Source organism: Oncorhynchus kisutch, linkage group LG12 (genome assembly GCF_002021735.2).
Source record: "Oncorhynchus kisutch isolate 150728-3 linkage group LG12, Okis_V2, whole genome shotgun sequence".
NCBI lineage: Eukaryota > Metazoa > Chordata > Actinopteri > Salmoniformes > Salmonidae > Oncorhynchus > Oncorhynchus kisutch.
Window position 1 is genome coordinate 27,697,971 of NC_034185.2, and position 70,967 is coordinate 27,768,937.

Below are 70,967 nucleotides of genomic sequence, written 5' to 3' on the forward strand. Positions count from 1 at the left end.
TCATCCCCCACAAAGACCATAGACCCCAAGTGCCACCCCTTCCTCGTGGGCCTGGATGCAAAGAAAGTAACAAAAGTCTAAATAAATATATATTATTGGTTTGTATGTGTGGGGCTTCAGCAGAGACTGTTCTTTACAGAGTCAAGTATACAGTATTTGTCCAGGCCTCAATTGTTCCTTGACGAGCACCATTCATTCTCGCTGGAGATAATTCTAATGTTATAACTTGTAATAGTAACTGTATCCACTGATTAAATGGGAGAGAGTGAGGTGATTGCCATCTTAGAGCCAACATTTTTTTTCTCTCGCAGCAGTACTGCCTGCCAGCAGTAATCTTCTCTGATTAATTGAGAGATTCAAGGGGCTATCAATGTTAAGTAGCATAATAGATGCAAAGCATTTCATATTTAAATTCATGCACTTTGAAATTAATTTTGTAACTTTGTCCCAAAAGCATTTAACCGCAGGGCACTCCCACATCATATGAAGGACTGTTCCTACCTGAGTTAGGGGACACAGTTGGGAGTTGGGGCCAATTTCATCGTAAAATGTTTCCTTGTTGTTAATTACAATGTATACATTGATGGTTTGTATTATGGGATGCAAAGGTCATATTTTTCCATATTTTGTTCCAGTTGAAAGGGTTGTTCAGATTCAATTAGATCTGTGGACCATACTTTAAAAAAATATAGATCAGTCCTTTTGTGAACCCAGATCATTTATTTATAAATACCATCATTGAATGGTTTGGTAGTTGGGTTTCGCAAAGGACTCCATAGGCCAGCATAGCTGACCTAAGTTGTAAATATAGACTAAATTAGTTGCCTGGTAATGTGTATCTTTCAAATCATGGAATGTTCTGCAACCATGACTGTCCATGACATCGTTAAGGGTACCGATTCCACATTTGGACCATTGGGAGGGATGCAAAATGCCGCCCTCCAGATCGCAAAGCATTATTGTGAAATATTGGAGTATGGGCTTACCATGTTGATTCTCAGTTTCATTTTTAATTTTGAGCCAAATATAAATCGTGTTAGCAATAATAATAGGACTAAAGCAATATGCAGAAATAGCATTGCAATTTCCAGGTTGCAAAAATGTGAATAGTTTTGCCTAATTTCTGTTTGCGTGACAAAACAAGCAATGTACAGTGTAGAAAATCATTGTACCATCAAAACCGCTGTGAAAAACATTTTCAATCACCAAAAATATTGTATTTTCAGCTGTTTGAAGCTGGTGTACAAAACCAAAAGTGAAAGACACAAAAACTAAACCTAAGCACAAGAAGCATAGAAATAGCGCACATAGAACAGATATAAAGCTTCTTAGACTTGCTTTCAATGACAAATCTATAATTCACATTTATATGTGAATTTGGTTGGATCGCCCAAAAAGTTTCAGCTTTGACCTCTACGGGATCGGTGTCCCTATACCGGGAAGGTTGTTGCTAACGTACACCAATGTCACTAGAATGATGTAAGTAACAGCCAACTTTCCAGGACATAGACATGTCTTATATGTGCAGAAAGCTGAAATTCTTGTCAATCTAACTATACTATCCAATTTACAGTAGCTATTACATTGAACAAATACCATGCTTTTGTTTGAGGAGAGTGCACAACAATAAAAAACTTTTATCACGGCAACTGGTTTGATACATTCACCTCTGACAGTGTCTCCTGACCCCTCCTGTCTCAGCCTCCAGTATTTATGCTGCAGTAGTTTATGTGTCGGGGGGCTAGGGTCAGTTTGTTATATCTGGAGTACTTCTCCTGTCTTATCCGGTGTCCTGTGTGAATTTAAGTATGCTCGGACAAAACAGAGATGCTTGTTCTAGGTCCCAAGAAACAAAGAGATCTTCTGTTGAATCTGACAATTAATCTTAATGGTTGTACAGTCGTCTCAAATAAAACTGTGAAGGACCTCGGCGTTACTGTGGACCCTGATCTCTCTTTTGAAGAACATATCAAGACCATTTCAAGGACAGCTTTTTTCCATTTACGTAACATTGCAAAAATCAGAAACTTTCTGTCCAAAAATGATGCAGAAAAATGAATCCATGCTTTTGTCACTTCTAGATTAGACTACTGCAATGCTCTACTTTCCAGCTACCCGGATAAAGCACTAAATAAACTTCCGTTAGTGCTAAATACGGCTGCTAGAATTCTGACTAGAACCCCAAAATTTGATCATATTACTCCAGTGCTAGCCTACCTACACTGGCTTCCTGTCAAAGCAAGGGCTGATTTCAAGGTTTTACTGCTAACCTACAAAGCATTACATGGGCTTGCTCACAAGACGCAGGCCTCCTAATTGTCCCTAGAATTTCTAAGCAAACAGCTGGAGGCAGGGCTTTCTCCTATAGAGCTCAATTTTTATGGAACGGTCTGCCTACCCATGTCAGAGACGCAAACTCGGTCTCAACCTTTAAGTCTTTACTGAAGACTCATCTCTTCAGTGGGTCATATGATTGAGTGTAGTCTGGCCCAGGAGTGGGAAGGTGAATGGTAAGGCTCTGGAGCAACGAACCGCCCTTGCTGTCTCTGCCTGGCCGGTTCCCCTCTTTCCACTGGGATTCTCTGCCTCTAACCCTATTACAGGGGCTGAGTCACTGGCTTACTGGGGCTCTCTCATACAGTCCCTGGGAGGGGTGCGTCACCTGAGTGGGTTGAGTCACTGATGTGATCATCCTGTCTGGGTTGGCGCCCCCCCCCTTGGGTTGTGCCGTGGCGGAGATCTTTGTGGGCTATACTCAGCCTTGTCTCAGGATGGTAAGTTGGTGGTTGAAGGTATCCCTCTAGTGGTGTGGGGGCTGTGCTTTGGCAAAGTGGGTGGGGTTATGTCCTTCCTGTTTGGCCCTGTCCGGGGGTGTCCTCGGATGGGTCCACAGTGTCTCCTGACCCCTCCTGTCTCAGCCTCCAGTATTTATGCTGCAGTAGTTTGTGTCGGGGGGCTAGGGTCAGTTTGTTATATCTGGAGTACTTCTCCTGTCCTATTCGGTGTCCTGTGTGAATTTAAGTGTGCTCTCTCTAATTCTCTCTTTCTCTCTTTCTTTCTCTCTCTCGGAGGACCTGAGCCCTAGGACCTGAGCCCTCAGGACTACCTGGCATGATGACTCCTTGCTGTCCCCAGTCCACCTGGCCGTGCTGCTGCTCCAGTTTCAACTGTTCTGCCTGCGGCTATGGAATCCTGACCTGTTCACTGGACGTGCTACCTGTCCCAGACCTATTATTTGACCATGCTGGTCATTTATGAACATTTGAACATTTTGGCCATGTTCTGTTATAATCGCCACCCGGCACAGCCAGAAGAGGACTGGCCACCTCTCATAGCCTGGTTCCTCTCTAGGTTTCTTCCTAGGTTTTGGCCTTTCTAGGGAGTTTTTCCAAGCCAACGTGCTTGAACACCTGCATTGCTTGCTGTTTGGGGTTTTAGGCTGGGTTTCTGAACAGCACTTTGAGATATCAGCTGATGTACGAAGGGCTATATAAATACATTTGATTTGATGGTAAATTCAATTGAAATGTAGGAAATGGGTTCTACGGTTTGAACCCCTGATTTTTCTGGCCCTACACCCACCCTGCCATCTAGATGTGTAGGGAAAATAATGTATGACCTTCCTGGGAGTGTGTAAACCTTTATTACCATATAATTTGTGTATGTTCTCTATAGTTATGTACTTGAAAATGTATCAATTGACCATTTCGGCACATTTGGGCAGACTTGAATCAAAATGTTGTGCAGTAATGTAACACCATGCCCAAACCGGACTCGTTGCATGCACGAGCGTTGTTAAATAAATGTACACATACATGTTATTCAGTCATTGCACCCACACTGCTCGCGCACACCAACTAGCGTCTGTATTGCCGGGCGCTAAAATAGGTGATTCTATTTGTGACGCCGAACTCGCTGAAAGTCCTGCCTCTTCCATCTGCTCCTTGGTTTTTAGAAGCATGTACCCATGTGGGTGATTGAAAGATGAACTGAGGTCGGTTGTGGCAATGCACCTTATATGAAAGTTAGTTGCCAATCGCCATATAAAGTACAAAGAAGAAAACGTTTCCTGGAAGGAGGAGAAATGACTGGAAACGATTCGGGTGACCGTTTTATGTTTGGATTATTTGTCAGAGTAGAGGACCTTATGTATTTCAGATAAAATAACAACTCAATATTTATAACCCAGCACAAATTAGCTATCAACAGAAAGCTAGCTAGTTAAATAGGACAAATTAGTTAGAAACTACAAGCTAGCGAGCTACATTGCCATAAATGGTTAATGCTTTAATGCTTTTCGACCTGTCCCCAAATTCATTAAATTGGTTCAGAGTTCGTTTTGATAATTCAACCTAAGTGTCGTGGTCGCTTTTGGTGTAGGGGGACAAAATCAATTTGCACACGATGGCGCATGCGCAAGTCCGGTTTGGGCATAGTGGAAACTGGATCAGTCTGAAACTTTGCACACACACTGCTACCATCTGGTGGCCAAAATCTATATTGTGCCTAAACTCCTATGTGATTTTATGGCCTCTTGCATTTCAAAGATTATGATTTTTTTTATTTATAGAAAACGCATGTTTTTTGTTTTCGTATTATTTTTTACCAGATCTAATGTGTTATATTTTCCTACGTTAATTTCAGATATCTACAAACTTTTTCCAAAGCAGTGGTTCACACTTTCAGTTTTGCACGAATGCTTCCATCAATCCACGGTTTCTGATTGGGGAATGTTTTAATAGACGTTGTGTGTACAACATCACTGATGCACTTGCTAATGAACTCGCTCACCGAATCAGCGTATTCATCAATGTTGTTGTTTGACCCTATGTGGAACATATCCCAGTCCACGTGATCGAAGCAATCTTGAAGCGTGGAATCCGATTGGTCAGACCAGCATTGAACAGACCTGAGCACGGGCGTTTCCTGTTTAGTTTCTGTCTATGGGCTGGGAGCAACACAATGGAGTCGTGGTCAGCTTTTCCGAAAGGAGGGGGGGAGGGCCTTATATGCGTCGTGGAAGTTAGAATAACAATGATCCAGGGTTTTACCAGCACTGGTAGCACAATCGATATGCTGATATAATTTAGGGAGTCTTGTTTTCAGATTAGCCTTGTTAAAATCCCCAGCTACAATAAATGCAGCCTCAGGATGTGTGGTATCCAGTTTACATAGAGTCAAATGAAGTTCGTTCAGGGCCGTCGATGTGTCTGCTTGGGGGGAATATACATGACTGTGATTATGATCAAAGAGAATTCTCTTGGTAGATAATGCGGTCGGCATTTGATTGTGAGGAATTCTAAGTCAGGTGAACAAAAGGACTTGAGTTCCTGTATGTTGTTATGATCACACCACATCTCGTTAATCATAAGGCATACACCCCCGCCCTTCTTCTTACCAGAGAGATGCTTGTTTCTGTCGGCGCGATGCGTGAAGAAACCAGGTGGCTGTACCGACTCCGATAGCGTGTCTCGAGTGAGCCATGTTTCCGTGAAACAAAGAATGTTACAATCTCTGATGTCTCTGGAAGGCAACCCTTGCTCGGATTTCGTCTACCTTGTTGTCAAGAGTCTGGACATTGGCGAGTAGTACACTCGGGAGTGGTGTGCCATGCGCCCGCCTCCGGAGCCTGACCAGAAGACCGCTCCGTCTGCCCCTTCTGCGGCACTGATGTTTTGGGTTGCCGGCTGGGATCCCGATCCATTGTCCTGGGTGGTGGGCCAAACAGAGGATCCGCTTCGGGAAAGTCCTGGTCGTAATGTTGGTGAGTTGACATTGCTCTTAAATCCAATAGTTCCTCCCCCAGATTTCCTGGGGTAACAATGTAAGAAATAACACATAAAAAAACAACATACTGCATAGTTTCCTAGGAACGCGAAGTGAGGCGGCCATCTCTGTCGGCGCCGGGTGTTTTTCAATTCAATAAAATAAAAAAATGAAATGCACTTACAACATCTCTACAAAGGACTATAAACACAGCATCAATATAACATGAACTTGAACATTCACCTTTTGGAGAGAGAAAGCAAAACCAATTACTTGGATTGACAAAGGGTCAAGATGTATGGCACCCTCTTTCTCCAGCCTTGTGTGAACCTGCAGGCTGAGACATCAGATCTGCCCTGCCGCCACAGAGTCATAAATTACTCTGCGCATGAGCAACCTCCAAGAACTGTCTGGGATGACTCTAAAAGCTCGCCCATGGCAGCACAATAAAGCACCTTAATAAAGGCCACCACGGAAAATGCTGCGGTAGCGTGTGCATGCAAAAGACAATGCCCGCCAATACAACAACCAAACTACTTCTGCAAAAGCACTTGTGCAACCAATACAACAATAACATCAATGGCTGTATGGAATAATACTACAAACAACAAACAATACGGATAGCAGTATTGGCAACTCATACATCAAAATTAGCAACAGCCATCCAGTAACAATTGGCTGAAACGTATCAAAGTACCAGTAAGTAATTTGTGGTAATTACCTATTATTAGGGTACTAGGGGGTAACTAGCCCCCCCTAAGAACAATGTTTAATTGCTGACACAAGAAAAGCAATGTTTGGGAAGAAATGGTATGTGGATGAAGGTCATGCTTAGGCGAATAAACTACAAAGGGAAATAAATGACTACAGTTTAGGGGACCTTCAATGCTGCAGAAATTTTTTGGTACCATTCCCCAGATCTGTGCCCTGACAGAATCCTGTCTTGGAGCTCTATGAACAATTCCTTAGACCTCATGGCTTGGTTTTTGCTCTGACATGCATTGTCAACTGTGTGACATTCCAGAAGGACAGCGACTCCACCAATTAGGCCTTTATGGTAGTGTGACCAGACGTAAGCCACTCCTCAACCTGACAGAGCTTGAGAGGATCTGCAGAGAAGAATGGGAGAAACTCCTCAATCAGCTTGTAGCATCATTTATTTTTATTTATTTTATTTATTTTACCTTTATTTAACCAGGTAGGCAAGTTGAGAACAAGTTCTCATTTACAATTGCGACCTGGCCAAGATAAAGCAAAGCAGTTCGACAGATAAAACGACACAGAGTTACACATGGAGTAAAAACAAACATACAGTCAATAATGCAGTATAAACAAGTCTATATACAATGTGAGCAAATGAGGTGAGAAGGGAGGTAAAGGCAAAAAAGGCCATGATGGCAAAGTAAGTACAATATAGCAAGTAAAATACTGGAATGGTAGTTTTGCAATGGAAGAATGTGCAAAGTAGAAATAAAAAATAATGGGGTGCAAAGCAGCAAAATAAATAAATAAATAAAAATTAAATACAGTTGGGAAAGAGGTAGTTGTTTGGGCTAAATTATAGGTGGGCTATGTACAGGTGCAGTAATCTGTGAGCTGCTCTGAGAGTTGGTGCTTAAAGCTAGTGAGGGAGATAAGTGTTTCCAGTTTCAGAGATTTTTGTAGTTCGTTCCAGTCATTGGCAGCAGAGAACTGGAAGGAGAGGCGGCCAAAGAAAGAATTGGTTTTGGGGGTGACTAGAGAGATATACCTGCTGGAGCGTGTGCTACAGGTGGGAGATGCTATGGTGACCAGCGAGCTGAGATAAGGGGGGACTTTACCTAGCAGGGTCTTGTAGATGACATGGAGCCAGTGGGTTTGGCGACGAGTATGAAGCGAGGGCCAGCCAACGAGAGCGTACAGGTCGCAATGGTGGGTAGTATATGGGGCTTTGGTGATAAAACGGATTGCACTGTGATAGACTGCATCCAATTTGTTGAGTAGGGTATTGGAGGCTATTTTGTAAATGACATCGCCAAAGTCGAGGATTGGTAGGATGGTCAGTTTTACAAGGGTATGTTTGGCAGCATGAGTGAAGGATGCTTTGTTGCGAAATAGGAAGCCAATTCTAGATTTAACTTTGGATTGGAGATGTTTGATATGGGTCTGGAAGGAGAGTTTACAGTCTAACCAGACACCTAAGTATTTGTAGTTGTCCACGTATTCTAAGTCAGAGCCGTCCAGAGTAGTGATGTTGGACAGGCGTCATACCCAAGAAGACTCGGGGCTGTAATCACTGCCAAAGGTACTTCAACAAAGTACTGAGTAAAGGGTCTGAATACTTACGTAAATGTGATGTTTCAGTTTTTTATTTTTATAAAATGTGCAAAAATGTATAAAAACCTGTTTTTGCTTTGTCGTTATGAGGGGGAAAAAACAATTTAATCAATTTTAGAATAAGGCTGTAACGTAAAAAAATGTGGAAAAAGTCAAGGGGTCTTAATACTTTCCGAATGCACTGTAGGTCACAAAAATTGGAGCCCAACTCATGAGTCCACCTCCTGCACTGCTCATACTTAATCAATTCCCCACCTGTGACTGAAAACAGGGGGAGAGATGCCAATTGAAAAGCTCTCTCTTAAAAACATAGCTAACTATCCAGCAATATGACATAAAATGCTGTGTAAACAGCTAAAAGACTCTAAATTAACATTAACTGTAAAGCTATCAGTCACGAGTGGAAACATTTACCACTGCAATTAAGTTACGTTATCTTTTTAATGTATTTTACCTCAGATGATCTGGTAGTAAGGTTGTTAGCTAGCACTCCTAGCAGCTTATGCTAACTAGCTAGCTGGCTAGCATTTACTGCTCGTGAAGTTGCTAGCTAGCAAATTAGCATAAACTGGCGCTAACTGGGCATTAGTGGAATATTTATCTTAAGGCTTTCCTACTTGTATATTTAAAAATCAATTATAAATATAACTTCATTGGATTATATCTACAACTAAAAATAAAAATAAATTGATAAACTTACCTCAAAATAGTTTTGTTGAAATATCTCCCAAAGTTGTCATGACACAAAGGAAATCTTTCGTTGAGCAAGAGCAGTGGCAGCCAGGGAAAGTGTTCTGAAAATAATTTGGTGACATTATTGTGGTCTTTATGTGAAATACAGGGGGGGTGGTTACCCCAGGGGGATAGTTACCCCCTAGTACCCTACACAGCATGTAAAAAATAAATAACTTACATTTTGATGACATTCAGACATTCGTGTTACTGTTGACAGTAAAAAGTCCTCAGAAACATGTGTCTTCTCCAAATCAAATTTTATTGGTCACATACACATGGTTAGCAGATGTTATTTATTGTGAGTGTAGCGAAACGCTTGTGCTTCTAGTTCCGACAGTGCAGCAATATCTAACAAGTAATATCTAACAATTCCACAACAAATACCTAACACACACAAATCTAAGTAAGGAATGGAATAAGAATACATAAATGTATTGATGTCAGAGCGGCATAGGCTAAGATGCAACAGATAGTATAGAATACAGTATATACAAGTGAGATGAGTAATGCAAGATATGTAAGAACAGGCAGGGGTCAATAATCCAGTGTGGCGAGGCAAGGTACAGAATGGCAGGCAGGGTCAGGGTCGGGGCAGGCAGAAAGGTCAAAACCGTGACTAACTAGAAAACAGGAACTAGAACAGACAGGAGCAAGGGGGAAAACGCTGGTAGGTTTCACAAAACAAACTGGCAACAGACAAACAGAGAACACAGGTATAAATACACTAGGGATAATGGGGAGGATTGGCAACATCTGGAGGGGGGGGGGGGTGGAGACAAGCACAACGACAAGTGAAACGGATCAGGGTGTGACAGTCAACAGAGAATACATGTATTTTTTAAAAACTGCGTTGGGCTGTGTGGACTAATTTGAGTAAGTAAGTCTTCGAGACTGGACAACAATATTTTGGAAAACAAATGTGTGTTTATCAAAGATAGGGGGCAGTAGTGAAAACACTGGGTAACAGCTTACCTTTTTTTTAATAAAGCTAAATTAGTGCTGTATTCACATCTCTCCCAAATGAACCTTGTGAACAGCTGTATTAATCATTTTGAGCAATAGTGGACCTAATTGATTCCAACATTGTAAATAGACCTTAGGAGGAATAACCGGCCCATCCAGGTGATTTGCCTTTATTCATGCTATCCAATGCCCTTTTGAGTTCATTTAAAGAGATTTGGGCTCCCAGCAAGGTGTCTTCCTCTGTTGAGAGAAGAGGAGTTCTTAATTATTTTAGAAAGGACTTAGTCTGGCTTGGTGTGGATTTAAAATCAGAGGTGTACAGTTCTTTATAGAAGCGGGAGAATCTTTGATTAATGTGGGTTCTGATCGTACTTCCCTGTTTCAGATTCAATAGTTGCTATATCAGCTAATTGATGATTACTGCGTACCTTGTTGGCCAGTAAACGACTGGGACGATTACCATGGCCGTAATGGTTGAGTCTAACTCGATGGATGGCAAATTCTGCTCTCTGTCTTATCGATAAATTAAGTTCTGTCTTGACTTTGGAAAGAGTAATAGCTACCAGGTATGAAAACAGTGTTCATTGTGAACTTAACAATGACCTTAACAAACATCTCCTTTAATTGTGATTTATTCAAGTTTTTTTTAAATAAAACCTTTGGTGGCATCTCATAGAATTTTTATTGATCATTATTAATTTATTTAGTTCAATTTCAAATTGATCACAGAATGTAGGATTTTGTAGTAATGAAATATTGAAATGCCATCTTGTGGCTCTTTCAGGAGATTCTGAAATCTGAAATTTGAAGTAAGCGTGCTGGTCAGTAAAGCGCATTGGTCGAATTTCTATTTGCTTGATTAAAGACATGTAGATAATAGTATGTAATCGATTTGTGAGATTGATTTATGCCTGTTTGAGTAGAAAGTGTACTGTTTTGCTTTAGAGTTATGAGCTGACCAGGCTTCAATGAGGTTGTAATCAGAGAGTATATGCTAGAGAGCCTTGGTTGCTTGTGGATTATTGTTGTTCTTATTAGATTTGTCTCGCATGTACAAAATGGCATTCATGTCTGTCCCAATAACCAGATGGAATTGCAGATATTTATGAATTTGGAGCGTACACATTAATAAAGGCAATTTTCTTTCCATTATGGATAACTTTAGGGAAAGTGATTCTGCCTTCTTGGTCTTTACCCATGATGGTGATGTTCTGTTCCTTATATATCATTATGATTACACCTTTAGTTTTGTTTGGGACTGATGAAAAAGCAGCCAGTTTGTACAAATGGTTCTCTATTCTTTGTGAGTCCTTTTGGAGCAGGTGTGTTTCTTGGAGCAGGTGTGTTTCTTGGAGCAGGTGTGTTTCTTGGAGCAGGTGTGTTTCTTGGAGCATTGCTATATCAACATGGTTTCTTGCTAGAATATCAAGACAGCTGGAACGTTTAATAGGACAGTTTAGGCCTCTTTCAAATTCTAAGAGAGAATAGCGTTGCCATTGTTAAACTTTAAAAAAAAAAGTATTATTAATGATGTAATGGTTATCTTTAGTGTCAATAAGCCCATTGATGTGAAACAAAAAGCATGACCCACAGAGAAACCCACCCATTGGTTATTCCCCACCCAGAACCGCCCTGTGAACCATTCCCCCACTTCCTTAAATATTAACTCTCTTAAGCAGCATTTTTGGGGGGGGGGGGGGGGGTGGATCTTAAGGTATTGAGAAAGAAAGAAACTAAAACATGAAAGAAGTAAAGAAGTAAGCGAGATATAACAACAGATTTGCAAGGCTAAAGAGTCAAAATGGATGGCTGCAGGAGTAATAGCTTTGATTGATAATTGATCCATTACCTTCATTATTATTAGCAATATTGTAACGGCATTCTTCCTCCTCTTCTGAGGAGGAGTAGCGAGAAGGATCGGAGGACCAATGCGCAGCGTGGTAAGTGTCCATAACGTTTATTTTAAGATATAAACTGAACACTATGAAATATAAAACAATAAACGTGAACGAAAACCGAAACAGTACCGTGTGGCGACAAACACTCACACGGAAACAAACACCCACAACTCAAAAGTGAAACCCAGGCTACCTAAGTATGATTCTCAATCAGAGACAACTAACGACACTTGCCTCTGATTGAGAACCATGGCTGAACTCAAAACCCCAACATAGAAAAACACACATAGACTGCCCACCCCAACTCACACCCTGACCATACTAAATAAAGACAAAACAAAGGAAATAAAGGTCAGAACGTGACAAATATGGTCTAAATGACTTTAAACATAAAGTACCCTCACTGTGTATTAAGCATTTAGGTGCTATATACTATGTACAAAGAAAGAAAAAAGTAGAGTGTATGTCCAGGAAATGCAGGCTAAAATCTTCACAATAATGAATCATGGCCTGTATGCCAAGTCCTCCTGGGAGATACATTCAGAAGTGTAAACAGAGGGGGACAGCCATGAAAAAAAAAGGATTGTGTTGTATCCCATTTGGGACTGGCCATCTATTCTAAACAGTTTAGCCCACGTAATGCGCTGTAGCCCCACAAGGAAGCAGCCCCAGTCTGTATGACACTTTAATATATTGTCCATTGTTCATCAATTGACGTGAAGTTATCATCATCTAAATGTCCTGGAGCATAGGCAATATAATGAGAATGAAGTCCAATGTTCAGCAATAATAATAAGGGTTCCTTTTACCCAATTGAAGGGTGTCCTCGTTGTTTTATGCTGAGGGCAGCATCACAGCCATGGGCTAGGCTGCATGATTGTGCATGGACAGAATACCTGAATATATCTGTTGGCTTGTCCCTTTTGTGTGTTGGGCTTGATGTGTTTGTTAAGGAAGTATTGAGCCTCCTTGGCAGTGGAAAACGTGTGTTGTATTCTGGAAGCTTATGATGAGTTTTGCCAGGTGGATGAAGCCGCATCTCAGGTTTAGCTAGCAAAGCTCTGATCTCACCTCATTGTACTATAGGTCGTCATCTGTTTCAGCAGTTCGGCACTCAGATCTGGGTAGATGCTGATCCTCTTCTCCACATAAGTAAGAGCTCCCGATTCCCGATTGAGACAAACAATTTGCCGTTTGACTTAAAAACTGTGGATTCCAACAATCATACACTGGGATCTGTTCCGGAGGGGACCCATGCGCCTTGCTTCTCCAGACAAAACAGCTCATAGAAATGATTGGTCATGAAGGATGTTGGGTTGCCCACTTCCATACCAGTTTCAAGTCCTATGACCTGCACATTGAATTCACGGGAATGATTTTTGAGTGATTGTTTTTTCTTTTTTAGGAGATTGATTTCCCCTTAGCTTAGTTCGTGCTGTGTCCAGATCATAGAGTCACCCCTTTGTCACATTGGCCGAAAAATGGGGAAGCTCGCAAGCCGAAGAACATCCCAACCGTGAAGCACAGGGGTGGCAGCATCATGTTGTGGGGTGCTTGCTGCAGGAGGGACTGGTGCACTTCACAAAATAGATGCCATCATGAGAAAGGAAAAGTATGTGGATATATTGAATCAACATCTCAAGACATCAGTTAGGAAGTTAAAGCTTGGTCGCAAATGGGTCTTCCAAATGGACAATGACCCCAAGCATACTTACAAAGTTGTGGCAAAATGGCTTAAGGACAACAAAGTCAAGGTATTGGAGTGGCCATCACAAAGCCCTGACCTCAAATCTATAGAAAATTTGTGGGCAGAACTGAAAAAGCATGTGCGAGCAAGGAGGCCTACAAACTTGATTCAGTTACACCAGCTCTGTCAGGAGGAATGGGCCAAAATTCACTCAACTTATTGTGGGAAGCTTGTGTAAGGCTACCTGAAACATTTGACCCAAGTGAAACAATTTAAAGGCAATGCTACCAAGTACTAATTGAGTGTATGTAAACTTCTGACCCACTGGGAATGTGATGAAAGAAATACAAGCTGAAATATATAATTCTCTCTACTATTATTCTGACATTTCACATTCTTAAAATAAAGTGGTGATCCTAACTGACCTAAGACATATTTTTTACTAGGATTAAATGTCAGGAATTGTGAAAAACTGAGTTTAAATGTAGTTGGCTAAGGTGCATGTAAACTTCCGACTTCAACTGTACGTGATATTACATATGATATTACATTCTTTAAAAATAAGCCATGAGAAAGCCACATGTTATCTAATTATTCAGTTACTGTACTAAAAAACGCACACACACACACACACACACACACACACACACACACACACACACACACACACACACACACACACACACACACACACACACACACACACACACACGTACTAAAAAAAAACACACGCACACGCACACGCACCCACACACACACACAGTGGGTTTAGATGACTCACACTGTCAAGTGTGTCTACTTGTGTGAAGTCACCGACTCCCCCTCATCTACGGAAAAAAAATCGCAGCAGCCCCACCTCTGAACTACTTCCCGTGGCTATGTAATCTTCTCATCATTTGACTGTCTGTACAGCTCCTACAGAGGAGAAACAAAACTGAAGGGTAAGAAAAACGTTTTACAGCTCGCTGTATTTTTTCCCCATACCCTTTCTTTTGGGAGTCTCTCTCCCTTCTTGTTTGTATCTTTTTACTCCCCATTCCTTCTCTCACCTCGTCTCTCTTAGAGCTCTGGAAGTGTTGGGCGACATGTTTAGGGCCGATTTAAAGTTTTCATAACAATCGGAAATCGGTATTTTTGGGCACCAATTTGCCGATTTTTAAATTTATTTTTTATACCTTTATTTCACTAGGCAAGTCAGTTAAGAACACATTCTTATTTTCAATGACGGCCTAGGAACGGTGGGTTAACTGCCTCGTTCAGGGGCAGAACGACAGATTTTCACCTTCCAATCTTGCAACCTTACAGTTAACTAGTCCAACGCACTAACGACCTGCCTCTCTCTCGTTGCACTCCACAAGGAGACCGCCTGTTACGCGAATTCAGTAAGCCAAGGTAAGTTGCTAGCTAGCATTAAACTTATCTTATAAAAAACTATCAAAATCACTAGTTAACTAACTACACATGGTTGATGACATTACTAGATATTATCTAGCGTGTCCTGCGTTGCATATAATCTGACTGAGCATACAAGTATACAAGTATCTAAGTATCTGACTGAGCGGTGGTAGGCAGAAGCAGGCGAGTAAACATTCATTCAAACAGCACTTTCGTGTGTTTTGCCAGCAGCTCTTTGTTGTGCGTCAAGCATTGCACTGTTTATGACTTCAAGCCTATCATCTTCCGAGATGAGGCTGGTGTAACCGAAGGGAAATGGCTAGCTAGTTAGCGTGCCCTAATAGCGTTTCAGACATCACTCGCTCTGAGCCTTCTAGTAGTTGTTCCCCTTGCTCTGCATGGGTAACGCTGCTTCGATGGTAGCTGTTGTCGTTGTGTTGTTGGTTCGAGCCCAAGGAGGAGCGAGGAGAGGGACGGAAGCTATACTGTTACACTGGCAATACTAAAGTGCCTATAAGAACATCCAATAGTCAAAGGTTAATGAAATACAAATGGTATAGAGGGAAATAGTCCTATAATTCCTATAATAACTACAACCTAAAACTTCTTACCTGGGAATATTGAAGACTCATGTTAAAAGGAACCACCAGCTTTCATATGTTCTCATGTTCTGAGCAAGGAACTGTAACGTTAGCTTTCTTTCATAGCACATATTGCACTTTTACTTTCTTCTCCAACACTTTGTTTTTGCATTATTTAAACGAAATTGAACATGTTTCATTATTTACTTGAGGCTAAATTGGTTTTATTGATGTATTATATTAAGTTAAAATAAGTGTTCATTCAGTATTTTTGTAATTGTCATTATTACAAATAAATAAATAAATAAAACCGGCCGATTAATCGGTATCGGCTTTTTTGGTCCTCCAATAATCGGTATCGGCGTTGAAAAATCATAATCGTCCGACCTCTAGTTCAGGCAGCATGTTGGTGACCAGTGCTTCATCTCAAACACCCTAACCTTCTAGTCATGCACCTCAATCTTTCACAGGAACAGCTTATTTGACTGCCTCTCCACCTAGGTGTACGTGTGTGAGAGAGAGAGAGGTGAGGAAGCGGAACGTGTGGAGAAAGCTCCTACAGACTATTGTTGTTGGGGGAATCAGAAAGAAGATTCTTATTATTATTTACGAGTTACAGGCTGAGGCTCATTGAGGTCTGACTCAATCTGGTTCTGAGGTGTGATTGTGAGGATGGTCAGGAGGAGGTGACTCACATGTCTGGGAAAGTAGTAGAAGCTTCTCCTCATGATAATCATGACTATCACTGTCATCAGATACTTGGAAGGGACTACAGATGTCCTGAGGACAGAGAGAAGACGGGGGAGAGCGAGAGGGAACATATTGAGTATCCACGGCTTTACACTTTACCTACCTACCATTTCAGTACATGTTTTTAGCCCCCCTTGAGGGGTTATTGTTCCTCACCTGTAGCTGGTAAATCGTATGAAGTCATATAGTTTGTAGATGTCCCTACAGCTGTAGATGTTGATGACACCCGTTGTCACAACGACCAGCAGCATGAGCCCCAGCTTTACCAGCTGGCTGACCCCGCACCAGTATATGGTGGTCACCACGAGTGACAGCACCGCCATGTAGCTGTGGTGTTTGGGGTTCTCGGAGCAACTACCTATTCTATCCACTCTTTCCCCTTCTCCTCCTCACTTACGTCTCTTCGTTCTCTCTCCAGCAGCTCCAGGTTCAGTAGTCTGTTCAGCTCCTGTTCACACTCCCTGGCTTCCGTCTTCTTGTTTATCTGACGCTGAGGGCTTGTCACAGGTCAAAGGTCATAAATAGGCTCACAGTGAAATTCACACACTTTAGTCAAATCTATAGGAAATCTTAAACTGAAAAATTAAAAAATCAGGGTCACAGTGTTTCTTGGTAGATTTAAACAAATCTACTTTGAAACAGAAGTATACACCTCACACACATGGTTATGGGATTAAAAATGTTGAAATGTATTACATTTTGAGTTATGTACATCATAGAAGACTGAAATATAACAAAACCATTTGACATAGAAACACCGGATTTTCGGCAGGTTTTTTGAAATATTGTTTATTTTAAATTATGAAAAATATTAATAACATTCCACCCATGAGGTCACTAGCTCATTTGACTGCAGGAAAGGGCTACATGTTAGGTGTACCTGTGTGTCTTCCTGTTTGCACTCTATTGGCGTGGCCCGGACTGAGCCAATGCTCCCATTGGTCTATGTGGTGTTAATCAACTGGGGAGAGTTTCCATTCTGAAAAACGAGGGGGGAGATAGAGGGAGAGGAATATAAAACATTTCATTTACAGAACCATGCTAGACAGAAAGAGGTCATCTCTCACCACCCCGTTGAGTCCGTTGACCTGGGTGGTTTCCTTGGGGACCAGCAACAGGTATGTGTCTATGCCTTTCTCCAGCAGGTACTTACACCTCTCCCCTCAGTTTCCCAGCTCTAGGTCAAACTCTCCATAGTCCTCTGGGAGATGTGGACACGCAGGGAGAACACGTGCACGCACACACTCTCGTCCTTCCCCTAACTTACGAGACGGCCTCCACCATGGCCAGGCCCATTATGATGGAGCAAGCTGTGTGGTCGTCACAGTAACCAGGCAGGCCACAGATACAGTAGTAACAGTCTCCCAGGATCTTGATACACAACTGGTGGTGTTGCTGCATGGAGGGGGAGGGTGGAGAGAGGAGAGAATCAACGACAGACATGATATGAATGTATGTCATGAGCTGTGTGTGTTTGTGAGAGAAATAAACAGTGTATTTTAAAAACAGCACAAGGAAGTCGGATGAGTGTGAAAGTCTCATAACATGACATTGTCGTGAGAGATGAGGAGAGGGAGAGAACAACACAAGGAGACTTCACTTGCTTTGGCAATGATAACATGTTTCCCATGCCAATAAAGCCCCTTGAACTGACTTGAAACAAGGCCATGGAGAGACAAAGCAAGACATACACGCTGAGGAAAGCTGGTTAAAACCCACAAAATCACCAAACAGGATACTGCAAGAGAGACAGAGACAGAGAGAGAGAGAGAGAGAAGGGGGGGGGGGGCAGAGAAAACAAAATTGCTTAATAGATGTGTTCTGATAAACTGACTGCACCTGTCTCTCAGAAGCCCCCACTGCCCCTTTGGTACTCTGGGAATGTTCTCTCTCTATAGGGCCCATACTGTTTGCTCCACAAATAGTAGCAGTCAGGGACAAGCGTAGGAGAGGATAGAGGATGGAGGGCACGATTATTGTCTCATCAGCTGCAGTGACTTCAGACTGTAATTCGAGCAGCACTGAGTGTTCCAGCACATTGCTAACAGCTATAGGTGACAGCACACCTGTAAAGTGGTAAAAGGTCAGTGGGGCATCAGGCCACACACACCTGCTGGGTACATAGCTGCGGGAAGTAGTTTGGGGGTGGGGCTGCTGCGATTTCTTTCCGTAGGTGAGGGGGAGACGGTGACTGCACACAGGTACAACACCCAGTTAACCAGGAGCTGGGGGAGAGGGGCAGATAGGGGGAGGCATGAACATATCAACATGCTGCTGAAAAGGAAGACGTGACTGACAGGTTTTGAGGGGTGCTGTAGGAGCATTGTGAAGCTCAAAACCAATATATGCTTGACCCGAAAATGTGGTCGGAGGCGTTGTATGGATGTTGTGACGCAATTGCGAAGCCTCTGGAGGCATGCAGAGGCCAAATTGAGCTCAGTACCGCATCACCAATGATGTAACAATGCGGAGGGCTCCCTATAGCTCTGCATTGACATGATTGGTTGATGGTAGGTGGGGGTGGGAGGTCCTGTATAAACACAAACTCACTTCGTTGACAACAAGCTCTGCTTCAACAACAATCTTCAAAAGAATAGCCTCAGCTCTGTGTCCCACAGATCCCTGCAAAGCTGGCTTGCCTAACCTGATACACAAAGGCAACTGATTAGCTGAGTTTAGAGTGTTGTGTGATGTTTCAGGTCTTCTCACCTGTATCATGCCCTCTCTTACCGGCCAGTGTTTCACTTACACAAGCACCCACCTCCCATTCTGCCCACACATCCCAATCTCAACCCACGTCCATCTCTCCTTTACTTGTCTGAGCAGCATGGTTCCCTGCAGGCTGTCCTGGTGCCTCCGTGCGATGATGACCCCCAGCACCAGTGTGTGGTTCCCACAGGACAGGGCTGTGAGCAGCAGGAGATGGACCAGGGTCAGTGAAAGGAACCAGGGTCTGGTAGTTCAGCCCCAGATAGCACAGCACGTGCACGGCTATCATCAGCAGGACTATGTATGGTACCTTAGCGCAAGCAACAGATGCCGCAGGGAGCTTGCACAGCGTGTAGAGTACAATATCCCCAGCAAGGCCAACTGCCAGTACCACGACCATTGCAAGTTTGTCCGTCGCACACATGACGAGGTCGGCAGTTGAGAAGTGAGGAAAACACCACCAGCACGAAAAGAGTTTCCTGTTGCTCAGTGGTGTAAAGTAGTTAAGTAAAAATACTTTAAAGTACTAGTTACGTAGTTTTTTTTTTTTTGAATATGTACTTTACATTTGACTACATTTACTTCAATACATTCCTTAAGAAAATATTGTACTTTTTACTCCATACATTTTCCCTGACACCCAAATGTACTCGTTACATTTGGAATGCTTAGCAGGACAGGAAAATGGTCCAATTCACACTTATCAAGAGAACATCCCTGGTCATCCCTACTGCCTCTGATCTGGCAGACTCACTAAACACACATGCTTCGTTGTAAGTTGTCTGAATATTTGAGTCTGCCCCTGGCTAGACGTAAATTGAAAAAAAAAAAATGATTTGTGCCATCTGGTTTGCTTAATATAAGGAATTTTAAATTTAAATGTACTTTCGATACTTAAGTAATTACATTGACTTTTGATACTTAAGTATATTTTAAATCAAATACTTTTACTCAAGTACAATTTTACTGTATTACTTTTACTTGAGTCATTTTCTATTTGGGTATCTTTACTTTTACTCAAGTATGACAGTTGGGTACTTTTTCCACCACTGCTGTTGCTGCCGTCAGAAGACCTGGCAGAGCCGTTCGAGGGACTCAGCCCAAAGGTGAGACGCATGACGCTTGGCAGGCACACGCAGCAGCCAGGTGTATGACCTGCCCCATGCCCGACGTGACTGCTGCTGAACATTCTCCTGAATCATCTGTGTCTTGGGGAAGGGATGGAGCAGGGAATGGAGAGAATAAGGAAGAAGGGAGAGGGTGGTAGTTCTCATACATCCATAATTCAACCCAAAACCCAGTCCTGCAGCCTCCTAATGACCATCCTCATAATCAAAGACAAATGATACACACCTTGATTTATACTTCAAGTTTATTGGGATTTGTTAGGTCATTAACCTGCCATTGTCAGCAAATAATGTCAATTTATTCTGTAAAGTCTCAGTAACGTACAAATACGTGCACACACACACACAGAGAATTAGCAGAGATAACACAGTCTGCTGCTGGAAGCCCCTGTCTCAGGCTCCCAATCCACATGTTGTTTTTCCCAGGGCCACTACCGCTGCCACCAGTACTCCTACTGTCCCCAGTCTTCCCAGTGCAGCAGTTCCTAGCGCTGCTGTTCCCAGTGCCCCCGCTCCGAGGGGTGCAGCAGCCGCGGTTACTGTTTCCATGCCGATTCCTCCTATCAGGCGGGTCCCTGTGAGGACCTCACCCCTCAGTTTAATCTGAGTGTGGAACGGACTCTTTGGTGCACCCAGTATAAAGGCCCCCACTGCAACAAAGGTCACTGTTATTATTTCTGCTGGTCCCAGAATGACAGTTCCCAGTGCTAGACCCCAGAAGCCTAGCACCGCACCTACTGCTACAGAGCCTAGAACTACTAGTGTCGTCGCTCTGGTTCTAAATTCCGATCCAGCAGCAACACTCGCGGCCCCCAGTGACACCCCTGCAGCCGTGGCTCCCCCTAACAGACCCCCTATGCTGCCCCCCGACCCCAGCAAAGCGCATACTGGTAGAATGAGTCTCAGGGTACAAGAGGATGCCACTGCCGCCCCCACCGCCACCCTCGCTGCCCCCTCTGGTCCCAAACTCACCACAGCCACTGTTCCCAGAGCAGCTCCTAGCAGTCCTGCAGCCAGGGTCCCCACCCACAGCACTGACCCCAGCATCACAGTCACCTCTGACCCTGTCCCACCTGTATCCCCCGTACCCATAGGAAAACCTACTATTGCCACAACAACTGAGTATAGCAGTAACCTCTCTGACCATTTGCTGTTTTCTTCAGCTCTCTGCTGTATTCTTCTCTCTGATAGGGCCTTCAGTAGGACACAGAGGGACGAGATAGCAATGGCCATAGTAAATAGTCCTGTGATGACGCCCAAACGGCCCATCGCCACACTGAGGTAGAGAGTAGAGAAAAAAACTGAGAGGACCGCGGTCATCTCATTCACGTAAGTGTAAGGGTACACTAGCAGGACCATGACGCACTGGACCAGGAAGTGGCCCCACACGGGGAGTGCGCCCACAAGTGTTCCAGTTACCACGGCTCCCACCGTGATGGTGACCCCTCCAGCAATCTCCGCCGCCTTTGCTCTAGCTCCACCTCCTCCTTCCCTCCCCATCAGTCGCATCACCATGGAGGCGAGGAGAAGTCCGGTTCCCATGGATACCAACGCCGTAGTGAACACCAGGCACGTGGCTACCGCTCCCACCCCCGCCACGCCAACCTCTCCTGCTGCTCGGGCAGCGGTGATCATAAGTGGTCCAGTAGTGGTCAAGTAGGGTTCGGCTGCAGCCAGAGCCGTGCCTCCGATGGCGAACCCAGCCGCTACGCTCCTCAGGACCACCTCCACCATTCCAACCACACCTAAGGAGAGACAGAATATGATTCTCTACTTTACCACTGTGAGTATGAACAGTTCTGGAAGAGCTACACCCACTTTGAATAGACATAGAGTCTAGACTGAGACCACTCATATTGTCCACCAGGTGTCAGTGAAGGACAAGAGTAGAACAACCAAAACGAGAACGCACCGTCACTGAGCTGAAAAAGCTCAATCAAATCCATTTTTTTTGGTCACATACACATGGTTAGCAGATGTTACAGCTATAATGTGAATAGATATTGTATCACTATGGAATGCAGTGACGTGTGGGAAACTTGTTAATAACCAGGCCAGACAACAAAACTGTCAGTAATACACTCTTCCTTCCTTGTCAAGACTAGTCACTCTGTCACGGTATACGGAAACTGAAACCACACTGCACCCGATCTCTTAACACACTGAAATTCAAACCTGAAAGAGTGACTGACTTACCCGAAAAGTCAACAAACTAAACTCAACAGACCATTTCTGTTCATAGTATAACGTTATGACGCACAAAGTTTTGGCTGCAATATTCAATCGTGTTTCTACTCAGAGTTTATTGCTCTTAACTCAACTCTGTCATGCCTGCAAGCTCCCTAGGTTTTATTAAAAAAGCATGTTCTTACTAAACCTATTGGATAGAATATGTGCTAACAGGTACACGGAGACAGAAAACATACAGAGTCAAATTACAAATCAAAGTTACTTTGAGTGTTAAACTACTACAGACAAGTACCTTACCCTGGTCTGTTCCTGCCATAACAGCAAGTGGATCCACTGACTTCCTGTCTTTAGCTCCACCTCTAGGATTCTCATGACATGTGACAAGCACTGCAGTTTTTCCAGTAACTAACCCATTCAAAAAATAATAATAATAATAAATATAAATATATATATATATATATATATATATATATATTGTTTTTCTTAGTGACCTTATTACTGTCATTCTTGTTATTAATGTATGACAAGTTGACACATTTGTTTTATTACTACTCATTCTTAGACTCCCTTAACATCCTAGAACTTGCAACGCAAGTAGGTCGCGGTTATGTTTTTAAAAATTCATTTCTCAAGATTTTGTGTGGAGCAGTGAGTATGTCACGTGACACATCTGTACTTCAAGGAAAGGAGGGAAGGATGCATTTATTTGAATATTATTCTAACAGGGTTTAGGTTCCTTCATAACCGTAATTGCTTCCTTTCCTTCTCACCCTGTCACCGCCCCTCTTTTGTCAGCTGACAACAACGCGCTGGATCATGTGATAACCGCTTCCTCAACTGTGTGATCAGATGTGGTTTGTATTATTTTCAAAGCAGAACATAGGCGACACCCTTGAGGCACTAACCGAACGCTGCTTTGCAAGCTGTAAATTAAATTTAAAAAATAACCCAGTGAGTATTGAATTCATTCTTGCATATTTTGTTACAGGATTTGTGCTAATTGAAAGTCGATTCTTGTTAAATATATTTGCATCTAAAGTTGCATAGTATCTGTATCAGGCTAAAGTTACTAGACTCCCTTTGAAGAACCAGTCAATTGTTACAATGTATCACTCTTGCGGTGTTCTGCTAAGTGATGCGTAGCTACAATAGCAATTCAAGTCGCTGTTCCCTATCCAAGGACTATATACTTACTGTACGTTACTTGAAATCTATATCAATACGTCAAACCAACTAACATGTTCTCATGTAGGCTAATGGTCAGATTATCAGGGTATTACTATAATGTATCTGTCGTTTCTGCCTAGCTCTGGGCCATATTGTGTCATTAAGTTTTATTTCGTATCCTGGTTTATTTCGTATCCTGGTATTTGCTTGTGTTTCAATGTATGTACTGTGCATATGCACAAGCTAACCATTCCTTGAGTTCAGTTATGGTCAGGTGACTTGTACAGTTCAGGTATTATTAATGTGTAGTGTTTGTCTTATAATGGTAAATGGTTAAACAGGTTAGTGTTGTCACGCCTTCTTTATTTTCCCACCCCTCCTCCTCTCCTACCTCAGTTGGCAGTTGGCACACCCAGTCAGTCATGTGACTCTCAGGTGTATCAATACACACTGCACATTGACTCTATTCAGTTATGTAGAATGCCCACCAGGGTCATGTTCATTATGCCTGTACAGAAGCAGATACTTTCAAATTAAGGCCATTTACGTGCATTCCTTGTGTTTGGGCAAATCTGGATGCTACATCCCAGTTTTAGTGACTTTGTCCTGTAACAAACGTCTGTCTCTTTCAGGAATGCGATTTGCAGTAGCATTGTGTGTGCTGGCGCTCTTCGTGGCCACCCTGGCGCTGGACAATGGTCTGATGAGGACCCCTCCTATGGGCTGGTTGGCATGGGAACGCTTCCGCTGTGATATCGACTGTCAGAACGACCCCAAGAACTGCATCAGGTAAGACAAAAATATGATTCTGAACTCTTCCCATTCTTGGGAATGCCTTTCATAACAAGGAAAGGAGACAAGGTGAGGAAGAGATTTCTGATGCAACATTGACACTTAAAAAAAATAATATAGGCCATAGGAACTCCTGACATTTTCCTCTCTCCCTCTGCTTCGTCCTCCCACAGTGAGGTTCTGTTCCGGGACATGGCAGACAGGCTGGCTGAGGATGGTTGGAGGGAGCTGGGATATGTCTACGTCAACATAGACGATTGCTGGGCCTCCAAGGACAGAGACAGTAATGGACGCCTGCAGGCTGACCCTAAGCGGTAGGCTACTGAACGGAGACACACACACGTTTTGTTGTTCTCACAAGCACTGTTAATGTTTACAACTTTATTTCACTTGTATCGCATGTATCTTATCTATGTATTGCCATAGTTGTCTACTGTCAGGTGGAATATATCTATGTTGAGGTCGTTTACTTGTATTGTACCAATATATTGAGGTCAATGACTTGTCAGTCATATGATACTCATATAGCCCATTCTCTTAGGTGGGGTATATTGGCTTTATTGTGCTTAAACTATTGTCTGTATGACTATGTGTAACATGTCTAACCTGTGTATCTATAACCTCCTCTCTCAGGTTCCCAAGTGGGATCCCCAACCTGGCGAGCTACATCCATGACCGGGGGCTGAAGCTGGGTATCTATGGGGACATGGGCACATTCACATGTGGAGGGTACCCTGGGACCCCCCTGGACAAGATCACTATAGACGCTCAGACTTTCGCTGACTGGAAAGTGGACATGCTGAAGTTTGACGGCTGCTACTCCAACGCTACGGAGCAGGAGCAGGGTGAGGAAGGGAGGAGAGTTGGAGGCATGAGTAGGGGGAGAGTTGTGGGTGGACATACTGAAGGTTGAAACGGGAGATAAGTGGTTTACTCAACCCTCAGTTGCTTGCTTGACACACACTGTTCTTTCTTATAGGCTACCCTGCCATGTCAAAGGCTCTGAACGCTACCGGACGCCCCATTGGTTACTCATGCAGTTGGCCAGCCTACCAGGGTGGACTCCCACCCAAGGTTAATCAAACTTCATTTAAATAATTCTATATTTTTGTAATAAGTCAATCCAGTTTATATACAGTGCCTTGCGAAAGTATTCGGCCCACTTGAACTTTGCGACCTTTTGCCACATTTCAGGCTTCAAACATAACTGTATTTTTTTGTGAAGAATCAACAACAAGTGGGACACAATCATGAAGTGGAACGACATTTATTGGATATTTCAAACTTTTTTAACAAATCAAAAACAGAAAAATTGGGCGTGCAAAATTATTCAGCCCCTTTACTTTCAGTGCAGCAAACTCTCTCCAGAAGTTCAGTGAGGATCTCTGAATGATCCAATGTTGACCTAAATGACTAATGATGATAAATACAATCCACCTGTGTGTAATCAAGTCTCTGTATAAATGCACCTGCACTGTGATAGTCTCAGAGCTCCGGTAAAAGTGCAGAGAGCATCATGAAGAACAAGGAACACACCAGGCAGGTCCGAGATACTGTTGTGAAGAAGTTATGTTTGGCGTAAAAGCAACACAGCTCATCACCCTGAACACACCATCCCCACTGTCAAACATGGTGGTGGCAGCATCATGGTTTGGGCCTGCTTTTCTTCAGCAGGGACAGGGAAAATGATTAAAATTGATGGGAAGATGGATGGAGCCAAATACAGGACCATTCTGGAAGAGAACCTGATGGAGTCTGCAAAAGACCTGAGACTGGGACGGAGATTTGTCTTCCAACAAGACAATGATCCAAAACATAAAGCAAAATCTACAATGGAATGGTTCAAAAATAAACATATCCAGGTGTTAGAATGGCCAAGTCAAAGTCCAGACCTGAATCCAATCGAGAATCTGTGGAAAGAACTGAAAACTGCTGTTCACAAATGCTCTCCATCCAACCTCACTGAGCTCGAGCTGTTTTGCAAGGAGGAATGGGAAAAAATGTCAGTCTCTCGATGTGCAAAACTGATAGAGACATACTCCAAGCGACATACAGCTGTAATCGCAGCAAAAGGTGGCGCTACAAAGTATTAACTTAAGGGGGCTGAATAATTTTGCATGCCCAATCTTTCAGTTTTTGATTTGTTAAAAAAGTTAGAAATATCCAATAAATGTCGTTCCACTTCATGATTGTGTCCCACTTGTTGTTTCTTCACAAAAAAATACAGTTTTATATCTTTATGTTTGAAGCCTGAAATGTGGCAAAAGGTCGCAAAGTTCAAGGGGGCCGAATACTTTCGCAAGGCACTGTACAGATCATATTTAAACATTTTCTAAGTTGACCTCTTCTACATTTGTTTCTCAGGTGAACTACACCCAACTGGGAGAGATCTGTAACCTGTGGCGTAACTATGGTGACATAGAGGACTCGTGGAATAGTGTGCTGAGCATTGCTGATTGGTTCTTCAACAACCAAGACGTCCTGCAGCCTGCAGCTGGACCCGGCCGGTGGAATGATCCTGACATGGTCTGTCTTTTTCAAACTCTCCATTTCACTGTAGAGGAAATGTTGCTATTCAATGAATTAACCAATTTGTTGTGCATATTCAGAGTGAGGAGATGACCGAGTATGTTTTAGCTTCTGGCTGAAGTGACTGTGTGTGTATTCTAGCTGGTGGTCGGGGACTTCGGGCTGAGCATGGATCAGTCTCGGTCTCAGATGGCTCTGTGGGCCATCATGGCTGCTCCTCTCTTCATGTCCAATGACCTGAGGACCATTAGTAGCGGGGCACGCACCATCCTGCAGAACAAGGTGGCCATCGGCATCAACCAGGACCCCATGGGCGTCCAGGGTAGACGCCTGATCAAGGTAAGACCCACATATATCTTATAGTCTTATCATGGTCAAATATTCCTCCTGAGTTGTGTTGTTGAGCTGAATCTAAATGTCCTCAATCTTTATATTCTCTCCTTCAATCTTTTTATTTTTCTCTCTCTCTCTCTCTCTCTCTCTCTCTCTGTACCTTGCTTCCTGTCTGATTCTCAGGAGAAGAGCGGTATTGAGGTGTTCTGGCGCCCTCTGTCTGATAAGGCCAGTGCTCTAGTGTTCTTCAGTCGTCGTACTGACATGCCTTACCGCTACCAGGCCTCCCTGGGACAACTCAACTACACCACTGGCAGCTACAAGGTCAGTCTGGTCCTGGTTTCTCTAAGTCATATTGCTGGCGTTGCCTCAATCATGCCATTTCATATCTCCTTTCTTCCTTCATGTCCCGTACTCTCTCACCTTCCTTTCTCCAGATCTATGATGTGTTTGCGGAGCGGGAAATGCCCACACTGAAGGACTCCACAAACTTTGTTGTGTCCATCAACCCCTCGGGTGTGGTCATGTGGTATATCTCAGCCCCTGCTGACCAGGAGAACACCCACATCGGGGGAAAGCTCAGGGGACCTGCCTTCCATCGCCACGCCAACGGTATCTCACCCATTGTACTGTAACCTTCCCCTTTGTCTTTGATGATACCTGTTTTCTCCCAGCTCTACTTTTTCACTAATCCAACATAATATAAGCCATTTAGCAGACTTTTTAATCCAAAGCGATTTAGTCATGCGTGCACACATTTTACGTATGGGTAATCCCGGGAACATTCTCATCAATGAATACCTCAAGGAAGGGAGCAAAGTAGTTCATTCCAGAATGGACAGAGCAAATGCTATTTTAATGTTGTTCCACAAAGATGACAGTTGTCTCCCTGAGATGACATCACTCTACTCAGGAATGTTCTGATTATGCAATCGACAGTAACCATGATGATTCTGGTCACTGCCACTGCACTGTAGTTTCTTATTTTCACAAGTTTTAATTTAAAAGGTACTCCTATTTTCATTGCACTAGTTTGTAATGTTCTGGATTTAAGGTCTCTGGTGGGAAATGTTTTCAAGGAATATCAAGAAATGATTAGATAGCTTATTTTAAATGATTGATGCTGTGAATGATTTTTGTATTTTCTTAAGTGTTCAAAAACCAATAAACACTTTTTTTTTCCAAGTGTGTATTGTCTTTTCTTTGTTTCTTTAGTCTACTCACTGAAGCAGTCCTGACTTTCTTTAGATTATTTTACATTTCTCGTTTTACTTGTGGACTGTAATTCAGCTGCCGAGTACAGAGAGAGATTGGAACGGAGAGAGCTGCCAAGTACGGCCTGCATGTAGTAGTAATAATTAAGGTCTACACACAATTGGACTGTACAAAGGCAGTGACTGGACAGTTTGTTTGTAGAGGACACAGAAATACAAGGTCGCATTTAAAGTTGTGTACAGTACTACTACTAGTCATCCTTCCATCTAGCACTGACAGTGGATGATGACACAGACCAACTGCACATAGAACTAGAATGAGATTATTTTTCTATGCAACCGCCATTGTGATGTGACTGATGTCCGATTGAACTCTGCTGCAACAGAACTCCTAAATACTTAGGACTTGCAAGCTCAGAAGATGCTTTCAGGAAACCCCCTCCGGGTCACTTTGAAACTCATGTATTATTATGGCAGATTTTCTGAATTACTTGAAAAAGCATCCTGTTAAGAAACCTGTTAGAACCCTTTTCAGAAAAATGTCCATGTCGTCCAACACTGTCCCCCAGAACCTGGTTGCCTGCAGCTCTTTGACTCCCAACATAGTGGCTCCCACCCAGGAAACACCCCTCCAACAGCCACAATGCTCCGCCTAACTTCAACAGGCCTGTGGAAACACCACCCCTCAAAGTGGCTACATCCACCACCTCTCCTAGTAGGTACACCAGCCCATCCCTTCCAACTTGGTTCATCCAACCTCCTGTGGCCCAGCTCCAGTCCTGTATGGGGACATTATATTGACTACGTGGACTGGACTTAGGGACCACAGGTGAACACCATGTGCTTCCCTCCACTGGCCTCATCCCTCGATGAAGTACAGTCGTGGCCAAAAGTTTTGAGAATGACACATTCATTTTCACAAAGTCTGCTGCCCCAGTTTGTATGATGGCAATTTGCATATACTCCAGAATGTTATGAAGAGTGATCAGATGAATTTCAATTAATTTCAAAGTCCTTATTTGCCATGCAAATTATCTGAATCCTCAAAAAACTGCCACAAAAGGACCAGCTGACATCGTGTGAGTGTTGACGAGGACAATGCTGGAGATCACTCTGTTATGCTGATTGAGTTCAAATAACAGACTGGAAGCTTCAAAAGGAGGGTGGTGCTTGGAATCATTGTTCTTCCTCTGTCAATCATGGTTACCTGCAAGGAAACACGTGCCTTTATCATTGCTTTGCAAAAAAAAGGGCTTCATAAGCAATGATATTGCTGCCAGTAAGATTGCACCTAAATCAACCATTTATCAAGTCATCAAGAACTTCAAGAAGAGCGGTTCAATTGTTGTGAAGAAGGCTTCAGGGCGCCCAAGAAAGTCCAGAAAGCGCCAGTACCGTCTCCTAAAGTTGATTCAGCTGTGGGATCGGGGCACTACCACTACAGAGCTTGCTCAGGAATGGCAGCAGGCAGCAGGCAGGTGTGAGTTCATCTGCACGCACAGTGAGGACTTTTGGAGGATGGCCTGGTGTCAAGAAGGGCAGCAAAGAAGCCACTTCTCTCCAGGAAAAACATCAGGGACAGACTGATATTCTGCAAAAGGTACAGGGATTGGACTGCTGAGGACTGGGGTAAAGTAATTTTCTCTGATGAATCCCCTTTCGGATAGTTTGGGGCATCCGGAAAAAAGCTTGTCCAGAGAAGACAAGGTGAGCGCTACCATCAGTCCTGTGTCATGCCAACAGTAAAGCATCCTGAGACCATTCATGTGTGGGGTTGCTTCTCAGCCAAGGGAGTGGGCTCACTCACAATTTTGCCTAAGAACACAGCCACGAATTAAGAATGGTACCAACACTTCCTCCGAGAGCAACCATCCAGGAACAGTTTGGTGACGAACAATGCCTTTTCCAGCATGATGGAGCACCTTGCCATAAGGCAAAAGTGATAACCAAGTGGCTCGGGGAACAAAACATTGATATTCTGGGTCCATGACCAGGAAACTCCTGAGACCTTAATCCCATTTAGAACTTGTGGTCAATCCTCAAGATGTGGGTAGACAAACAAAAACCCACAAATTCTGACAAACTCCAAGAATTGATTATGCAAGAATGGGCTGCCATCAGTCAGGATGTAGCCCAGAAGCCAATTGACAGCATGCCAGGGCGGATTGCAGAGGTCTTGAAAAAGAAGGGTCAACACTGCAAATATTGACTCTTTGCATCAACTTCATGTAATTGTCAATAAAAGTCTTTGACACTTATGAAATGCTTGTAATTATACTTCAGTATTCCATAGTAACATCTGACAAAAATATCTAAAGACACTGAAGCAGCAAACTTTGTTGGAATTTATATTTGTCATTCTCAAAACGTTTGGCCACGACTGTAGAGCCAAATGGATGTGGACATGGTAGAGGATAAAACAGTCAAGAGCAGGAGCTGTTCAAAAGGAGGAATGTCTCAGGAAGAGAAGGGGAAGCTTCCTGGAGCCTTATGCCAAGAGAAGGAGGTGCTAGGAGGCCAAGAGGAGGGAGAAAGTTAGACCTCCATCTCCACAACCTCATTAGACTGTCAAGTTCTTCTAGAAAGCTTTAACTTCGATTAAGCTAATGGCTTAATTTGTCAGACCCCTAATGATCTTGTAACACCACAATTGTGGGTTTTAATCTACGCAATACGTTTTTTTAAAATATAAAAATATCTTGGGTTCACACTATACACATTCACAACAACCATATGCTCAGTCCCAGAGATAGTCCTTGTTGCTAGAGAGTCGTTAAGAGGGCCTCCGCCACCACCCATCGGTCGCTCATCTGCCATTGGTTTGTGTGTTTTGTCGGTAGTTGTTCGGCAGTCGTTCTACGTCGTCATAAAGTGTGTGGCACCCAGTCCATGGTCCGGTCCAGTGCAGGCGACAGATGGGGGGAGAGGAAAAAAATGCATGAGCATTTGGTGGCAAGGTCATTGACAGCAGGGTGTGATGTGGTCCCGGTGATGATAGCGGCAGAGGTCTTCCTTCTCCAGCAGCCGACCCAGAGTCGTCTTCTTCGTTGGGGTTTAACGGTGGTTGGCATCCAATAGAATGTTGCAGTACCTCCAACTGTATTTCTACTTCATCTGCTACATACTGTATACTACTTTACTCACCCATATCCCACTATGCAAACTACAGAGTTCTTCCAACATCTTCTATAGATTCTCTGTAGTTACGTCTTGGACTTCCAGAAAACATCTGTCCGCTTTCACATTAAGGGCAATTCTCTCAGACCTACTTTCTACTTGCGCAGCGCAATTCACGACCATCGCGGCCAAGAACCTGGATTTATCAACGCACAGTTTCTGGGGTCCACACACTGACATGGGAACATTCACTATTGCCATTGGCCTTTCAAAGCAACAGAGGGAGTGTTCCCTCCCTCTCCACCCTCAACCCTTCTCACTGCCTCTCCATGCATAACACCCTGTCCTACGCTGACTTTAGCTACCTGTATGCTTTTCACTAACCGGGCATTCTGTGGACCTGGCTTCAGGACTACCTAAACAGTTACTACTATGCCGCCGGGGCTCGACCTCCAGACATCCACCACATCTCGACTGTACCTTCTTGCACACTGACGCTACATGGCCAAACTTCTGGCTGTGAAAACACTAGGGAGATGTTAGAGCATGTGCTAATCAGGGAGAACCTCCAAATCAAGGCACAGCATCACGGCCAGACTGTCCTCCCTCTAGCCACCTCGATTTCTGGTTAATCGTCAGGCTCCACACATGCCAGGAACCTTCAGAAGCTGCTCAACCTATAAGTACTGTTATCACCCCCTTGCGAGGATCTATTTTCTAGTTTACTCTCCACCCACCCCGATAACTCAAATTGATCAGACAAAACCCCATGCTTGACTTTGTCCTTGAATCGCACTCCAATTATTGAAGAATCCTCGTGGAAATGTCGTGGATTTCTATTTTCTGACTCTGTTTCCTTTCCACTCTTCCCAGACACGGGCTCTTCCTCATTCTCTTCAACTCCCTCAAACTCCATTTCACTCCCTCCATGGTTCCTTATTAACATAGGCAGTGCAACATATTTAAAAAAAAGATCACTGCAAAACTCCAAAAAAGTAATTGATACACACAAAAAGGAATGATCTCCAATTGGGTGAAATATAAAGGAGGGCAACAGGTGACATGCAGTATGTGCTTTGCATAACAAGGTCTGCAACTATGTTACTATTTTGTAATAAATTACAATTGTGATATTTTTTTTAAATCCACTTTGTGACTAGCTCTACTATATCAGACAGTTTGCAGTTGTGAAGGGTAAGCTGTGCTCTGAAAGAGGCTGTGCTCTGAAAGAGGCTGTGCTCTGGCGTCCTACTATCAAGTCCTTGAACAAGACTTTCACAGCAAGAACACTGAGGATTGTTGTTTAGTCTGTGCTGGTCTTAAAATAAAACACGCACACATATCACACACACACACTAGTGGGTCTCGGCTTCCGAACCACTATCTGGGAAGCTCTATCTGTGTTAAACCAGTAGAGGTAGCAGCAGACCATGGTGCAGTGCTGTTGAGAAGTTTTTTTTAATGCGGCTTAACAGCAATGGAATTGCTGGAGTGTCAGACACAGAAACAACCAATCAAACAAGCTGTATATGGTGTGATTTGACTTGAATGACAGACACAGACAGACTGACGGACTGAGACAGACGGATTGACTGATCTCATCCCTGTCTGTTCTCCCTCTTTTGTCCTGGTTTTCACTTCCTTTTCTTCTCTTCCCTCTCCTACTTTATCTGTTCATTCCTACACCCCCCAGTCTTTCTTTACTTCATTCATCTTCCCTCCTCTTCCTCTGTTCCTCCCTCTCCTTCTCCTCCTCCTCCTGTGCTTTGTGATTTGTATTGTGTCTGACCTTGGCCTTAAAGGAGTGTGCACACAGACCCGATTACAGCCCTTTGTCTGGTCACATGATTGGATGGTAGACGCTCCAGTGGGTAGGTTGTTGTGTGACACAAGTAAACTCAGGGAGCTATTTATCTGGCCAAAGGGAGGAAGGGGTTCTCCTATTAGCACGCATGCACACATATATAAGCTTACTTGATTACTCTTAATCGCAATGAGAGACCGAGGCCCCATATGTATGCTATAGGGCCTTGGATATGTAGAGGACACAGTATGTGTTGTTGTATGCTATAAGGCTTATTTTGTCTGAGTATGTTTCAGATTAGCCAAACTGGGTAGTTTAAGAATAGATGCATTGGTACGCGCAGCAGTGGAGGCTGCTGAGGGGAGGATGGCTCTTAATTATGACTGGAAAGGAGCAAATGGAAACCATGTGTTTAATATATTTCACATTCCACCTATTCCGCTCCAGCCATTACCACGAGCCCATCCTCCCTAACTAAAGTGCCACCAACCTCCTGTGACGTGCAGTTATGTGCTGCTGCAAATGCAAACACACAAGGACACACATGGTGTGGCAGGTCGTCTCGGGCCAAATTTGGTGTGTGTATTTGGGGGAAAGGGATCTTTGCCTTCCCTTCTTCTCCTTTCACTTATCTCAGATATCCGCCGGCTGGGTGAATGTGCCACATCTCTCATTGTCAAGGTCTCTACCGTTTGGGAACAAGAAGAGAGGGAGAGAGAAGCAAGGGAGTGTGAGTGAGGGAGCAAGAGAGAGATGTAGCAAAAGAAAGAGTGTATGAGAAGGAGCAAGTGGGTGAAGGAGGGGGAGAGATAGATGAGAGAGAAAGAGATGTGAAAGCAAGGGAGGGAGGGAGTGGGGAGGACAGTGTGTTCCTGCCGATACACACGTAGGCCCACAGCTGCAGAGCTGCAGTTGCCACTCTCGTCCCCCTGCGCCCACCCCCTACCACCCCCAAATCTGGTCCTTCCCCACCTCCCCCATCGTCACGCTTCCAGTCACGCTCTCTGCCTCTCGCCTCAGTCACTAAGAGAGACCTGACGTGGAGGGGCTCGACCACATGGCGCGTGGCTACATCAAGGGGGCTGGGGGAGATGGATGGGGGTGGGATGGAGGAGAGGGAATGTGGATCATCCTGCTTTTCAAAGATGGCATGATCCCCCCCCCCCCCTCACACACACACACACACGTACGAAGTATACAATCCCCAAAAGAGGATTGTCAAGCTGTGTGTGCTTGTACGATTCTGTGTCTGTCCTTGCACAAATGTTTACATTCCTATAAATATTGTGAGTACTATAGCCTACTGTGTTAACATATGGCAGCACTGTGTGTGTGTGTGTCCATATGCTCAGCCTTCAGACATCTCTGCCTCGACACGATCTCACATTTCATATGGAAACGCACGCACGCACACACACACACACACACACACACACACACACACACACACACACACACACACACACACACACACACACACACACACACACACACACACACACACACACACACACACACACACACACAGGTCCATATGAGGTCTTCACCTGCTCTTTCTGTGAAATCATCATCACCCCCACCTCTCCATCCAGCACTGCTTGGCTGCATGGGCTGTTGCTGCTCTAATACACTGTGCCATCCCATTGGCTCAGAGGGAGAGATGGAACACCAGACAAAGAGCCATACTTTATGATCAAATACAATATTGTATGATGTAATTTAATGTAATAATTTAATGCAGTATTTGGATAGGATCTTTCCAATGTCCAACTCTTACCAACTGTGGTAAGAGTGGGTTGTATGTTTGATTTAATTACATTTTATTAGGATCTCTTTTAGTCCTCATTTTGACTAATCTTTGCAGGAGACAACAGCTGTGTTCGAATACTCAAACTAAACACACTAACGGTACAATTTGTGACATATATTGAGTAAAAAGTATGCTTATTGGTCATAGTATGGATATAGTTAGCATGCCAAAAGTTCCCGGATGTCGTGCTAAATTAGCCAAAATTCGAGGGTACACAAGCAGTGGACACTTTCCCCGTGCTTTTAGAGTGCATAATGCAATACTTTAGAAAATGGGCGTGGCTTCACAAAATGTTCATATTTGAAAAAAATGGCCGAAAATATAAAGTCGAAGTCTGACGAGACTGGATACAAATTCATTGCTTTAAGTAATTATAATAAATGTTAAGAAAATGTTGAGCAATGTAATAAAAAAAGTAATGACTTTTCAAATATGTTACGTTACACATTATGTTAGCTAACAATTTGTCAGCTACTTTAGCCTTACAAACTGCTTAGCATACCATTACAGCCATTGCTTGCATGTACCGGTATGTTAGCTAGCTACCTAATGTTAGTTGGCTATTAAAACATCGAACTTTCCAGTATATTAACTATATGCTATCTAACTAACTACCCAACGTTTATTGACTTGATTATTCATGTCATTTTTACCTTAGCTAAGTGGTATAGTCGTTGTGCATTCTCAATGGACATTGTTAATGAAGTTGTAAGATGTCTAGCTTGTCATTTGTTATGCTAACAAGCTAGAAAGAAGTTGCATAGCAACAGCATCAACTTCCAGTGTACAGGTGAACCGCTAGTACACTTAACTGAAAGGATACCGTTTGTTTAAAGTATACTAAAATTAACTAATAGTATATAGTATATATTATATACTCATTAAGTATGCAGTATGCAGTATGTTAGTATGGATGTTCGAACACAGCTAATGTGCTGCTGGGTAAAATAGGGTTGTTATTATTTCAGCTGCAAGACAAGTGCGGTATCATATCAGCGTACATGAAAGAGAGAGAGCAAGTCAGAATGTACCATTTTAAAATAATGTACACTAGATTGCCAGATTCTGGCTTTTACATTCACAATATGTTTCTGTAATATATACAATATATTTCATATGTGATGAATAATCTTTTCTTTAATATGTGATTTGTTTGCCTTTTTAAGACTATGTGTAGGCCTATATGGCCATATATGATGTATTTCTAGCCAAAGCTAACGGGATATTCCACTGCTGTGTGATTTTTATGAATGAGTTTCCCATTTGTCCGGCAGTGGCTGCTGTTGATTCAGCGGAACAGCCTTGGCCATGTTGCCAGGGCTGTGTACAAGGCGAACTGCACGTTGCCGTGGTGTTAAGTTTGTGCGTGGCGACGTGCCAGGCTGTCAGCTGCCTACTGGATGCAAGCCAGAAGCCACTGACACACACGCACACACACACACACACACACACACACACACACACACACACACACACACACACACACACACACACACACACACACACACACACACACACACACACACACACACACACACACATGATTGTCTGTAAAAGAATACACACACATACACTCAGAGAGGGCATGATAACTGAGCTCTGTTCTTTTCAATCCCTTACATTCTCTCTCCCTCTCTCTTTCTGTCTTTCTCTCCCTCAGTCTGTGCCTTTCTGTCCCTCTCTGAACATTGTCAATTATATACAGGCCCACAACTCCAGGATGGCCTCCTTCAGTGGAAACACATATGCCTGCCTGTGTGTGGGTGTGTGTGTGCATGGTCTACTCTGTACTGGTCTGGTCTGGTCTCATTTTACCGCTTTATTTGGCGCCCTACCTTTGTTACTTTCTCTGTCTGACTGGATTCAAACTCCAGTCTCCAGGCACCAACACAAAACACAGGCTCCCCCCAGGCTCCCACAATATGGACCAAGACCACAGTTGGGCCAATGTCAACACACCAAAAAATCCCAGAATGGTTGTCGGAAGACAGAGAAGAGAAGGTGAGAACGGCGAGTGTTTAAAATGGAATTCAGGCACGTTACCAGGTAACATTTGAGCCAGATGTAAACCGGAACGCACATGATGTCAATGTGCTTACAGTACTGTCAGATGTCTCAAATTAGAATTTGGCCCTAGGTTAGCAGTGAAGGATTTATGATCATGGAAATGGAAATGGGGGAGGGGCCTATAGTAGCCTTTGTGGGTTGTGTTGGTAATAACGTTGCTGATTTATTTTGATGAAGTGCTTTAGAGTACATATTGAAGGACAGGGAGAGTCTTGTGATCTGGCCATCCGGTGCAGTCAATAAAAACAGAAAAGGCCATTGCCAGCTAAGACCTTTCACTGTGACAGACTAGTCCAATCCACGTCCACAACTCCGACCGTCAGTCAGTCTGTCTGACCCGAAGCAGGACACAAAGATATCCTCATGATATCATTGTGAAACACAATATGACAATGATATTATCACTATATTATCATCACCGTTTTTTCAATGATATTATCACTATATTATCATCACAGTCTTTTCAATGATATTATCACTATATTATCATCATGGTCTTTTCAATGATATTATAGTGATCTTTGCTAATATGAGACACATTTCAATTCCCACCAAGTGGGTTCACCCTATTGGCACAATGCGTTTGGTGTTTCCCTTTCACGCCAGAGACCCAGTTGGCTTCCCTGTCCCTCCATTCACTACACGCACCCAAACTAGTTGCCTCCTAATATATTCATACACAAGACCATAATGGCCTAATGTGCTTGTTTCTACACACTGAAGAAGGCTGCAAAGTCCTGATCTATTAAAAAAACAACAACAAAAAAACATGTTTGATGTGACGTCTCTTTGATTGGGGACCCCTCACACCTTTTACATGTCTGAAATGTACCCTAACCTACAATATCTCCTATCTCCCTTTCTCTCTGACGGCCTGCTTCTGTCAGCACCAAGGTGAGCAAGTCTCCTTATGTAAGCCTGTTGACTTTGCCTCAGGTATGTCGCTGGAGTGGTTAAGTGATCTGTGTGTGTCCTGTCTTTGGTCCAACCCTTTGTCCCTGGTTAGTTCCAGAGGGAAAATATCAAACCGTGCATGTGGGGTTGACCTTCAGTCTCCTGACATGCTGCTGTGTGTCACTGCAAGCGTAATGCCTATAAACATTAACCCTGGGGAAAGGCACAGTTTAGTCTAATGGAGTTTGTGTGTGTGTATGTGTGTTTGTGTGTGTGTGTGTGTGTGTGTTTTTTTTTCCATCTCTTATGTAAGAATCAGTCTCAGCCACTGGTTTACGGCAATGTTGCAGAGTATTTCAGCTGTTAATAAAATACCTGCTGTAAGCGTGGCACTTGTAACACTGATTAATTAAGTTTCGTCTGCTCTCCCTCAAGTATCTATCTGGAGATCAGAGTCTAGATAGAGGGCATGAGTGAAAGCAAAAGAGAGGTGTAGAGAGACTTGTAAAAAGAGTAAAAGAAAGAGAGAGAGGCAAAGGGTGTTTAATTTTAATATGTGTGTGTGTGAGGGTGTGTGTGTGAGAGAGAGAGAGAGAGAGAGAGAGAGAGAGAGAGAGAGAGAGAGAGAGCGGGAGGGAAATTCTTTCTCGACTTCCATAATCTGTTCCCCATAATCAGTTGCTTATACAGTTGGCCAACCGCACAGTTCAGGGGGCAGAGAAGAGCAGAGTCCCTCTGACGCTGCTGCATGCTGGGGCCTTCCTGCACAGTGGGACCTACATGCATGCCCTCCTGCACTGTGGAACTCACCTGCACAATAGAGCCCACCTTAACATTGGCACCTGCACCATGGGCTCATCTGCATACTGGGACCTGCAAACTTAGCCATCCTGTGGAGCCCACAGCACAGAGGGAATCTCTAGACTTGCTTTCACAGCCTCGAAGCAAGTATGTGACCAACAAATACATACAAGTCCTAATTTCTCTGTTACAGAGACTGCAAGCCACAAATAAGAAAGCTGATCAAGTGGACAAAGAATATGTGAAGACCTTCATATGTTCAGTACTGTTTATTTGAGTCATATGCCTACTGTGCCAACAAGTAATACAGCGAGCAAAGTGCCATTACATTCATGGCTTTTAAACATTGTGCCATTGTAGTTTGGCAGGCTAACAGTACAGGCACGTAGCTGTATAACGAGCCAGAATGTAACGGTCTGTCACAGCTGTGGTGGCTTTGAGGCAACAGAAGACTCACAAAACAAGTCTATGCCTCATGCTTAGCCAATCATCTAAGAGAGTGTTTTCAATGTGCATCAAATTAATTACCATTAGCTTGCAGGTGGCTGAATCTGAAATGAATTTAATTTAAATATGCCTTTTAGTGTTTTTCTTCATTTGGAGGTCCCCTTATGGCACCTTTTTAAACTTTTACTAATGATAAGCATAATGTAAGGATTCCTATATTTTGATTTAAATGTATCCACCTATAATGACTATGTAATTTGCATATCCAATCAGCATTATGTCATAATGTCCTTTACCTGACTAGGTGATATGACATATGACATAGACTGACCCAGTGTTAGGGATCAGACACAACACCATAGACTGACCCAGTGTTGGGGATCAGACACAACACCATAGACTGACCCAGTGTTGGGGATCAGACACAACACCATAGACTGACCCAGTGTTGGGGATCAGACACAACACCATAGACTGACCCAGTGTTGGGGATCAGACACAACACCATAGACTGACCCAGTGTTGGGGATCAGACACAACACCATAGACTGACCCAGTGTTGGGGATCAGACACAACACCATAGACTCAAATGATCCAAGTCTTCCTATTCCTTCTCGACATCATTGTTTAACTGTCTGTCATTATAAGGCTCTCTATCATGTAAAGGTCCTGCTTATAAACTTTTCTCCAGATAAGAACTGCTCTAGGATGAGCTTTACAAACCTGATTTAGACCATAAACAAGTTGTGAAATCATAATACTGGTCCTGGACCTGTGCTTGTGTAGCACATGAAGATGTGCAAATCTTACTTCTCAGCCTAAAGTGTCCGCAATTCTGCCACCGAATAGCTAGCTTCAGGAGGGCGGTCACGTGTGCTAGCAAGGGTTCGAGGCGAGCCTCGGTGTGAGCCGAATCATGAGGAAGTGGTACTCGCTAAGTATGCAGCGTGACGTTCTTTACTCTTGGAGTAATCTCCAGTCTCCACCAGCACAACTCTGGTACCATAATCTGTAGTGAGTTTTGGTTGAGTTGAGTCCGTGGCAGAGTTTCCTGGAAGCTGACCGCTCTCCTGTTATTTGGTCTTGCTGCTCAGAGGGTACATTAGGTCATTGCAGGAGAGAGAGAAGGAAAGAATGAGGGGAAAAGAGAGAGGGACAAGTGCACATACAGTGGAGACCTTCTGATGCTATACTGAACATACTGAAACATATACCATGGGAAATGCGCTCTTATCGACCAATCACTAGCAGTACAAGATGATTGTAGTATCTCTTATTAGTGGGATTTAGTTTTGTAGCTTTTTGAAGTGGTCATTCAGCCTGCTCATTTGAAAGGATTGGACCTTGTGTGTGTGTGTGTGTGTGTGTGTATATACTGTATGTCTGTAGTGTCTGTGAGTGTCTGTGTCTAGTGTCTGCATCTGTGTGTGTTTAGTGTCTGTGTCTTCCAGTCCATTATCTGAACACCTCTATATAAGATGTTGCAACAGACAGTCTCCTTTACTGAATAACCAGCGGCCAGTAGCTTGGAGAAACTTTTACATTTTTTCAACAGGAAAACTGCGATTAGCCTAATCTCTCACCTTGATATTTATGTCACTACACACAAACTGCTTACTCCTTAACTTCTTTGAAGTACTGAAAAGCGGCTATTGTTGGAAGAGAACCCCCCCCCCAGACTTATCACCGGAGCGAATAATATGTTTGGAAGTATGGGACAAAGGAATATGAATTTGAGAATGTTGTAATGGGAATAATGATTGGAACGATAGGAATTTAAGTGATTGGAGTGGAAACGTTAAGAATGTAAATATTCTCATTATGGTAATTTTTGGCATAGGAATGAGACAGACACAGTGTGAGACGGAGGGTAAATATGATGGATGGTAGATTACCTGAGACCAGGTTTCCTTCTGTAACTGTCTGCTTGCCGTCACAGGAAAAACACATGGTCACACACAAGCACACGCAAACTGTCAGTTTAGGTTGATAGAATGGAGTTGACTATACTTAACACGTGGAAAATATGACAACCGTGTTGGTCACAAGACTTCGCTGCAATCAGGCAATGCCAAATATTTGCCTTTTTCATTAAATCTCCTCCACCTCTCTCCCTAATGGTGGTTTGTTTGCTATACTAGGGAAGTTTGTTTAGTGGGAGCTCCAGTATGGCTACACACTGCTTGCTCTGGTTAACCTGTTCTGCACTGTTATGTGTGTCACCACCATCTACCCTACTGACATACTATTCATATTGATGTATCATGCCTTGTTACACACATATTCTTAACTCATTGATCATAATAACAATAATGACAATGGTGACGATGGAGAGGATATGGGCAAATGTGGGAATGACGATGATAATGGTGACAATGATGATGATTATGACATCTCCAAACATTATGATGTAATCTCCTTGGCCACAGTTTTACAACGCCACATATTTCCTTCGCCGTTGGAGAACGTCATTAAAGGCTATACTGTTGACTGCCACAAGCCCATAGTAAACACAACATCTATCTTCCTTAGCAACTCAGCCCTGCCACTTTACAGCCGGACCCAATTACAGTAGCTCTAATTACTGGTGTGTGTGTGTGTGTGTGTGTGTGTGTGTGTGTGTGTGTGTGTGTGTGTGTGTGTGTGTGTGTGTGTGTGTGTGTGTGTGTGTGTGTGTGTGTGTGTGTGTGTGTGTGTGTGTGTGTGTGTGTGTGTGTGTGTGTGTGTGTGTGTGTGTGTATGTGTGTGTGTGTGTGTGTGTGTGTGCATGTGTGCGTGTGTGCGTGTAGTCAGACGGTACTTCCCTTGGCTAACCTATACATTTCAGCTACTGTAGCGTGGACTTCAGCAGGTGTATCTTGTGTATCCAGCACATTAAAGAGTATCCCACACATGAGATCCCTCATTCAGTTACATCAGTTAATGGAAAGACACTGGAGGAAACATTCAAAATGGAGGAGAATGAAGTGAGAATGACAAAGAAGAGAGATATTTCCAGAAGTACCACGCCAGCAGAGCAGAGCCACTTTCTAAGAACCTGTTTTCTCTTTCCCCTAACTCTTTCCTGCCAACGTTCAGAGTTATATTTGGCTTCTTTCAACTCTCTGCCCTCATTTGTAAACGGCCACTTCCGCTGCTAAGCCAGGCAGGATGGTGTAATACAGCAAGTTGTAAAAAAAATTGTTTAAAAATCCTGTTGTTTTTATCATAACTTACTGGCATCCAGTTACCTGCAAGTTTCTGTAAAAAAAAAAAATATAGTAGTTACCGTACATTCCAAAGAAACTTTGGTTTAACAGCACATTACTGTAAACTTTAGGATTGGGATATTTACAATTACTTTAACAATTACAGTGAGTGCTAGGCTGTTGAGAAAGAGAGAGAGAGAGAGAGAGAGTGATTGTTTATTTCACTTTTGTTTATTAACTATTTCACTTGCTTTGGCAATGTAAACATATGTTTCCCATAACAATATAGCCCTTCGACTGAATTGAAATGAGAGCGAGAGGCAGAAAGCAATATATATAAATAAAGAGAGAGACTAACACAGAGGGTGCAATGAATACTAAGGTTTAGACTGGAGGATAGAGAGAGAGACTAACACAGAGGGTGCAATGAATACTAAGGTTTAGACTGGAGGATAGAGAGAGAGACTAACACAGAGGGTGCAATGAATACTAAGGTTTAGACTGGAGGATAGAGAGAGAGACTAACACAGAGGGTGCAATGAATACTAAGGTTTAGACTGGAGGATAGAGAGAGAGACTAACACAGAGGGTGCAATGAATACTAAGGTTTAGACTGGAGGATAGAGAGAGAGACTAACACAGAGGGTGCAATGAATACTAAGGTTTAGACTGGAGGATAGAGAGAGAGACTAACACAGAGGGTGCAATGAATACTAAGGTTTAGACTGGAGGATAGAGAGAGAGACTAACACAGAGGGTGCAATGAATACTAAGGTTTAGACTGGAGGATAGAGAGAGAGACTAACACAGAGGGTGCAATGAATACTAAGGTTTAGACTGGAGGATAGAGAGAGAGACTAACACAGAGGGTGCAATGAATACTAAGGTTTAGACTGGAGGATAGAGAGAGAGACTAACACAGAGGGTGCAATGAATACTAAGGTTTAGACTGGAGGATAGAGAGAGAGACTAACACAGAGGGTGCAATGAATACTAAGGTTTAGACTGGAGGATAGAGAGAGACTAACACAGAGGGTGCAATGAATACTAAGGTTTAGACTGGAGGATAGAGAGAGAGACTAACACAGAGGGTGCAATGAATACTAATGTTTAGACTGGAGGATAGAGAGAGAGACTAACACAGAGGGTGCAATGAATACTAAGGTTTAGACTGGAGGATAGAGAGAGAGACTAACACAGAGGGTGCAATGAATACTAAGGTTTAGACTGGAGGATAGAGAGAGACTAACACAGAGGGTGCAATGAATACTAAGGTTTAGACTGGAGGATAGAGAGAGACTAACACAGAGGGTGCAATGAATACTAAGGTTTAGACTGGAGGATAGAGAGAGAGACTAACACAGAGGGTGCAATGAATACTAAGGTTTAGACTGGAGGATAGAGAGAGAGACTAACACAGAGGGTGCAATGAATACTAAGGTTTAGACTGGAGGATAGAGAGAGAGACTAACACAGAGGGTGCAATGAATACTAAGGTTTAGACTGGAGGATAGAGAGAGACTAACACAGAGGGTGCAATGAATACTAAGGTTTAGACTGGAGGATAGAGAGAGACTAACACAGAGGGTGCAATGAATACTAAGGTTTAGACTGGAGGATAGAGAGAGAGACTAACACAGAGGGTGCAATGAATACTAAGGTTTAGACTGGAGGATAGAGAGAGAGACTAACACAGAGGGTGCAATGAATACTAAGGTTTAGACTGGAGGATAGAGAGAGAGACTAACACAGAGGGTGCAATGAATACTAAGGTTTAGACTGGAGGATAGAGAGAGAGACTAACACAGAGGGTGCAATGAATACTAAGGTTTAGACTGGAGGATAGAGAGAGAGACTAACACAGAGGGTGCAATGAATACTAAGGTTTAGACTGGAGGATAGAGAGAGAGACTAACACAGAGGGTGCAATGAATACTAAGGTTTAGACTGGAGGATAGAGAGAGAGACTAACACAGAGGGTGCAATGAATACTAAGGTTTAGACTGGAGGATAGAGAGAGAGACTAACACAGAGGGTGCAATGAATACTAAGGTTTAGACTGGAGGATAGAGAGAGAGACTAACACAGAGGGTGCAATGAATACTAAGGTTTAGACTGGAGGATAGAGAGAGAGACTAACACAGAGGGTGCAATGAATACTAAGGTTTAGACTGGAGGATAGAGAGAGAGACTAACACAGAGGGTGCAATGAATACTAAGGTTTAGACTGGAGGATAGAGAGAGAGACTAACACAGAGGGTGCAATGAATACTAAGGTTTAGACTGGAGGATAGAGAGAGAGACTAACACAGAGGGTGCAATGAATACTAAGGTTTAGACTGGAGGATAGAGAGAGAGACTAACACAGAGGGTGCAATGAATACTAAGGTTTAGACTGGAGGATAGAGAGAGAGACTAACACAGAGGGTGCAATGAATACTAAGGTTTAGACTGGAGGATAGAGAGAGACTAACACAGAGGGTGCAATGAATACTAAGGTTTAGACTGGAGGATAGAGAGAGACTAACACAGAGGGTGCAATGAATACTAAGGTTTAGACTGGAGGATAGAGAGAGAGACTAACACAGAGGGTGCAATGAATACAAAGGTTTAGACTGGAGGATAGAGAGAGAGACTAACACAGAGGGTGCAATGAATACTAAGGTTTAGACTGGAGGATAGAGAGAGAGACTAACACAGAGGGTGCAATGAATACTAAGGTTTAGACTGGAGGATAGAGAGAGAGACTAACACAGAGGGTGCAATGAATACTAAGGTTTAGACTGGAGGATAGAGAGAGACTAACACAGAGGGTGCAATGAATACTAAGGTTTAGACTGGAGGATAGAGAGAGACTAACACAGAGGGTGCAATGAATACTAAGGTTTAGACTGGAGGATAGAGAGAGACTAACACAGAGGGTGCAATGAATACTAAGGTTTAGACTGGAGGATAGAGAGAGACTAACACAGAGGGTGCAATGAATACTAAGGTTTAGACTGGAGGATAGAGAGAGACTAACACAGAGGGTGCAATGAATACTAAGGTTTAGACTGGAGGATAGAGAGAGAGACTAACACAGAGGGTGCAATGAATACTAAGGTTTAGACTGGAGGATAGAGATAGAGACTAACACAGAGGGTGCAATGAATACTAAGGTTTAGACTGGAGGATAGAGAGAGACTAACACAGAGGGTGCAATGAATACTAAGGTTTAGACTGGAGGATAGAGAGAGACTAACACAGAGGGTGCAATGAATACTAAGGTTTAGACTGGAGGATAGAGAGAGAGACTAACACAGAGGGTGCAATGAATACTAAGGTTTAGACTGGAGGATAGAGAGAGAGACTAACACAGAGGGTGCAATGAATACTAAGGTTTAGACTGGAGGATAGAGAGAGAGACTAACACAGAGGGTGCAATGAATACTAAGGTTTAGACTGGAGGATAGAGAGAGAGACTAACACAGAGGGTGCAATGAATACTAAGGTTTAGACTGGAGGATAGAGAGAGAGACTAACACAGAGGGTGCAATGAATACTAAGGTTTAGACTGGAGGATAGAGAGAGAGACTAACACAGAGGGTGCAATGAATACTAAGGTTTAGACTGGAGGATAGAGAGAGAGACTAACACAGAGGGTGCAATGAATACTAAGGTTTAGACTGGAGGATAGAGAGAGAGACTAACACAGAGGGTGCAATGAATACTAAGGTTTAGACTGGAGGATAGAGAGAGAGACTAACACAGAGGGTGCAATGAATACTAAGGTTTAGACTGGAGGATAGAGAGAGAGACTAACACAGAGGGTGCAATGAATACTAAGGTTTAGACTGGAGGATAGAGAGAGAGACTAACACAGAGGGTGCAATGAATACTAAGGTTTAGACTGGAGGATAGAGAGAGAGACTAACACAGAGGGTGCAATGAATACTAAGGTTTAGACTGGAGGATAGAGAGAGAGACTAACACAGAGGGTGCAATGAATACTAAGGTTTAGACTGGAGGATAGAGAGAGAGACTAACACAGAGGGTGCAATGAATACTAAGGTTTAGACTGGAGGATAGAGAGAGAGACTAACACAGAGGGTGCAATGAATACTAAGGTTTAGACTGGAGGATAGAGAGAGAGACTAACACAGAGGGTGCAATGAATACTAAGGTTTAGACTGGAGGATAGAGAGAGACTAACACAGAGGGTGCAATGAATACTAAGGTTTAGACTGGAGGATAGAGAGAGACTAACACAGAGGGTGCAATGAATACTAAGGTTTAGACTGGAGGATAGAGAGAGACTAACACAGAGGGTGCAATGAATACTAAGGTTTAGACTGGAGGATAGAGAGAGACTAACACAGAGGGTGCAATGAATACTAAGGTTTAGACTGGAGGATAGAGAGAGACTAACACAGAGGGTGCAATGAATACTAAGGTTTAGACTGGAGGATAGAGAGAGACTAACACAGAGGGTGCAATGAATACTAAGGTTTAGACTGGAGGATAGAGAGAGACTAACACAGAGGGTGCAATGAATACTAAGGTTTAGACTGGAGGATAGAGAGAGAGACTAACACAGAGGGTGCAATGAATACTAAGGTTTAGACTGGAGGATAGAGAGAGACTAACACAGAGGGTGCAATGAATACTAAGGTTTAGACTGGAGGATAGAGAGAGACTAACACAGAGGGTGCAATGAATACTAAGGTTTAGACTGGAGGATAGAGAGAGAGACTAACACAGAGGGTGCAATGAATACTAAGGTTTAGACTGGAGGATAGAGAGAGAGACTAACACAGAGGGTGCAATGAATACTAAGGTTTAGACTGGAGGATAGAGAGAGAGACTAACACAGAGGGTGCAATGAATACTAAGGTTTAGACTGGAGGATAGAGAGAGAGACTAACACAGAGGGTGCAATGAATACTAAGGTTTAGACTGGAGGATAGAGAGAGAGACTAACACAGAGGGTGCAATGAATACTAAGGTTTAGACTGGAGGATAGAGAGAGAGACTAACACAGAGGGTGCAATGAATACTAAGGTTTAGACTGGAGGATAGAGAGAGAGACTAACACAGAGGGTGCAATGAATACTAAGGTTTAGACTGGAGGATAGAGAGAGAGACTAACACAGAGGGTGCAATGAATACTAAGGTTTAGACTGGAGGATAGAGAGAGAGACTAACACAGAGGGTGCAATGAATACTAAGGTTTAGACTGGAGGATAGAGAGAGAGACTAACACAGAGGGTGCAATGAATACTAAGGTTTAGACTGGAGGATAGAGAGAGAGACTAACACAGAGGGTGCAATGAATACTAAGGTTTAGACTGGAGGATAGAGAGAGAGACTAACACAGAGGGTGCAATGAATACTAAGGTTTAGACTGGAGGATAGAGAGAGAGACTAACACAGAGGGTGCAATGAATACTAAGGTTTAGACTGGAGGATAGAGAGAGAGACTAACACAGAGGGTGCAATGAATACTAAGGTTTAGACTGGAGGATAGAGAGAGAGACTAACACAGAGGGTGCAATGAATACTAAGGTTTAGACTGGAGGATAGAGAGAGAGACTAACACAGAGGGTGCAATGAATACTAAGGTTTAGACTGGAGGATAGAGAGAGAGACTAACACAGAGGGTGCAATGAATACTAAGGTTTAGACTGGAGGATAGAGAGAGAGACTAACACAGAGGGTGCAATGAATACTAAGGTTTAGACTGGAGGATAGAGAGAGAGACTAACACAGAGGGTGCAATGAATACTAAGGTTTAGACTGGAGGATAGAGAGAGAGACTAACACAGAGGGTGCAATGAATACTAAGGTTTAGACTGGAGGATAGAGAGAGAGACTAACACAGAGGGTGCAATGAATACTAAGGTTTAGACTGGAGGATAGAGAGAGAGACTAACACAGAGGGTGCAATGAATACTAAGGTTTAGACTGGAGGATAGAGAGAGAGACTAACACAGAGGGTGCAATGAATACTAAGGTTTAGACTGGAGGATAGAGAGAGAGACTAACACAGAGGGTGCAATGAATACTAAGGTTTAGACTGGAGGATAGAGAGAGAGACTAACACAGAGGGTGCAATGAATACTAAGGTTTAGACTGGAGGATAGAGAGAGAGACTAACACAGAGGGTGCAATGAATACTAAGGTTTAGACTGGAGGATAGAGAGAGAGACTAACACAGAGGGTGCAATGAATACTAAGGTTTAGACTGGAGGATAGAGAGAGAGACTAACACAGAGGGTGCAATGAATACTAAGGTTTAGACTGGAGGATAGAGAGAGAGACTAACACAGAGGGTGCAATGAATACTAAGGTTTAGACTGGAGGATAGAGAGAGAGACTAACACAGAGGGTGCAATGAATACTAAGGTTTAGACTGGAGGATAGAGAGAGAGACTAACACAGAGGGTGCAATGAATACTAAGGTTTAGACTGGAGGATAGAGAGAGAGACTAACACAGAGGGTGCAATGAATACTAAGGTTTAGACTGGAGGATAGAGAGAGAGACTAACACAGAGGGTGCAATGAATACTAAGGTTTAGACTGGAGGATAGAGAGAGAGACTAACACAGAGGGTGCAATGAATACTAAGGTTTAGACTGGAGGATAGAGAGAGAGACTAACACAGAGGGTGCAATGAATACTAAGGTTTAGACTGGAGGATAGAGAGAGAGACTAACACAGAGGGTGCAATGAATACTAAGGTTTAGACTGGAGGATAGAGAGAGAGACTAACACAGAGGGTGCAATGAATACTAAGGTTTAGACTGGAGGATAGAGAGAGAGACTAACACAGAGGGTGCAATGAATACTAAGGTTTAGACTGGAGGATAGAGAGAGAGACTAACACAGAGGGTGCAATGAATACTAAGGTTTAGACTGGAGGATAGAGAGAGAGACTAACACAGAGGGTGCAATGAATACTAAGGTTTAGACTGGAGGATAGAGAGAGAGACTAACACAGAGGGTGCAATGAATACTAAGGTTTAGACTGGAGGATAGAGAGAGAGACTAACACAGAGGGTGCAATGAATACTAAGGTTTAGACTGGAGGATAGAGAGAGAGACTAACACAGAGGGTGCAATGAATACTAAGGTTTAGACTGGAGGATAGAGAGAGAGACTAACACAGAGGGTGCAATGAATACTAAGGTTTAGACTGGAGGATAGAGAGAGAGACTAACACAGAGGGTGCAATGAATACTAAGGTTTAGACTGGAGGATAGAGAGAGAGACTAACACAGAGGGTGCAATGAATACTAAGGTTTAGACTGGAGGATAGAGAGAGAGACTAACACAGAGGGTGCAATGAATACTAAGGTTTAGACTGGAGGATAGAGAGAGAGACTAACACAGAGGGTGCAATGAATACTAAGGTTTAGACTGGAGGATAGAGAGAGAGACTAACACAGAGGGTGCAATGAATACTAAGGTTTAGACTGGAGGATAGAGAGAGAGACTAACACAGAGGGTGCAATGAATACTAAGGTTTAGACTGGAGGATAGAGAGAGAGACTAACACAGAGGGTGCAATGAATACTAAGGTTTAGACTGGAGGATAGAGAGAGAGACTAACACAGAGGGTGCAATGAATACTAAGGTTTAGACTGGAGGATAGAGAGAGAGAGAATGGTTAAAGGAGGGAGAGAGGCCAAAACACACACAAAGGGAGAGATAAACACAGAGTACAACGAAGGGAAACGGGATGGAGGAGAAATGGAGATAGAAAAGAGACAGAGAGGGAGGAGGAGAGACACATGAGAGGAAGAGAGGGCCAGCTAAGGTCAGAGAAATGGATAGATCATATGAGATAGAGACAGAGGACAGAAAAAAGGTCAATCTTTTGTGCTGATTAATTACTTTTCCCTGGCCAATGTTTCCTGATTGTTGGTATGTGCATAGGGGCTTCCCTGTTATTATGTACTGCATTGTTTCAAATGCCACTGAAACGCTTATGTGTGCGTCGGTGAATTGAACCTTTTTTTAACTAGGCAAGTCAGTTAAGAACAAATTCTTATTTACAATGACAGCCTATCCCGGCCAAACACTCCCCTAACCCGGACGACGCTGGGCCAATTGTGCGCCGCCCAATGGGACTCCCGATCATGGTTGTGATACAGCCCGGGATCAAACCAGGGTCTGTAGTGCAATGCAGTGCCTTAGAACGCTGCGCCACTCGGGAGTACCATAAGTGTGAGCAGGGGATATCTTCCATGTCTCCTGTCCTTTATACTCACCTTGGCCTTTTATGTTCACGCTTACTTCTGCTGGTGTCCACTGCATGGTGTTCCTCCAAGAACTCTATGATATTCAGTGACACACGGGCGCCAGGGCTATAAATTGTCTGATGTTGGGGTGTGTGTGTCTTTTTTTATCTTGCCCCATGCTCTTGGCAATACATCTGAAAATTCATAGCGTGGCCCAGTGCATGAATACACACACACACACACACACACACACACACACACACACACACACACACACACACACACACACACACACACACACACACACACACACACACACACACACACACACACACACACACACACACACACACACAGCAGAAATGCTGACATTGTACACGGACGCCGTGCATTGCTAGCATTGTTGAGAAAGTTCAGGTTAATGTTGCTGCCAAGAATTGGTTGGCTCTCTTCCATTAAAGTCAGATCTACTGATACCTGAGGAGTAGCATGGGGTGTGTAGGATTTGGCTATGTGAGGTTTTGGGGGAAAGGGGGTTAAATCAAATCAAATGAAATCTTATTGGTCACATGCTTCGTAAAACAACAGGTGTAGATTAACAAGTGAAATGCTTACTTACAGGTCCTTCTCAACAACGCAGAGAGAAAGAAAATAGAGAAATAATAGAAAAGTAAAACACATAATTATAAAAGTAATAATAGATACACAATGAGTAATGATAACTTGGTATATACAACGTGTACTAGTACCAAGTCCATGTGTAGGGGTACGAAGTAATTGAAGGAGATATGTAGCTAAAACTAGGAATAAAGTAACAGATGTTAAACAGTAGCAGCGGTATATGTAATGAGTCAAAAAAAAGGTTGTGCAACATGGGTTAATGCAGATCGTCCGGGTATCTATTTCGTAAACTATTTATCAAACTATTTAGTCTTATGGCTTGAATCTGTTCAGGGTCCTGTTGGTTCCAGACTTGGTGCATCAGTGTCCCTTGCCGTGCGGTAGCAGAGAGAACAGTCTATGACTTGGATGACTCGAGTCTTTTATAATTTGTAAGGCCTTCCGCTAACACCACCTGGTATAGAGGCCCTGGATGGCAGGGAGCTCGGGCTCCAATGATGTACTGGGCAATGTGCACTACCCTCTGTAACGCCTTGTGGTCGGAAGCCAAGCAGTTGCCATACCAAGCGGTGATACAACCAGTCAAGCTGCTCTCAATGGTGCACCTTTTGAGGTCCATGCCAGATCTTTTCAGTATCCTGGGGGGTAGAGTCTTTGTTCTGCCCTCTTCACGACTGTGTTGGTGTGTTTGGACCATGATAGATCCTTAATGATGTGGACATCCCTGTTGATGTGAATGGGTTGTGCTGGGCCTTCCGTTTCCTGTAGTCCACGATCAGCTCATTTGTCTTGCTGATGTCGAAGGAGAGGTTGTTGTCCTGGCACCTCACTGCCAGGTCTCTGACCTCATCCCTATAGGTGGTCTCATTGTTGTCGGTGATCAGGCCTACCACCGCCGTATCGTCTGCACACTTAATCATGGTGTTGGATACGTACTGTACGTGGCCACGCAGTTGTGAGGGAACAGGGACTACAGGAGGGGACTAAGCACACACCTCTGAGGGGCCTCCGCATTGAGAGCCAGCGTGGCGGATGTGTTGTTGCCTACTATCACCACCTGGGGGCATCCCGTCAGGATATTTAGTTTAGTCCCAGGGTCTTTAGCTTAGTGATAAGCTTGGAGGGCACTATTGTGTTGAACGCTGAGCTGTAGTCAATGATCAGCATTCTCAGCATTCTTTAAGGGAGGGTTGCAGAGTTTTCAGAGACAAATCATTCTCTGTCCATTTCATGGGGACTACAGGAAGCAGCTACAGGCATAGGTCACCCAGAGAAACAGACACAGCAGTCCTTGATTTTGGTTCATTTGGATAGTAGAACCAAAACTACACCTGCTTCAGTATAGTAACCTGCAGATGTATCAGTGCCTTCACTTCTGCACAGCATGGCTTCCCCACATGTATAGAGATAACCTGTTCAATTAGGTAGCACTCTTTATCATGGTCCTTCGAGACGGATATGAACAATTACCTGAAAAGCAACATCTACCCTGCCCTCCAGCTAATCTTCAGGTTTCTGAAGAGACAGATGTTGGTAGTTTCAATAACACATTGTGTTGTTGTGACCCACTGTGGTAGAGATGGAACGTGTTACACATACCATGCCTCGGGCCGTGAGAGTTGGGAGGGTCCTGTGGCAGCCAACACCTCTTAGTCTACAGAGACACACGTTGCTAAAATAAGACATGCTTACAGCAGAGGGGGGGGGGGGGGGGGGGGGGGGGGGGGGGGGGGGGAGTGAAAGAGAGGAGAGAGGGTAGGAGATGGGGAGATGGTAAGAGAAGAAAGTAGAGTAGAAGAGTGGAAGAGAGGGAAGGAGAGGGGAGAGTGGAATAGAACAGAGTAGAAAAGGAGGGGGTGGTGATCTAGTGTCAATGAATGCATGTACCCCCTTTAAGAGGGTAGAGGAGTCTCCTATTTCAGGGAAAGAGAGAGGGAGGGAGAGCAAGAGAGTGTGGAGTAATTATTAAGAATAATCTTGATTCTCCCTCCCCCTCTCTCTTTCTCTCTCTCATTAGGATATGAAGAGTTGTTGCAACCTGGACTCAGGGGTAGATGTAACATAGTAAATGAAAATCAGAGACACTCAAATTAGTATGATATGTTACGTTTGGTATGGTATGAATTAATTTGTGGATGTCCATCTTCCATTTCATATAATATGTTACTATTTACAATTTGTAAGATATGTTACGAATTACAATTCATAAGATATGTTACGAATTCCGATTTGTTGTGGCTAATGTTAGCTAGGTGGCTAATTCTAATGTTAGCTAGGAGGCTAATGTTAGCTAGGCTAAGGTTTAAGTTTAGGGGTTAAATTTAGGGTTAAGGTTAGGAGTTAGTTTAAAGTTGGATTAAGGGAAGGGTGAGCTAACATGCTAAGTAGCAGTAAGTAGAAAAGTTGCTAATTAGCTGAGATTGAGGCATTGATTGTGTATGTGCGCCATTCAGAGGGTGAATGGGCAAAACAAAAGATTTAAGTGCCTTTGAACGGGGAATGGTAGTAGGTGAGAGGCGCACCGGTTTGTGTCAAGAATTGCAACTATGCTGGGTTTTTCATGCTCAACAATTTACTGTGTGAATCAAGAATGGTCCACCACCCAAAGGACATACAGCCAATTTAACACAACTGTGGGAAGCATTGGAGTAAACATGGTCCAGCATCGCTGTGGAACACTTTCGACACCTTGTAGAGTCCATGCACCGATGAATTGAGGATGTTCTGAGGGCAAAAAAATACTCTGTGTATAATAGCTTGAATATTAGGCTAAATATTGAGATCACTTTCATGTACAGTATGTGCAATCGATAGACTTACCTAGTATTAAGCAATTAGGCTACATCTGAGCCACTTCAATATTCGTATCTATTAAGCCTCTAGGCTACTATTATCTAATAGCTCAAGCATTTCACTGTAGCCTAACCAATAACCTAAAGGTGAACATATTGGGGGATATGGCAAAGCTTAACTTGCTACTTCATGTTTAATAATTTTTATACATTTGATTATTTAATTATTTAATTGTAGAATACCTGCAGGTCTACTTAATAATGATTAGTTGAGTAATTACAAAAACCCTTGTCATCATATCCTATTTTTAAGTAATGTATATATTTTCTATAATGAACTAGCAACTTTGACTTTATTCATTGTTGCTCACAGTTTACACAAATTGAAAATCTGAATTTACATAATCAAACATTACATACAAAATAGAACAAGAAAATACTGAGAATACATAACACATGGCAAAAATACTGTATATTACAAACAAATACCTAACAGGCTACAGAACATTTTTTCTCTTGATTGGAAAACTGGAGTGTGTAAATGTTGAATTTTTTAAAAATTAATTACTTTGAATAGCTATTATCATTTAAGCGCTACAGCGAGTTGTTTAGCCTATATTCGGGAATCATTTTCAGCACGGGACAGCTCCTGTAACAACACAGTCAAGTTTCACTTTGTAATACGTGCACTGCATGGTGTTTTGGGAAACTGGTGTGACGTCTTCGGCCATTATTTTTATGATGCATCGTTACAACACTTGTAAGTCTAAATTCCATCGCCATTGGGAAACCGGGCCCCGGCTGGTTAAATGCACCTGTGCACTTCTCTCTTGGTCCCCTCCAGTTGGATTAATGATGTTCATACAGTCTGTGTACACAGGAAGGGAAGTGAAATCCCCCATTATACCCAACGTTTGCTGATACATTGATTCATTCAGAGTCCATGACTTATTGTTTAGGGAAAGTAAAAAATACATTTTAAAAAACTGGGCCTGTTTTGGCTGAAATCATGTAGTCTATGCTGTGCTTGTGGTACAAGGATAGCAGGTGGTCTTATTGCTTTAGTCTGGTTACATACCAGGGGCCAAAATTTGATACTGTAGGACTACAGTAATAATACTTAAATGTGTGTCTCTAAGAACCATCAGCGTCTCAGATATTGTAGATTTGTAGATATTGTAGATTTGGTATTGATATCTCAATATTCAGTATTCTATTGCATGTACTACACAAACGCCACAGACTCCCACAGAAGTTACTTGAGTTTGTGTGTGTGAGTAAATGTTTGATCTCCTCTCTCTGATGCACACACTCATCTGAATATGATAAATATTTAATTTATTCTAGTCTAGAACGTGTTTGTGTGTGTGTGTGTGTGTGTTTGAGGATTATCTACGACCTTGGGCTCATGCCGGCCAAACAAACCGGAGCACGTACACAAACAGCGACGATGGCAGGTTTCCCTGTTGTCCCGAAAGGGGTAGAACAAAAACCTTAAAAGAATCTCCTTTCATTATATACTTTAAAAAAGGATATAAAGGTGGTAAGAGTATTGGGACACAGCCTTAAGATCATTGATCAGCTTTCCATTCTCAATGCCTGAGCATGGTGTAAAGTAATTAAGTAAAAATACTTTGAAGTACTACTTAAGTCATCTTTTTAATATCTGTACTTAATTTGACTATTTATATTTTTGACAACTTCTACTTTTACTTCACTACATTCCTAAAGAGAATATGTACTTTTTACTCCCATAATTTTTTGGGGACTAGCTCCTCACGTGTTTATGCTAGACTTACCGTTTCTTGCAGTGGCTTCAGCTCAATCCCCTCTTTCCGCCAATAATAAGCTTCTGCCTATTATAAATCCTTCTTTTACCCCTTTTTTCTACCCAATCGGTAGTAGTCTTGTCTCATCACTGCAACTCCCATACAGACTCAGGAGAGGCAAAGGTCAAGAGCCATGCATCCTCTGAAACACAACCCGACCAAGCCACACTGGGACTTGGGACTTGTGAAAGCGGAGTTTTTCTACACATGAGAGGATCTGGACACGAACATTGCATTAAAACCGTCTGTAAAACCCAAAACGTTTGAGCAACTCATATAACCCCTTCATCAAAAGAAAACAAGACAGTGGGGTTTGTTTTGCTCTACGACATCCACAAGCTGACACCCACGTCCCACGTCCTAATTTCGAAGATGTCTTCTCACAAAACCGACTGTCCAGACTGAACTGTTTGCTCTATGACCAGTGGTGTGTATTCCTGGATGCCAAGGGAAGCCAGGCTTCCCAAAAAATGTACGAACAAAAAAACATCAAATACTTTGTCTTTTGTCTCTCTGTGTATCTCACCGGAGAAAGCATCCGAGTGAGCGAAACAGCACCCCTCTGTCTCAGTATGTGTAACCCATCTATCTTATGCTGTCTGGTCAAAAAGAGTATGACATTATTGCCGTCCGTAGCACTGAATGCAAGGGAAGCCAGCAAGCATAATAATAATAATAATAGCCAATCAGTGTTGAGCTAAACTGAGTAAGCTCAAGTGTGAATGCCCAATTTGGATTTGGCTTCACACCAATCACATCAAATCAAAAGCTAAATGTAATTTACAGAAATAAATTGAATTGTTGCATCTTGTTGTGTCGATGTCCTCCGGTGGTTAGCTAGCTAGCTAAAATCGTCCCTTTCCTAAATTAGCCATGGATAGAGATAGGGATTTGGACTTGTGGTTTTACTTAATTCTCCATACTGGCCACTGATTATAATGGCGATTTTGATCCAACCATAAATGAATACATTGTGCCCATGGCCTGAGAGGATAGAAATTCAATATGTAGCTAGATGTAGTAGGCTACTGTTAATTAGCTGGCCTGGCACATCGTTGCCCATGAAAGGAAAGTAGGCTAGTAGGACAACAAAAACAAAACTTCGGCAACATGAAAGAGAGGAGGATGTCAATGGAGTTGAACATCTTAAAGAACGATCTTTCCATGTACTCTTATAATCTCCACCCGATGCAGCCAGAAGAGGACTGGCCACCCCTTAAAGCCTGGTTCCGCAATAGGTTTCTTCATAGGTTCCTGCCTTTCTAGGGAGTTTTTCCTAGCACTTTGTGACATCTGCTGATGGAAAATAGGATTTATAGGGGCCTCCCGGGTGGCGCAGTGGTCTAAGGCACTGCATCGCAGTGCTAGCTGTGCCACCAGAGATTCTGGGTTCGAGTCCAGGCTCTGTCGCAGCTGACTGTGACCGGGAGGCTGATGGGGTGGTATACAATTGGCTCAGCGTCATCTGGGTTAGGGAGGGTTTGGCTGGCAGGGATATCCTTGTCTCATTGCGCACTAGTACTCGCACTAGTACTCGCACTGTGGTGGGCTGGGCACAGTGCATGCTGACCAGGTCACCAGGTGTATGGTGTTAACATGGGAAAGTCAGAAGCAGGCTACTTTTTGGTTAGTTTGTCTGTAACATCAAAGAAGAAGGGAAATGGTTTATTTGAAAAAATGGGTAATACTTTTTGTATTAATAGTAGCGTTTCTTTGCTCATGTTTGGGTTCCCTGTGTTGCCAACCTGAAATGTGGGAGAATGTGAGATGTATGGTTGCCAAATCTTTGGCATTTTGTAATAATTTACAGTATTTATAGTAAAGGGGTGTTGTGCTTGTTTCTGTCTGCAGAGGGAGCCACTCACTCTAGTGGTTGCTAGCCTGCCTAGTCAGTGAGCCATTTGAATGAGAAATCCAACTGAAAACTGAAAACTGAAGAGAAAAGCACCAGATAAACAAAGTATTTTAAACATTATCATCACGGTCAGTGAGTTATAAAGCATAGGATATGAAACACCAAGTTAAGCGGAGTGTAATGATATAATTGTTTATATTGTGTTTTTTTTAAATTATACATTTATAAAAGTCTGTTAGCATAGAAGCTAACATTGGCTCAAGTTAGCTCCAGTGAAGCTAGCCTACCGCAGTCATGGCGACAGGACCAACAAAGATCTTACAGAGAGTAAACAAAGTGAAACATTGTAACTTGCTGTTTTTAGGGATATGTTGAGAATTACATGATGAAAATGTGTCTATGAGATAAGATGATAATTAATACATTTATACAGATTGTTTAGTAGTATGTTGGCTATTTAGAATTGTATAAGAGTAGGCAAATTAGTTGAATGAGAGAGTGACAACTGAAAACTGCATTGAAGAGAGAAGCACCAGATAAACTAACTATTTTAAATCTTCAAGGTTTCAGACCCCCTTCATTCTTTTCATCATACAGTGGTTCCTCAATTAAAAGTTTCGGGCTTATGCTTCGACCGTTTGTGGTAGATGGTGGCAGATTGTGGTAAATTGCATCATTCTGTCATTGCACCACATTATCACAAGGAGGAGTTAGAATGCTGATCTATCGGTAGTCTAAACTGTGGCACAAATTTACCATATCCAGGTCCCAAGGTTTAAGAGGGTACACAACAGTACTAGGCCATGTGTGTAGCTCACTATGAGCTAAAGGAGTTTAAGAGGGTACAAAGGCCTACGCTTTGCCACTGCAGAGCTAGTGGTCAATATTGCATTATGTGAGTACCATAAATTACAATGTTTTTGGTCCCTTTACCTGAAATACGGCGGTCCACAGACCATCATAATGCATTGTAAACAACTACCATGTTTTCATGTTTCACTAAATGCTGCTAGTACAACACCATGGTATTTTTTCATTCTACCACCACGGTTAATTTTTGTACCATGGTAGCTAGTACAATGAAATGGGGGTGGTGTTCATGTAGGAACCAATGGGATGCTCGAGGGGGACGTTCCTGTAGATTAAAGAACTCCCACGTGCAGGAATGCCCTTAATTGTGGGCTGCAGTTGCAAACTATTGCTTGCACGCACACACGTACACAAATGGCGCTGGAATTGTGGAGGCTGCTCCTGTTTTCTTTGCGACTCTTCGTGGTTCTAAATCAATAGTTGTTTAGTACGAAAATGTCGGAAACATTAACTTGCTTGACCAAGCTGTAGGTCTGTTTGTTACATGCAATATGCTTTGTGGACTTCACTGGACAGATGTTTCTCTCCAGTTTTGTGATGAAACAAAGATGTGGTTGAATCTATTTTGCCGCTGGGTCTTCTTATTGTCTCCGCCTTAGGCCTATATATTGTATCACGGTGGCAAGACATATGAACTAACAGGTTATAGAGCAAACAACACAATTATCACAACATATATGTTGCAATACAGCATTTTTTTCTGGCTTGGCTTCCTCATTGGTTTAACCATGCACCGCTACTCTCTATGACATACACAAGCTTCAGGGGAGTCCTCAGAAGGTAACTCAGTACGTGCTGTAAAAAGGGAACAATGTGAATAGAGTGTAAAAAGTGGCATAACCAAAGTGACTAAATATGGGTCTAATTTATGATTATTTGAGAGTTTTCTCCTTGATATAGGACACACACTTCAAAACCTTATTCCTTATGATTTATTTTTTGACTGTCTGTTTTGCCATTGATTAATGTGTAATTCAATGGATTCCTATGGGCTATATCAGTAAAGGACAAATTCAATATTTTATCAAATCATTTTTACATCTTTTTTTATACCAATTTTATCCTAAATTTCCTAAATGACCATCTTAAAACAATTCCATATGTTACCTTTGCAAACAAGGGCTTAGACCAACAGTAATTTGATGTATAGCATTTACTTTAACACAAGCATGACAATTGAGTACTTATTCCACGAATGAGCATGAGCTTTGTGACGCAGCGAGCCCCCTGGTGCAGTGAGTATCCTGATGCAGCAAGCTCTCTGACACAGCAGTGGGCCCCTCTGATGCAGCTTAACACACAGCCCATGTCTGACTGATGTGGGGCTAGATGTCTTAAATGGATTTGGCTATAGCTATCCATCCATGAACATTAAACCCCTAAATATGGCACAGTAAGCAGATTATGGTTTATCCCCTAGTGTTACAGTATATAATCCTAATGTATAGGCAATATATGATCGACATGTAACGTAATGCGACAAGGTCACAGTTAATACTAGTCAAATTAGAAGGAAACTAAAGAATCATAGAAACCAATGACGCACTATAGAGCCTGGGGTAATTCCTTATGATGTCATCTGTTTTTATGTTCTGTTTCAGGTTCTTCTGTAAGCAGATGTATTATTTCTGTTTGTTAGGCTTAGGGGGATTATCACTGTACACTTCGACCACGTACCCTGTACATATGTGAGAACATGGAAGGGCTGAGGGAAGTTAATGCATCAGCTCTGTCCTATACTGAGTCTCATACTGTAGGAACACAAATTCCCTCCAATGTCTTTATCTCACAAATACTTACTTTGCATGCATAGAGGATAGTCACCAGATAATTATGTTATCCCACGTTTCTTCCTCAGCACCAATCCCATGCTTTTACTCTGACACACACACACACACACACACACACACACACACACACACACACACACACACACACACACACACACACACACACACACACACACACACACACACAGATACTTTATTTGAATCTACAAAGTACATTACAGTCGAGAAGGATTTAAACATTTAGAAGGATACGGATATCTGGATACAGAAAACATCTTCTTCATACAGCTAGGCTGCCTTTGACAGCTGACATAGAGCAGTACCTTGCTAGCTGCTTTGCCTTTGTTCCAAATATCAGCACCACAAGTTTGCACTGATAACCAAGGCTGTTCAGGCATGACACGAGGGGCTGGAATTTCAAGCAACTTGGCAGCAAAGATCTTCTCCATGTAGTGGTCAAAAGAGCAACTCACTTCCTAAATGCAGCTGCGGAGTCAAAATTGACCATATCATAAACATTAATGGAAAAAAAATACTTATTGGTCTTAATTTAAAGTTATGGTAAGGTATTAGGGTTAGCAGTGTGGTTAAGGTTAGGTTGGATAACTGTGGCTGTGCCAGCTAGTGACCGCTCTGCAGAGCTGCCTCCAGTACACGAGTTATCTCAATAAATGCTAACCTGGTTCCAAATTTGGCCTACCCCCACAACATCAAAATCTGGCATATTTGGTATACAAGAAAACATATCATCAACATCAAACCAGCCTCCTCTGACAAGAGAATGCTTGTGAATGTGCACTGATGGAGGGACTGCCTGTCTCACCTCAGTAGCTATCAGGAAGACCAGGCGGTCATGTCTAGCTATGTACAGGTCCTTGCATGAGCGGCCTGTCTCACCTCAGTAGCTATCATGAAGATGAGTCGGTCATGTCTAGCTATGTACAGGTCCTTGTATAAATGGCAATCATTAACAACATGTGCGCATGCGTGTATATACACACACACACGCGCCCACATAACTTGACCCCACACCTCTGGCAATGCTCAGTGAAGCAGGGGTTATCACATGTAAATGATTTAAGTGGTCAGGAATAGGCCTGTTTTAAAGAGAACATGTTGGGAATGTCTTAATCTCAACCTACAGCGGCCCCCCGGCCCCCCGGTCACCTAATCCCTCAGAAATGTCTGCTGCTCCTGGACACTGTGTCTCTGTGTCGGCTCTACTACCAGTAATTAGCCATGGATAATTAGCCTAGCCAGTGACTGCCCCACTGCCCTGAGCCAATACAATACCAGAACTACCACATACCCACAGTAAATTAGGGTAGCCTCTAGACCAGCACAGGGAGCTAATACAACAATACAATGACACATAGCTAATTAGTCTACAGGAAGCCTTTGGTATATCTCAATCACGCCACCAGTAATTGCCCATGGCGAATTAGCATGGTTGCTAAGCCCATCCCATTAGACCAATGCAACTGACATTGCAGGTAATTTCTGATAGATGTAAACACAGCTATGACCACAACACCCTTTGGTATATATGGTATATATACAGTGGGGCAAAAAAAGGATTTAATCAGCCACCAATTGTGCATGTTCTCCCACTTAAAAAGATGAGAGAGGCTTGTAATTTTCATCATAGGTACACTTCAACTATGACAGACAAAATGAGAAAAAAAAATCCAGAAAATCACATTGTAGGATTTTTAAATTAATTTATTTGCAAATTATGGTGGAAAATAAGTATTTGGTCACTTACAAACAAGCAAGATTTCTGGTTCTCACAGACCTGTAACTTCTTCTTTAAGAGGCTCCTCTGTCCTCCACTCATTACCCGTATTAATGGCACCTGTTTGAACTTGTTATCAATATAAAAGACACCTGTCCACCTGGGAAGACTGAATCTGCAATATGTAAGCAGCTTGGTTTGAAGAAATCAACTGTGGGAGCAATTATTAGGAAATGGAAGACATACAACCACACGGGGGGACCTAGTGAATGACCTGCAGAGAGCTGGGACCAAAGTAACAAAGCCTACCATCAGTAACACACTACGCCGCCAGGGACTCTAATCCTGCAGTGACAGACGTGTCCCCCTGCTTAAGCCAGTACATGTCATGGCCCGTCTGAAGTTTGCTAGAGAGCATTTGGATGATCCAGAAGAAGATTGGGAGAATGTCATATGGTCAGATGAAACCAAAATATAACTTTTTGGTAAAAACTCAACTCGTCGTGTTTGCAGGACAAAGTATGCTGAGTTGCATCCAAAGAACCCCATACCTACTGTGAAGCATGGGTGTGGAAACATCCTGCTTTTGGGGCTGTTTTTCTGCAAAGGGACCAGGACGACTGATCCGTGTAAAGGAAAAAATGAATGGGGCCATGTATCGTGAGATTTTGGGTGAAAACCTCCTTCCATCAGCAAGGGCATTGAAGACGAAACGTGGCTGGGTCTTTCAGCATGACAATGATCCCAAACACACCGCCCAGGCAACGAAGGAGTGGCTTCGTAAGAAGCATTTCAAGGTCCTGGAGTGGCCTAGCCAGTCTCCAGATCTCAACCCCATAGAAAATCTTTGGAGGGAGTTGAAAGTCCGTGTTGCCCAGCAACAGCCCCAAAACATCACTGCTCTAGAGGAGATCTGCATGGAGGAATGGGCCAAAATAGCAGCAACAGTGTGTGAAAACCTTGTGAAGACTTACAGAAAACGTTTGACCTCTGTCATTGCCAACAAAGGGTATATAACAAAGTATTGAGATAAACTTTTGTTATTGACCAAATACTTTTTTCCACCATAATTTGCAAATAAATTCATAAAAAATCCTACAATGTGATTTTCTGGATTGTTTCCCCTCATTTTGTCTGTCATAGTTGAAGTGTACCTATGATGAAAATTTCAGGCCTCTCTCATCTTTTTAAGTGGGAGAACTTGCACAATTGATGGCTGACTAAATACTTTTTGCCCCACTGTAGTTGTATGTGGGTGAAGTGTTGTGAAGTGACAACACTTCACCCACATACAACTATATCAGATATATGTCAAGCTCTCTGAGGGAAAAGTCACAGATGATGCTGCTCTGCCAAATGTTCTGGTCAAAGTTTGTTGTGGTCATTTTGAAATGATGAATTCGATTGGAGTACTGTAAAGTGAGATCAGAGGACTGAGTCACAGATACATATTGCACCAATTTCAAGAAGATTTAGGAAGAGCAAGACAGACAGAGGGAGAGAGTCTTGTTTTTATGTTTTGACGGAGGCATGGAAGGAGGGAGGCATCAACTTTGCCCTGGTTTGATTGCTCACTGGTTCATCTTTTGTCCAAGTACTGTCAGTTCAGTATGTGTCATCATCAGTCCTGCCATAGCGACATTACACGATACAACTCAATGCAATCAATGATCATGACACAACATCAGTGTGTTTATGGTTGATGCTTTTCCTAAACCTCAACGACCAAAGATGTTTGACGATAATGAAGAGTTCATGATGTCTCTGTGACTGTGTCACTTACTATAAGCACTTCACTACACTCGCAACAACATCTGCTAACCATGTGTATGTGACCAATAAAATTTGATTTGAGAATGATTCCCATTCAAAATCCTGTTTTCCCTAATCCCTAAACCTAACCCTAACCCTTAAACTAACCCTAACTTTAAACCCTAACCCTAACACCTGACTGGAATCGTAACCCTAAATCTAACCCCTAAGCCTAAAATGACAATTTTCCTTGCATTTTCCCCAATTTTCCTTGTTTTACTATCCTTGGACTTATGGTCCCCACAAAGATACTACCCCCCCCCCCCCCCCCCCAAAAAAACACATGCACAGTTGGTGGCAATTCACTTTTGGACTTTAGGATTATGAGGGTCAGGTTTATGAAGGCAAACTCTTATCCTCCATTAGGGCGGTTCAACATTTGCCAACATTCCCCAGAATGATCATCAAGAGTCTTTTCTGTCTCTGCTTTATGTGCAAATCAGTTTGCCAATCACGCTCTACTGTACATTATACACCCTAATCCTTTATTGTTGAGTCCATCTTTGATGTGTAGCCAACCTAATCTCTTGTGGAAAGATTCTGCACCAAGACAATCTGTTGGGACTGAATGGGATGTGTAGGATAAGAGCAGCAGTAGTTCCAATGTTGTTGTTTTTTGTCACTGGTTATTTAGACAAATTACAATTTCGCAGGTGTTAGCATCTTTCAAATTTCGGAAAGGGGAGGGGACATTCGGCTCGTAACTTGCGAAGAGAGGGTTCCGCTTCTCGTTACGATTCTGTTCCTCATTCTAGCATGTATTGATCTTATTGATCTTAACACGTATGAAGCCAGAACTTAAATGAGCAGCTGACCAATTATTGAGACTTTAGTTTTGGGTAAGCCATAGAGAATGATAGAGGCCTCTAGTGGCCTAAAGGCCGTATTAGCATGGGCAGCACCATTGAGGGCTTCAGGTAAGCCATAGAGAATGATAGAGGCCTCTAGTGGCCTAAAGGCCGTATTAGCATGGGCAGCGCCATTGAGGGCTTCGGGTAAGCCATAGAGAATGATAGAGGCCTCTTGTGGCCTAAAGGCCTATTAGCATGGGCAGCGCCATTGAGGGCTTCCACCATTTCAAATGTAGTCAACTGGGTGGGACTTCCAACTTCATTGGCTGATCCCTCCTGGTGACCCTGTTGGCATCAAGAAGAGGACATTTGACTACTTCAAAAACTATTTTTACCTTTATTTAACTTGGCAAGTCAGTTAAAGAACAAATTCTTATTTTCAATGACAGCTTAGGAACAAACAGTGAGTTAACTGCCTTGTTCAGGGGCAGAACAACAGATCTATCTATCTATCTTTTATTTATTTATTTATTTATGGGGTTAACCAAGATTATGGCCAACCCAACTTCCCTGCTAGTTTTCAGAACAATCTGTGGCTGATTTGCAGTTACATTTCCGCTGTAAAGCTTGACTTTATGGGGATCCATAACAAGGCTAGACCTGTTTGCTTCATTCCCCAAAACACAACATAGTCCCACCACCCTCATCTCCCCTCTCATATCCTCTTCCTTCTCCTTTCCCTCCTCCTCTCCATTCTCCCCTCTCATTTCTCCCCTCTCCCTGTCTTCTCCCCTCTTCCTCTCTCTTCTCCTCTCTGCTTGTAGCTAGGTCTATACACTACCAATAGCAGGCCCAAAGACGTTAGTGCTGGTAGTTGGTATGAGAGAATGAGAGCAAGGTAGAGCTTTTTAAAATGCTCATTTGTTGTGGTGACCCACTCTGTCATATGGTAATAGCTCATTCCTGAGCAGTTCGACTAAATAAGAAGTGAAGTCTGACACACACACACACACAGACACTAACAGGCACACTCAGTGGTAATGAGAGTAAGCTGGGCTAACTCTACCCATGTGAGTGGGTGAGTGGGTGGAGCCAGGTCACCATAAACCTCCAGCTCACCAAACTGGCCAAGAGAGACCAAACATGAGAGGTGATCTAAGCTGCTATAGCCATGGCCAAACAAGTCCCCTTATTTATTTCATCCTTCAACATCCTTTCGTCTCTTTCAGCACCCTCCGCTCCAACTGTTCCTATATCCCACTCCACATCTCTCGCTACGTTATGACTCAGTAAGGTCCTCTTTCAGAGTCAGGGAATGTCAGAGAATTGTGGGTAAATATAGGTCAGATGACTTAGAAGTGTAATGGAGATAGTGTACGTGAGTGGGAGCACATATTAGTTTACACACACACACACACACACACACACACACACACACACACACACACACACACACACACACACACACACACACACACACACACACACACACACACACACACACACACACACACACACAGACACAGACACATACACACCTCGGTCAGATAAAGGGAGTGGTCAGAGTAATGTCACTCTCCAATAAAATCAGCAGGACAAGTGATTTACCTGTCTAGACGCACGTCTTCTGGACTACTGCACAGGGTGTCGACCAAATGAGCACTACATGAGCTCATTTACGGAATAAACCTCTTGCACTTTCTCCTCATCTGTCTATCCATCCCTACCACATCCTCCATACTCTGCATGGTCCCAGTGTATTTTTGTCATCTAAAATAATCAGTGTCTCTAAAGATAAATGAGATGCAAGTGAAAAGAAAATACAGCAGAATTACAGCCCTCTGCAAATGGAGTTGTGCACTCCTCCTGCCTTAAGGGTTCATCTGCATTGGTTTCATACTAAAAGCCAACAACCTATTGTATAATGACCTCCTAGAACAAAGCAGCACATCTCTGCATGAAGTATTGAGTTCCATTATTGTCTGAAGGAATGTGCCTCCAGTCTTCTTCCATTCCTGAGAGAGTTGCTGTCAGATAAATCTGTTTTCTCTGATTAATCATGTAGTGAATTGATTGCGAGACCATTCTAAAGGAGTGTTATCCAGGGGAAGTGGGCCACATTAGAACTTTTAGAGAAATTCAGGAGAAAGAAAGACAGAAAGACAGAAAAAACAAGATCGGTGCGTCAATCTAAGTAACATGAGTTCTACATGAGTTCTAAGTAACATGAGTTCTAAGGAAGTCTCAAGGTTTTGCTCACCTGAGGTAGAGTATCTCATGATAAGCAGTAGACCACAGTATCTACCTAGAGAGTTGTCATCTGTATTTTTTGTAGCTGTCTACATACCAACACAGACTGATGTTGGCACTAACACTGTACTGAATGAGGTGTATTCTGCCATAAGCAAACAGGGAAACGCTCAACCAAAGGCAGCACTCCTAGTAGCCGGGGACTTAAATGCAGGGAAACTTAAATCCGTCTTCCCAAATTTCTATCAGCCTGTTAAATGTGCAACAAGAGGGGAAAAAAACTCTGAACCACCTTTACTTCACACACAGAGATGCATACAAAGCTCTCCCTTGCCCTCCATTTGGCAAATCTGACCATAATTCTATACTCCTGAGTCCTGCTTACAAGCAAAAATGAAAGCAGGAAGAACCAGTGATTCGGTCAATTAAAAAGTGGTCAGATGAAGCAGATGCTAAGCTACAGGACTGTTTTGCTAGCACAGACTGGAATATGTTCAGGGATTCCTCCGATGGCACTGAGGTGTACACCACATCCCCACATCAGCTGAGAGCTGCCCAACCTCTCCCTCATCAATAAGTGAATCAATTACGTCATCCCACTATGCCTTCCGATGAACCATCAAACAGGCAACGCGTCAATACAGGACTAAGATCGAATAGTACCACACCGGCTCCGACGCTCATTGGATGTGGCAGGGCTTGCAAACCATTACAGACTACAAAGAGAATCACAGCCGAGAGCTGCCCAGTGATACGAGCCTACCAGATGAGCTAAACTACTTCTAAGCTTGCTTCGAGGCAAATAACACTGAAACATGCATGAGAGCACCAGCTGTACCGGAAGACTGTGTGATCACGCTCTCCACAGCCAATGTGAGTAAGACCTTTAAACAAGTCAACATTCACAAGGCTCCAGGGCCAGACGGATTACCTGGACGTGTACTGCGAGCATGCGCTGACCAACTGGCAAGTGTCTTCACTGACATTTTCAACCTCTCCCTGTCCGAGTCTGTGATACTAACATGTTTTAAGCAGACCACCATAGTAACTCTGCCCAAGAACACAAAGGTAACCTGCCTAAAGGACTACCGACCCGTAGCACTCACGTCTGTAGCCATGAAGTGCTTTGAAAGGCTGGTCCTGGCTCACATCAACACCATTATCCCAGAAACCCTAGACCCACTCCAATTTGCATACCGCCCTAACAGATCCACAGATGATGCAATGTCCTGCTGAAAGGTGAAATGGCGCTGGAAGAAAGGGCAGCAGTTTTACGGGCGCCCAACCAATTGTGCTATTATGTGTTTTTTCTAACTAATTTCTAACTTATTTTGTACATAATGTTTCTGCAACCGTATCTTACGGCAAAAAAGAGCTTCTAGACATCAGGACAGCAATCACTCACCTCGAATTAGACAAAGATTTTTTCTACAACAAAGACGTGTTGTGCGTACAAGACATTCTCCAAACACCCCACAGGACTGACATCCCCGTTATTTGCAAGAGGAAGCGACGCAGGTACAGGACAAAGAGCCAGACGCCTGGTCAGGACCCGGCGAAGGCGAATGGGAAAGCTGCCATTACCATCAATACTACTCGCCAACGTGCAATCATTGGACAATGAATTAGACGAGGTACAATCACGAATATCCTACCAACGGGACATCAAAAACTGTAATATCCTATGTTTCACGGAATCGTGGCTGAATGATGACATGGATATTCAGCGAGCTGGATATATGCTGCACCGGCAAGATAGAACAGCACACTCCGGTAAGACGAGGGGTGGGGGGCGGTCTGTGCATATTTGTAAACAACAGCTGGTGCCCAAAATCTAAGGAAGTCTCTAGATTTTGCTCGCCTGAAGTAGAGTATATTGTGATAAATTGCAGGCCACACTACTTGCCTGGAGAGTGTTCAGCTATACTTTCATGGCTGTTTGTTTACCACCACAGACAGATGCTGGCACTAAGACCTCACTCAGTCAGCTGTATAAGGAAATAAACAGACAGGAAACCACTCACCCAGAGGCGGCGCTCCTAGTGGCCGGAGACTTTAATGCAGGGAAACTTAAATCAGTTCTACCAAATTTCTATCAACACGTTAAATGTGCAACCAGAGGGAAAATAATTCTAGATCACCTATACTCCACACACAGCGACACATACAAAGCTCCCCCTTGCCCTCCATTTGGTAAATCTGACCACAACTCTATCCTCCTGATTCCTGCTTACAAACAAAATTTTAAACAGGGAGCACCAGTGACTCGGTCTATAAAAAAATGGTCAGATGAAGCAGATGCTAAACTACATCAAATCAAATGTATTTATATAGCCCTTCGTACATCAGCTGATATCTCAAAGTGCTGTACAGAAACCCAGCCTAAAACCCCAAACAGCAAGCAATGCAGGTGTAGAAGCACGTGGACAAAACATGACTGTTTTGCTATCACAGACTGGAACATGTTCCGGGATTCTTCCGATGACATCGAGGAATACACCACATCAGTCACTGGCTTTATCAATAAGTGCATCGATGACGTCGTCCCCACAGTGACTGTACGTACATACCCCAACCAGAAGCCATGAATTACAGGCAACATTCGCACTGAGCTAAAGTGTAGAGCTGCTGCTTTCAAGGTGCTGGACTCTAACTCGGAAGCTTACAAGAAATCCTGCTATGCCCCCAGACGCACCATCAAACAGGCAAAGCGTCAATACAGGGCTAAGATTGAATCAGACTACACCGGATCTGACGCTCATCGGATGTGGCAGGGCTTGCAAACTATTACAGACTACAAAGGGAAGCACAGCTGCGAGCTGCCCAGTGACACGAGCCTACCAGACAAACTAAATCACTTCTATGCTCGCTTCGAGGCAAGCAACACTGAGGCATGCATGAGATCATTAGCTGTTCCGGACGACTGTGTGATCACGCTCTCCGTAGCCGACTTGAGTAAGACCTTTAAACAGGTCAACATACACAAGACTGCGGGGCCAGATGGATTACCAGGACTTGTACTCCGGGCATGCGCTGACCAACTGGCAGGTGTCTTCACTGACATTTTCAACATGTCCCTGATTGAGTCTGTAATACCAACATGTTTCAAGCAGACCACCATAGTCCCTGTGCCCAAGAACACAAAGGCAACCTGCCTAAATGACTACAGACCCGTAGCACTCACGTCCGTAGCCATGAAGTGCTTTGAAAGCTGGTAATGGCTCACATCAACACCATTATCCTAGAAACCCTGGACCCACTCCAATTTGCATACCTCCCAAACAGATCCACAGATGATGCGATCTCTATTGCACTCCACACTGCCCTTTCCCACCTGGACAAAAGGAACACTTACGTGAGAATGCTATTCATTGACTACAGTGCAGCGTTCAACACCATAGTACCCTCAAAGCTCATCACTAAGCTAAGGATCCTGGGACTAAACACCTCCCTCTGCAACTGGATCCTGGACTTCCTGACGGGCCACCCCAGGTGGTGAGGTTAGGTACCAACACATCTGCCATGCTGATCCTCAACACTGGAGCTCCACAGGGGTGCTCAGTCCCCTCCTGTACTCCCTGTTCACCCACGACTGCATGGCCAGGCATGACTCCAACACCATCATTAAGTTTGCAGACGACACAACATGCCTAATCACAGACAACGACAAGACAGCCTATAGGGAGGAGGTCAGAGACCTGGCTGTGTGGTGCAAGAATAACAATCTATCCCTCAACGTAGCAAAGACTAAGGAGATGATTGTGGAGTACAGGAGAAGACTGAGCACGCCTCCATTCTCATCGATGGGGCTGTAGTGGAGCATGTTGAGAGCTTCAAGTTCCTCAGTGTCCACATCAACAACAAACTAGAATGGTCCAAACACACCAAGACAGTCGTGAAGAGGGCACGACAAAGCCATTCCCCCTCAGGAAACTAAAAAGATTTGGCATGGGTCCTGAGATCCTCAAAAGGTTCTACAGCTGCCACATCGAGAGCATCCTGGGTGCATCACTGCCTGGTATGGCAACTACTCGGCCTCCGACCACAAGGCACTACAGAGGGTAGTCCGTACGGCACAGTACATCACTGGGGCCAGGCTTCCTGCCATCCAGGACCTC

At 43.2% G+C, this 70,967-nt stretch overlaps 2 protein-coding genes and 1 pseudogene across 3 annotated transcripts; 1 reads left to right on the plus strand and 2 right to left on the minus strand.

Moving 5' to 3' along the window:
- Positions 1-15,730: 15,730 nt before the first annotated feature.
- LOC109901382 (adenylate cyclase type 3-like) lies at positions 15,731-19,790 on the minus strand (annotated as a pseudogene).
- A 364-nt stretch (positions 19,791-20,154) lies between these two features.
- Positions 20,155-22,519, minus strand: LOC109900274 (uncharacterized). Of its 2 annotated transcripts, none has more exons than XM_020495966.2 (2): positions 22,415-22,519; positions 20,155-21,672 (listed from the first exon to the last, which is right to left on the minus strand). In XM_020495966.2, the coding sequence occupies exons 1-2, from the start codon at positions 22,431-22,433 to the stop codon at positions 20,321-20,323; spliced, it is 1,371 nt and encodes a 456-aa protein (XP_020351555.1). In that variant the 5' UTR covers positions 22,434-22,519; the 3' UTR covers positions 20,155-20,320. The 2 variants fall into 2 exon arrangements, with proteins under 2 accessions (XP_020351555.1, XP_031693176.1); XM_031837316.1 differs by having other exon boundaries at positions 22,410-22,460.
- A 406-nt stretch (positions 22,520-22,925) lies between these two features.
- LOC109900822 (alpha-N-acetylgalactosaminidase) lies at positions 22,926-28,126 on the plus strand. Its single transcript, XM_020496657.2, has 9 exons — positions 22,926-23,068; positions 23,917-24,073; positions 24,250-24,390; positions 24,710-24,921; positions 25,056-25,150; positions 26,441-26,602; positions 26,747-26,944; positions 27,122-27,262; positions 27,376-28,126. The coding sequence occupies exons 2-9, from the start codon at positions 23,919-23,921 to the stop codon at positions 27,571-27,573; spliced, it is 1,302 nt and encodes a 433-aa protein (XP_020352246.1). The 5' UTR covers positions 22,926-23,068; positions 23,917-23,918; the 3' UTR covers positions 27,574-28,126.
- The last annotated feature ends 42,841 nt before the right edge of the window (positions 28,127-70,967 follow it).

Coding starts and splice junctions, on each gene's coding strand:
- LOC109900822 (XM_020496657.2), top strand. CDS start 23,919: ATGCGATTTGCAGTAGCATTGTGTGTGCTGGCGCTCTTCGTGGCCACC. Junction 24,922..25,055: donor CGCTACGGAGCAGGAGCAGG/GTGAGGAAGGGA, acceptor TCTTTCTTATAG/GCTACCCTGCCATGTCAAAG. Junction 27,263..27,375: donor ACACCACTGGCAGCTACAAG/GTCAGTCTGGTC, acceptor TCCTTTCTCCAG/ATCTATGATGTGTTTGCGGA.